General features: G+C 37.3%; 2 protein-coding genes and 1 pseudogene across 3 annotated transcripts; 2 read left to right on the top strand and 1 right to left on the bottom strand.

Moving 5' to 3' along the window:
- Window positions 1–1,690: 1,690 nt before the first annotated feature.
- On the top strand, window positions 1,691–4,390 carry LOC111022622 (small ribosomal subunit protein uS2). Its single transcript, XM_088124617.1, has 5 exons — window positions 1,691–1,916; window positions 2,564–2,826; window positions 3,006–3,203; window positions 3,307–3,529; window positions 4,128–4,390. Exons 1-5 carry the CDS (start codon window positions 1,775–1,777, stop codon window positions 4,223–4,225), a joined length of 924 nt encoding a protein of 307 aa, XP_087980743.1. The 5' UTR covers window positions 1,691–1,774; the 3' UTR covers window positions 4,226–4,390.
- A 6,171-nt stretch (window positions 4,391–10,561) lies between these two features.
- Window positions 10,562–40,583, bottom strand: LOC111022602 (uncharacterized). 2 transcript variants are annotated; one of them, XM_088123758.1, is made up of 13 exons: window positions 40,268–40,583; window positions 37,944–38,268; window positions 32,675–32,746; window positions 32,485–32,532; window positions 26,893–26,934; window positions 26,414–26,533; window positions 26,080–26,225; window positions 24,785–24,932; window positions 24,576–24,659; window positions 20,591–20,706; window positions 19,478–19,536; window positions 19,171–19,261; window positions 10,562–11,058 (listed from the first exon to the last, which is right to left on the bottom strand). In XM_088123758.1, the coding sequence occupies exons 3-13, from the start codon at window positions 32,712–32,714 to the stop codon at window positions 10,831–10,833; spliced, it is 1,122 nt and encodes a 373-aa protein (XP_087979884.1). In that variant the 5' UTR covers window positions 32,715–32,746; window positions 37,944–38,268; window positions 40,268–40,583; the 3' UTR covers window positions 10,562–10,830. The 2 variants fall into 2 exon arrangements, with proteins under 2 accessions (XP_087979884.1, XP_087979883.1); XM_088123757.1 differs by having other exon boundaries at window positions 32,618–32,746.
- A 2,663-nt stretch (window positions 40,584–43,246) lies between these two features.
- LOC148211327 (uncharacterized) lies at window positions 43,247–44,381 on the top strand (annotated as a pseudogene).
- Window positions 44,382–72,089: the final 27,708 nt, after the last annotated feature.

Below are 72,089 nucleotides of genomic sequence, written 5' to 3' on the forward strand. Positions count from 1 at the left end.
CAAAAAAAACCAAACCCAAAAGAATCGATTGTAAACAGAATACAAAATGAAAGGAGTCTGGTCATGGGAAGAAATGACGAAGATTTTATATCGACCCGATTCAAAATTTTAACATAAAATAGGGGGATTTGATATAACCTAACTGAATCGATTTATTTTTCAGGTGGAGGACATGTAGGAACTTATTTCTCTAACTCAAAATGTCATGCATAAACGAGTTAGTCGATTAACGGTAGTTTAACGACAAAGATTGAAATGAACTCAAGTACAAGGACTAAAATGAACGTTTTCAAAGTATAAAGACCAAAATGAACCAAACTTGAAAATACAAGGACCAAAGTATTATTTTGACCTAAAATTTTAAAATGATGCAACAAAAGAAAAAGAAATAAATAATATATAATTCTAGTCCTAACTCATTGATAATATATAACTTAAAATCTCAAATTTAGAGGGATGAAAACAAATGTTTATAAAAAATAAGTTCGAAAAATATAATTACTAGAATTTAATTATAATTGTACCAAAGGTTCAAAATTTCGAGATCAGTTGTTTTTTAAGAAAAAATCTAGATGGAAAATTTTGAATCCAAACCTTAAAAAAAGAAGGATTTCTATTTAAAACGTCTTTTAGTTTTGTGTAAATTCAAAGCTTGTGAAAGAACAAACAAAAAGGTCGAAAATAATAGTAAAAAATTATACGACATTGGACGGTTTCTATTTTTCTTTTAAAGAAATTAAAGTTAAATTCTTATCTTTTTTTTTTCAAAAAAAAAGAGAAAAAAAAAACAAACAAACATCAAATTAAATTCAACTATAAAAATCTAATAAAATCTTAAAGAAATATATTATAAACAATCCATTTATAAAAAACTTAATTCTTAAACTAAATTTAATTAAAAAAAACCTAACAAAATCTTAAAAAAACATATAATCGATTTAAAGAAACAACATTTAAATTAAATTTAACCAAAAAATTCTAACAAAATTTTCAAGTAATTAAGAAAAATTAATTTTAAATTTAATTTAATTAACCAAATCTTAAAACAAGCTAATGAATGAAAATAAATTTAACTAATTATTATTAAACATTTAAATTTTAAACTAAATCTAATTTTTTTAAAAATATTCCATACTTTACATATATCTATATATTTCATATATTTTGTTCAATTACGTAACTAGATTAGATTAGAAATTATCAATAAAAAAGAAATATTAAACTTTAATTTACTGACTCAAATAATTTTCATATATGTATACATGATTTTTTTTCAACATTTTCATCGTGACTATATTTTTATAAGTATATTACGTATTATTTACTAATTTAAAAAATTTCCATCAATATCTACTATTTTCGTAATTTTTCTCAAAATATCCATCGACATCGATATGTCCGTAAAATCGAAACCTCGAGATTTCCATCGAGATTGATATTTTGAACCTTGATTATACCATACATTAAAAATGTGCAAAAAAAAATCAAAAAATAGAAACTCAATTTACACAATGCAAACTAAAAAATTCTGCACTCAAAATAAAGACTTTACAATTCCATACTAAACACTTCAAACAAACACATATTATATTAAGAGAGAAAAAATAAAGCTTGTTTTTCACTATCGAGGGTATTTTGGTAAATCTACATATCTAGGGTTTTCATCACTCCATAGAATTTGAGTCGCTGAACCTCGAACCCTTAGACATTGCAGTCGCCCAACAGCACTAGTCCCTTCCTCTCTCCCTCCGTTCGTTGGTTCTCAGATTCCGCCATGGCGACTGGAGCTGCACCGCCGCGCCAACTCTCGCAGAAGGAGGCCGACATTCAGATGATGTTGGCCGCCGAGGTTCATCTTGGCACAAAAAACTCAGATTTCCAAATGGAACGATACATTTTCAAGCGCCGCAATGATGGTTTGTTTTCAATCTACTTGCCTCTGTATCTTCTCCTCTTTTTGTTTTGTTTTCAACACTGGCGGCCATTTTCACTTGAACTGATACTGTACATGCTAATGGATGTGTGTTGTTCTTCTTCTTTTAGTGTATTTTCCTTGTGACCTTAATTTTTTTTTAGTCGCGAATTTCTTGGAACAATATGGTGATTGCAATTCTTAAAATTGTCTTTGGTTACCTTGTAAAGCTTGTGTTATTATGTGTTTAGATGTGAAGTTTCAGTCTCTGGCTATTGTTATGTTTATCTCTTTAGGTTTTACAGTATAATTCGGGGGATCCACTATTGAATATTCTCCAAATTATTCTTTATTGGGTTTTACATTTTTGGTTTGATTCGCACTTTTGATGCTATTTTGATTTCATCCCCGATTGTTGGTTCATACGCTTTCAAATGAACAGCCAAATGTTTTGAATTGAAGTACTTAGTCTTATCTCCATGGTTTGGTGAATTGGTTTATTGTTTTTCAGTCTGTTGCCTAAGAGGAATGTTGTGCTTATTAAAGGCTTAGTGAGCACTGAGCTCTACAATATGAACATATTAGATTATTTCAATTGTTATATTACAGCCATGTATCATTTTTATTTTTTAAAATCCTCTTGGTTTTCAGGAATCTACATCATTAACCTTGGTAAGACTTGGGAGAAACTTCAGCTGGCTGCTAGAGTTATTGTGGCTATCGAGAATCCTCAAGATATCATTGTTCAGTCTGCTAGGCCTTATGGTCAGAGGGCTGTTTTGAAGTTTGCTCAGTACACTGGTGCTCATGCAATAGCTGGGAGGCACACTCCTGGAACGTTCACCAACCAGCTTCAGACCTCATTCAATGAACCGCGTCTTCTTATACTTACTGATCCTAGAACTGATCATCAGGTGCTTTAACCTTCTTAGAAATCAGTAATGGTCCATGGTTATAAATTAAGTCCAAGAAGAATGGTTTTATATTGTCAAATTTATGATTCAATTCATGCTTGTTCCCTTAGATCTATTTGTACCTGTATTTACTTGATGCTGTTGTTTATTTATGTTGCGTTGTTGATTCCTACTTGTAGCCAATTAAGGAGGCTGCCCTTGGGAACATTCCTACGATTGCCTTTTGTGACACCGACTCCCCAATGCGATATGTTGATATTGGAATTCCGGCTAACAACAAGGGGAAACACAGCATAGGATGTCTGTTCTGGCTTTTGGCAAGGATGGTTCTACAAATGCGTGGAACAATTCGTGCTGGGCACAAATGGGATGTGATGGTAAATTCGAATTTATATTTTCTATTTGGACTTCATAAACCATATTTTGGCATGAAATTTTACATCAATTGTTATTCAATGGAACTTATTTCCTTGTGTATAGGTGGATTTGTTTTTCTACCGTGAGCCTGAGGAGGCTAAGGAGCAAGAAGAGGAAGAGGCTGCTGCGCCCCCGGATTATGGCATTGCAGACTTTGGTGCTGCTCCACTTGTTGCCTCAGATCAATGGGCTGGACAAATTCCTGATGCTCAGTGGGGTGCCCCAGATGTGGTTGTTCCTGCTGCTGCTGCACCCGTTTCTAGTGTCGAGTGGGCGCAAGAGCCAGGTTGAATCTCAGATTTTGCTATTAATCATTCATTTGAATGTTTATGCCCTAGAGCTTTTGTGCATGTAACTAGGTTTGGTCTCTCAGAAAAAATTTTCAACTCAAACTACACAAAGTCATTTTTGTTTCGTTCCCTATAAAGATTTTTATTAGTACCCACTAACGTATTACTGCCAATTACCCTGTTTTTCGCCGTTACATTCTTTTCCATATTTGATCTCATTAGCCAGGAGTTGCAAGGTGCAACCTGTTAGATTGTTCTTGTTTGGTTGTTTGTTTGAGGTGAACAGAAGAAAATGGAAGGTGTTTTTTAATTTAATATTTTAATGCTTAGGCTATGTTTGAGAGTGACTTCTTTAACTTCTTTTAGATGGTTAAAAGTTTCTAACTCAAATATTTATGCTTCTACAATTTAGAAATTCTTTTTTTTTAATCAAAATAAACTCAAAAGTATTTTGAAGTTGTTTTCAATAAAGCAATTAATAGTGTGCTTATTTTGGTGCTTTGCCTTAAACATTTCATTTATAATCTCTCGTACATTCATTTTCTTTTTCTACTCATTCTCTCTTACTAATCTTTTTTTTCTCCTCTGTTGCAGCTGCTTCGGGGGCGGCAGATGGATGGGATGCTCCAGTAGTACCACCACCAGCACCTGCTGTTGACAGTGCAGCACCGCCCGCCGCGAGTTGGTTTTGAGAGAAAGGATCCTTACGAATCTGTACTCGAATGGATTAATTATTGTGAGTTTGCTTGTTTATTTAGGAATGCCATCTTTCTTTTTTGGTTGGAAAAATCTGACTCTCAGGTACCTTTTTTTCTTAGCCCAGTTTTAAATTTTGAAAATTGATTTTTTCGACTTCATTACAAGTGTATACCATCGGTATCACGGTAGAATTATTTTTGGAATATATGAGAAATTACGCAGCTAAGTATAATAGACATACATTCATATAAATAAGATATATTAGTTTTGGTGGTAGAATACCTATATTTCGTTCGAAAGCTCTACAGAAATGAACATAGGCACTTAGATTCCTCGACATACTGGACATTTCCATCAAAATTTGAACGAATATTAGAATATCGGTTAAATATAATTAATAGACATAATATTAACTCATTTAAAATGTGAGGTTTATTTGTTTTATGAATTTTTATTTCAATAATTTTTTAGAAAGATCATTGATATCAATATTTTGACACTTTTGACTGAGACCTTTTCCGGCTTAGTGATGACAAGTTTTATTATTATTTTGTGAAAAAGAAAGCAGTCGAAAAAAAAGAAAGGAATGGCTGGAAGTGGAACCTTTTTTGATATGTTGGAAATATTGACTATTGGTAACAATAATTACATAAAGAAAATTGTCGCAATTGAACCCTGAATATTGATGCACCCATGCAAAACATTTTTAAGTTAAATATTTGTATTTTTTAAGCATTTAACTGCTTTTTATTTTGGTTAATAATTTTCAAACTACTTTTTACCAGCAAAAATTTTAAAAATATATATTTTATTTTATTTGGTAAGAAGTACTATTTAAAAATTTAGTTCATAAAAGTGTACAGATTTAGAGACCCAGCAAGCATGCTTTACAGAAGTGAGGACTTCATTCGTTTGAACCTGCACACATTTCCTATTTATTCTTCTGGAGATTCGGGAATTTGGGAGTGCCCTTATTTCTGCCTTAATGGAACGAATGAAATTGATTTTTCGAGTGGGTTTGGGATTGGTGTTAAATTGTGTGATGAAGGCTAGCTTCAACTCATGAGTATTATACTTAGGAAGTTATGCCCAAATTATTATGGGAAAAAAGAGAAGAGAGAGAAACCCAACAAAAGAAGAAACGAGGTGTAGTTTGTAATTTCACACAAACGATCCGACTTTTTGGACAAATCTACTGGGGATGTTACTAATGCATGCTTTCAACCTTTTAAATTGAAAGAAAAAAATGGTAATAAATAAGAACGTCGTAGCGAAAATTCCATAACTTGCAAAATAGTTAAAAACCTTTATTTGGGATCCCATAAAATTATGCGGACCAAACAGCCTAACCCAAACCCCTACACAGATACTGAGAAGAAACGAAAGTTTTTTTTAATCATTTTTTATCCTTCTTTACCCCATAATGATATTGAATAGAGGGAGTTATTTGTTTTTCTGCTGTAATTTGGAAAATCAAGCAAGGTTTAAATGTCCCTCAAAAGTAAGTAAGTAGATGCGAAACATATAAAATGGTGTTAATCCTACTGTGGGTGGAACATGCTATTATTGCAAAAATCGGTGAATACAACAAACTATCATTAAGAATTTAATCTTTGGACCAAAAGCAGGCAAGGAGGGGAATACCACAAAGAGAAAGGGTACCTAATAAAAAAGCATTTTTTGTAATTGGCACATGGTTTGTTAAACCACCCATAAGAACCATATTCTTACTTTTATCCGGAGAATATCCAACAACCGATTCCATTGAGTGAATAATGGACCCAGATCCTAAAAACAACAACGCTTTTGAATAAGCATGAGTAAGAAAATTAAATAAAGCAGCCCGATAAGACCCTATACCCAAGGCTAACATCATATAACCTAATTGAGACATTGTACAATAGGCTAAACTTCTCTTAATATCTTTTTGAGCAAGAGCTAAAGTTGCTCCAAATAGTACTATTATTATACCTATCAAAGCTATTAGATTCATTATGTAAGGTATTACTACAAAAAGCATAAGAGTCTAAGTAATAAACATTCATCATATAGCCATTCAAAAATCATATAAAATTTCCAATCTAGCCCTAAGACTATTATGAAAGTAGAGCCACTTACCTCAACAACAATCTAAAAATTATCCTTTGGCTCAACCTAAAATATTTTTAAAATATTAAAAATTAATACCAATGGCCTAAGATTTAATTACAAAAGAAAATACAAAAATTACACATCCAGTTTATAATAATTACCAAAAAAAAATTGAAGCTTTAAGCTAGATAGAAAATATCTAAATATGCGCTTGCTTTGAGATACTTATTGATAGAACCAAGGTGATGAAAGATATATATTTTTTTTTAAGATGGAGGTAGGGGTATACACGGGTTGGGTTGGGTCGATTTAGAGAGGTTATATGGCCCAATCCGAAATTTCGGGTTCATTGGTTCAGTTACCCGAACGAACCGAGTTTAACTCAACCCAACCCAACCCAACCCTCAAATTTTCGGTTGGGCTCTGGTTGGATGTTTTGGTTGCAAGTTTGAAGATTTGTGAATAAAACAGAAGTGAGTTGGAGATTGAACACACGATTTTGAAATGTGGAGTGGAGACGCCAAGAGATATGAAGTGAAACTGAAACAGTGAAGCATATCTAAAGTTTGGATACCTTAAATGAGGAAGATTTGAGGTAGAAATAGCTTTATGGTGGGGTAAATTTGAAGTGGAAACACCAAGATGAGGCAGATCCTTGATGTTAAGATTGGAACATCGATGAAGTAGATTTAATAGTAGAAATGTGTGGTGAGGAAGAGAGACAGAGACATAAGAGAAGAGGAAGAGGGTGGGGGCTGCGAAGAAACTAATGAGAGAAATGGGAGGGTAAAGGAAAGAGAAGGGATGAAGGGAGAAGACTGACGATGCAGGATGAGGGTTAAATGAAAACCCTATTAACCCTATTAACACTTATATATGTAGTATTACATGTTATAACACATACATATATATAGATACTCATATCATATCAGATATATATCATATACATATTGTAAGTATATCAGACATTCATATCAATAGTATATTAGATGTTAATAGTATATTACATGTATATCACATAAATATATAAACGTAACTATGCTAATAAAAAAAAATATAGGAAGAGAAAGAGAAAGGATAAAGTTATTGTATAATCAAATAGTAAAATAAATAGTTACTTTTCATTTCTTCTACGTTTTCATACGACATGTCATCGTGTCGAATGACTCGACATCGACAAAACGATCGGTAAAACCGCAACATATTGACAATATTTTATCGACAAAATAAAAAATATTAACTAATGGCAGGCAAACCCAACAATAGCAGCCCAACCCATTTTTGTGGACAGCAAGTGTTCCCCTCCCACTCCCACAAAACTTTCGATGTGGGATGGGATTGGAAGGACCAAACAAGTAACTTGTTTATTTTTTTAATTTTAATGTTTACATTTTAACCATTCTCCTCTCTCCTCTCTCCTCTATTTTATTCTATAGACTCCCGGTCTTTCTTTATAAATTTAATTTATTTCTTTTTTATTAATTTATTTGTTTACTTATGTGTTTCGTTTCTATATTAATTTATTTAATCTAAAAAAGCAACAATTGAATTCTACAAATTCAAATAATTTGCACTAATTTCTTCATGCCTCATCCTTATGTTTATTTCACCGTTGGTATATATTATTGCCACAACAACACACATCGTACATGTGATTAGAAATTATCAATAAAACATAATTAAATGACATTAAACTTTAATTTTAATCAATCTTCAGTATCTTGTTCCTACATTTTCAACGATGTCGGCATTTCCATACATAAATTACTCATACTTTTACATTTGATGGTTGAAAGTGATCAATTATAGTTAAACTAAGTTACAATTAAAGTTTTATTTACTAATTCAAATAATTTATATCAATATCCACATTTTTTTTATTTTTTCCGAAATATCCATCGACATTGACATGTCCGTAAAGTCAGAACTTCGATATTTCCAACAAAAAAAATTTATTTTTTACTAATTTGAAATTCACAAAAATTTTCTGGGTTCCTACAAGTTAGAAACTTCTCATCTTTTCAAATTTTTAAAATTCTAGATTTTTTTTTCTAATTTTTTATGTCAGAAAGCATTACTCAAACTGACAAATGACAAATATCATATTAAAGCGTTCTTTCTATAGGTTGTACCTGAATTAAGAGCTTTATTATAAAATTGTCAAGAAGAGCCTAGTAGTAGCTTAGAAGTATGAAAAGTTATTTTTGGTTATATATATATATATATATATATATATGAAATGATGAGTAAGAACAAGTTGAGACTATGATGAGTGACTGAAAACACAGGAATAAGGATCAAACGTTAGTTTAAAATGTCTCAACTTCTTATAATGTGACACAACTTTCACCCTCTCATATTTTCAACATACTCACGAAAGGAAGCCTCCAACCTCAAAGGAAGGAGAATATGTCTTATTGCTTAACATTTGGTAAAATTAAACACTGTCAACTACTACGTTTGATAATTGATATACTTAGGTGAATTACCTTAGAATAGTCTATAAATAACCGACGCATGATACATTGGGGATTTTTTTACATATATTTGGAAAGTTATAGTCAATAAGTAATATTCATTGACATTTGATGGTTTAGTGATAGTCAACTAGTGGTTGATATCTATGTGTTATGAGATCTATGTGTTTTGAGAGTGTTTTTAAAATAAGTGATTTTAGTAAAATTACTTTGATTAAAATACTTAAACATAAATTTTTAATAAAAGTATTTTAAGTACTTCATTGAAGAGTATTTGGGAGTGCTTTCTTACAAATATTTTTTTTTTCTGAAAGTAATTATAAATTACTTCCAAACATTATGAATTTGAGTGGAAAGTATCTTCGGTGATGACAAAAATGCTAACTCTAGAGATAATCTTAACATGTGATTTACATTTTTAATCACATTTTTTTAGTTCAATAAAGGATGAGAAATCAAATCTTCAATCTTAGAAAAAGGTAATAGATATCTTATCCATTAAGTCATGCTCGGACTAGTAAGATGTATCTTACATTTAGATCTAATGAATAAAAATTAGGTTAGTTAAAACCAACTTTTGAATGTCTCCCCATCATGTTGTTGTTTCCTTCATCTGAGAAATCCCATTAATGACCAAATAGGTGATAATTGTATATCTTCGAGACGTTTCAAGATGTGATTAGGGTGATAAAATTTGAAATGCTTAGATCCACGACTGACTTGAGAAAATGTGAGGAGCTAAAACAATGTGATTATATTTGACACATTGGATGTATGAAAGAAAATTTAAAATGATTATTAAGCTGACATATATTGTTACATCATCTAACAATTTCTCATTGTTGTATAAAATTATTCTCCATGGGTCATAATTTTAAAATTTTGTTTTCTCTTGATATAACATTAAAAAAATGTCCATTACAAATTTTTCATTTATTTATAACACATTTTTCATCGAAGTTGAATATATAAATTTAAAAATACTTTAAATTCTTGCATGAGCATAAGTTAATTAATTAAGACATTTTCAACGAAGTTGAATATAAAAATTAAAAAATACTTAAAATTCTTGCATGAGCATAAATCAATTGATTAAGACATTTTTCAACGAAGTTGAATATACGAATTTAAAAATACTCTAAATTCTTGGGTGACCATAAATTAATTGATTAAGACATTATATTGTTTGTTTTTTAAATAAAATTTGATGAAGACATTATAACTTACGTAGATTATGCAGAAGACAAAATTTACACCTATTAAGAATGATTGAGAGTGACAGTAGAATGAGAGATTTTAAAAAAATAGATTTAATTATAATTGATTTTCTAATAAAAGATTTTGACAGCAGTTTGACCATTCTAATTCAGCTCTCATTTTACACATCAATTCACACTCGACACAAGTAACTCTCGTCCGACAAATACAAGTTTTAAACATTGACAAAAAATTATTCCACTTTTATAAATAATTTGCCTTACTTTTCACAAATTTTCATTTTATTAATAATTTGTTTTAAAAAATTACGGATTTTTTTTACTTGAACACATTGTTATTATTGAATTTACCCAAAAATGGTGACAACCTTTTTTTTATTTAAATATTTAATTTAGCTAGAATTCGTTCGTTAATTAATTTGAGACAATTTCTTAGTCATTAACTATATGTGTTTCTATTAAATTTATGTTGATGAATAATTTATTTAATTTTAATCTTTCCACTGTAAAATATTTGGTAACAGTTAAAATAACCACATTAACATAGAAAACCATCTAATCAAATTTTCACAAATCTTTTTAACAATATAAACTAACACAACATTTAATTAACATTCAAAACTTCAAGCTATCATATTCTAAAACATAAAAGACTACCTTATATAATTTATCAAACCTCATCGACCAAAAATTTTACCTAAACATACTTGACAGACCAATACAAACTCATAAAATGGTATAAACTCGTCATTACGGATGAATCAACAATGGGATCACAACTTGTAACATTGAAAGTTAGTATGAAGATCCTACTTAATGATACTCTGCAATCTCAAAAACCCGAGCTGTATTATCGAGAGCAACAGAAACAAGGTATTCATGATTGGCAGATATCGAGAGAGATTGGATGGCATCAGAGTGCCCAGTGAAAGTCCTTACACATTCTCCAGAGAGACTATCCCATATTCGTACTCGACCATCGACACATCCAGTTGCAAGGTATCTTGATGTGCCAATCCATGTCAAGCACGTTACTCCATCCTGTAAAAAATAGACAGTTTGTTTTTGCTTAAACAAGTCAAACCGAACAACAAATAGTCAATGCCAAAAAAGAAAAGATAATGATTATGAGCGTAACCGATATTTTAGTAGTTTAAATTGTATAATTAGATAGTTATTTTTTAATGTTCTTGATTAATAGGGTTTTACTTAATTTAGTCCTTGGATTTATTGATGGATTAGAGGATTAGATTAGATAGATAAGTTTTATTAAATAAAGGTATTAAATATATATATTTTTTAATAAGACAGATGGAGAGAAAAGATTAATTGGAAAAAAAAGGAACGAATTAGAAAAGAAATTAAAAAGGGACTGGCATGATTAGCAAAGAAATTTCTATTTCTATTAAAATTCTTTATTCTTTTCTTTCCCTCAGAGAAGCAGTCGATTCTTATTAAAAGAAAAAAAATGAACCTTTGATCATCAAATTTCAGTCGTTTGATCTCAAAGCAAGAGCATATTTAGGTATTTTTCATTTAGCCTGAAGCTTCAATTTTTTGGTAATTATTCTAAAGTCTGGTTGTTTAAATTTTTGTAGTTAAATCATAGATCATTGGTATTAATTCCTAATACTTTTGGATTTATTTTAGGTTTATCCAGAAATAAGAAATAATTAATGGCTCTACTTTTGGAATCCCTTAAAGTTTCACAGAAAGTTTAATCATGGAATCTGATGCGTGCTTAGGGATGTATAAAGGTTTTTTTTAAGTAGATGAACACAGACTGAGTTTGAGTAGCTAGATGGGTGGGTCTTGACTCCACAGATTTGGTGGCAACTATCATCTCTTGGGTAGAATCTCGCATGAAACCTGCCCATGTACTACCAAGGAATGGATAACTAAGTAAATTTTATGTAATTCATAGATTTAGGCACTTTAATGGTTTTGTAGACTTGACTTGCTTACATCATAAGAATTGGTGTCACCATGGTCAAGCATGCAAATACCCTGTCACCTCCAGGTATGTCTTTTGTTATAACAATTTAAAAAAAAATGTAACATGCCAAATAATAGACATGATTATTTGTATTGTAATGAACATGATTATTTGTATTGTAATGAAAATGGGCTTTGTTTTTTAATAATGTAAAAAAAAAACAAAAATAAGGTAGGTTTGAAAATATTTCCAAAAATAGGGTAGCTAAATCGTGTACAATGTACACAGGACGCGAGTCTTGTGTGACGTGGCTCCAACTCTGCAGTTGGAGCCACGCAGGCGATCAAAAATCGTGTACATTGTACACGATTTCTCTAAATCGTGTTCATCGTACACGATTTCGCTGCATCAAGTCCCGAAAATCGTGTACAATGTACACGATTTCACTGCATCAGGTCCCCACCCCCTTTTCTTTTTTCTTTTTTTTTCCTCGATAATACTTGCTGTATTTTTCCTCGAATGCACTTGTCCAACATATATAACAATGTGGCGTCAACATTGTGATCGATGAGTATTACATTTCTTTAATTAATTAATTGTGATATTAATTTAAATTTATATGCTGATTTTTTTTTCTATTTTTGTAGAATTTTGTTGTTAGTGAAATGCAGAACATTGCAACATTGCAGTAGAACCTAATATACCGTAGTTGGGTTCTTTATGTGAGAATTTGATGTCATCAAAAAAAGAATGCTCGTAGTAGGCGCCAAATTCAACCGGCAATTTAAGTTCGCATACTTTCCAAATTCAGCCAGCAAATTATTATGGTTAATAAATTTTACCAAAAAAAAAAAATTTTGCGTGAACTTGTGTACATTACACGATTTACCTTTCTAACTTTGAGAGGAGGCGCGCTCGTCGTAGACACCAAATTCAACCGGAAAATTTAAGTTTGTATACTTTCCAAATTCAGCCATCAAATTATTATGGTTAATAAATTTTACAAAAAAAAAAAAAAAAAAAAATTGGGTGAGCTCATTTACGTGGTACACGATTTGCCAAAAATTGGTAAATCGTATACAATGTACACGAGTTCAGTAGAGTTAGTCCACTCACCTTCCACGTGTAAAATGTATACATTGTACACGATTTTTGACTTTGACTCCAATACCCTACTTTTGTTAATAGTTTTGAAATTTACCTATTTCAGATTTTTATTATTTTATTTACATTTTTTAAATTTTATTTTATAATTTACATTAAATTTGTAATTTCTTTTTTAATTTATATTATTTGAAAGATTTGTCCTAATGAACATTATGCTTAATGATTGTGACATTAGACTCAGCAGAAGTCAGTTGTAGTTATTAGATTATGGCTCCATGCAGAACGGGGTGGCTAGGTAAAAGTGTAGTCCTTGAGACACTAAACAATGAATCAACCTAATGATAGAGAATCCACTAATGAGTCAAAATTCTAGGCAGCCAAAGCCTATTGCAGCGTCCTTAATGATGGAAACTTCCCAAATACTTATTCAAACTGCAATCTCTAACTAAATGGCTCAATTTGCTCAAGACCGAGCGGGCATGTCATTAGAACCCAAGTATTTGTGAGATTTTAAAAAGTGTGATCCTTGCCCTCTTGATGGACTATCCTTAGAACTGACGATGGTTGAGGCTTAGTTGTCGTCCATAGAGACTATCTTCTGTTACATGAAGTGTCCAGAGGAACAAAATATGTAGTGTACAGTCTTCATGTTGAAAGACAATGCTCTTTTGTGGTGAGAGTGTTCTGAGAGGTCTATTGACGTTAGTAGAGAATGGTCACATGGTTGCAATTTAATTACCCAATAATAACTTGATTCAAGAAACAAGCAGAATTCTTGAACCTGGTCATGTACTTGTCACTAAAGCATCAACGTCCCTCACTCCATGACATGTAATGACTGAAGTTTGTCCTACTATCAGGTCTACTTACTTGACGTTCGCTAGTTCATCTTAGAGGGTTGTTTTGCATCAACTTGGGCATGTCTTTGTGGCAATCTACAACCATGTGCTCTTCCTTGCCACATTAGAAACATAGTCTAGTTTCTTACTAACAACGCCCCGAATGTTTGCAAGTACTACAAACTGATTTTTCATAGTTAGGCCTTTGTTGTCGATTAGGCGGTTGTCTCTGAACTTTAGCTTGGTTTGTCGTGACAAAATTATCCTCAAGCTGTTGTAGATTACAAGATACTTAACCGAACTTCCTCTTCTATGCCGAACTTCCTCTTCTATCCTGAGAAAGATCCTAGTCCTAAAGGACTTAAAAGACTAACTTGTCAACAGTTGTCAATCAATGCAGCTGCTCGAAGTGCCGTAGGATAATCTGAGGAAGAGAGAGCTACCACAAAGCCTTGAATCTCATCCTTCAAATCCATAATAAATCGTTCGATCTTTTTGGCCTCTGTGTCAATTATCTCAGGGCAAAACGGGACAATTTTGTGAATTCTATCTCATATTCCTCCAAGGTCGATTGCCTTGCTTCAGGCTCAAGAATTTTGTTTGTTTCTTTATCGGGGTGATTGCTAGGTAATACTGCGAGAAGAAAACTTTCTTAAATTGCAACTACGTGACCAGACCTCCACTAATATCAATAGACCTCTCTGCGGACTACCACCATAAAAGAGTATATCTTTCAACATGAAGACTGCACACTGCACCTCCTGTTCCTCTGGACACCTCATGTAACAAAAGATATTCTCTATAGACGACAATCAAGTCTCAACCATCGTTAGATCTAAGGATAATCCATCAAAGATCATACTTCTTAAAATCTCACAAATACTTGACTTCCAGTGACATGTCCCCTTGGTCTTGAGCCAATTGAGCCATGTGGTTAGATACCACAGTTTGAACAAGTGTTTGGAAGGTCTTCATCAATGACGCTCTAACTGTCTAGAAATTTGACTTACCGATTTTTTCTCTATCTGACCATTAGGTTAATTCATTGTTGACTCTATTGTCTTAGTAACTGCATCTCTACCTAGTCCACCCATCTCACATACCCTCTTCTACGTGGAGCCATAATCTAATAATCACAACAAAGTTCAGCTAAGTCCTAACGTCACAACCATTAAACATCAAACATATTGTTCATTACAATACAGTATAATCATGTCTATTATTTATGCATATTACACCAATTTTTTAATATATATATAAAAACATACAACATACTTGGCAATGACAAAGTATTTACATGCTTGACCATGGTGACACACTAAGCAAGTCTACAAAACCATTAATTTGGACCTTGATACCAACTTTAAGCATTAGTGTACATAAAATTTACTTAGGTACCAACTTTATGGTGGTGCTAGATTGTAACGGGGCCTAAGAGCCATGAGCTTGGCCACACACTATGTAAGTTTTATTTTTATTTTTTTTTATAAAAAACATTAAAGCACTTTCCTAAAAGAAGCATAGTTACAAAAAAAATGCTAGGTCAGGGGAAGAGATATCCCCCTCCCAAAAGCTAGTGAATGATAGCTCTCAAATCTTGAAGTAACGATTAGAGGCTACAATTACAAAAGAATTTTCTATGCCTATAGCACCACCAAGAAGAGTGTAATTAAATCGTATTACAAAAAGTTTCAAAAGTAGACGACTTATCCTCGAAGATTCTGTTGTTTCTTTCCACCCAAATATCCATAGAAGAGCTCTAGCGGCACAATTCCACAAAATCTTAGCTTTCCTCTTAAGGTGTCACCCTCGCAGGACATCATGAAGCCAACCATCAATATTCTTGGGCAAACAAAATGAGATACCGAAGATTTGGAACAGAAAAGACCACCCGTTCTGCGCAAACTGGCAATGAATGAAAATATGATCCATAGACTCTTCATTTTGATTACACATAACATACAGAGAAGGAGAAGAGCCCAGTTTGGACATCTTTTCTGGAGCCTCTTTGATGTATTAACAGCCCTGTTTGCTAAGGTCCAAAGGAAGACTTTAACTTTCTTTGGAATAGAGTATTTCCATAAAAGAGAGATTAAGGGCGGGTTCAGAGAAGGAGCATCTTCAAACATGATTTTTAGGGCCGATTTAACTGTAAAACTTCCGAAAGAATCAAGAGATCAAACCACCTTGTCAACTCCCTCTCCCAGCCGAATGGTATCCAATCTGCTCATAAGATCAACCCAACTTTCAATTTCTCTATCAAGCAGCCCCTTCTTATGCCAAGGTCCCAAACTAGCTGGTCATCTTAAACTGTAGCCTCCTTTTTTAGCGACAAAGCAAAAATATCAGGGAAGTCTAGAGCAAGCGTGGAACTCCTTGTCCATCTATCCAACCAGAAGCGAACTCTATTACCGTGATTAACTTTGAAAGAAAGGAGCTTGAGGAAAAGAATGCTGTTTTTTGCTATTTCAAACCAAGGTTTGCCAACCGCTCTTCCTTTGGGCTTTTTGGACAACCACCCGTGAGGTTCTGTCCCATAAATACTTTCTATCACTCTCCTCCCAAGGGTTGCTTCCTCCTGAGTAAACCTCCAAAGCCATTTTAGAAGCAAAGCATTGTTCCAAAGGTGGAAAGCTCCAATGCCAAAGCCTCCCTTATTCAAAGGCAGAGAAGTGGTGTTCCAATTAACTAAATTTCTGTGGGGAAGAGATCTGCCTCCATTCCAGAAAAAATCTCTAACCAACTTGTCTAGCTCTTTTGCAACTCCTACAGGGGCTTTCAAAAGGGATAAGAAATAAATAGGCATGCTATTCAAAACCGATTGGGCTAAAGTCAATCTTCCTCCTTTGGAGAGAAAAATCTTTTGCCATTTTCCAAGCTTTTGTTTCAGCTGCTCAACCACTGGCCGCCAAAGGGCCGTAGATTTGAAGTTACCCCCAAGAGGTAAACCAAGATAAGAGAAAGGAAGTTCTTCCACTCTAAAACCCAGTCTCGAAGCTTTATGAATTAATCTATCAACCCTGACATTTATGCCTATAAGGGAGGTCTTGTTCAGGTTTAAAGAGAGGCCAGAAGCTCTTAAAAACCAATTTATCACAATCCACCATTTAAATAAGTAACCATTCTCATCTGGACAGAACAAAATGGTGTCATCGGCATATTGCAAATGAGAGATCAAAACCTTCTTTTCCCCCAACTCAAAGCCCTTTATCATACGCTTCTCACAACAAAGATGGACCAAACGGCTAAAAGAGTCACCAACAAGAGTGAAAAAGAAAGGAGAGAGGGGGTCTCCTTGTCTTAGACCTCTTGTCGACTTGATTTTGTCCCTTGGCCTATCATTAACAATAATCGAGAAGTTTGTTGAGGACTAGCCCCTGATCCACATTCTCCAACGCTGCCCAAAGCCTTTTTTCTCAAAAACTGCATCTATAAAATCCCAATCTACTTTGTCATAAGCTTTCTCGTAGTCAAGTTTGAGAAGAAAACCTAATTTATTTGAAGACTGCCGGTCACCCACCGCCTCAGCCGCAACTAAAATGGCATCCAAAATCTGCCTTCCTTCCACAAAGGTTGCTTGGGCATCTGCTATGATGGAAGGTAGGACCTTTTGAGTCTGTTGGGCAAGACCTTAGACATAATCTTATACAAAGAGGAAATCAGACTTATGGGATGATAGTCACTAACTCCGTTCGCTTGAAGTTTCTTCGGTATCAAACATACATAAGTCTCATTAGTGCGGGCATTAATGATTCCATTCCTAAAAAACTCTTGGAACACCTCAAGCAAGTCAGGCTTCAAAATATTCCAAGCTTTTTTATAGAACTCTGTTGTCATTCCATCTGGGCCCGGGGACTTCAAATTTCCCAAGCTCTTGACTGCCCTATAAATTTCTTCGTCTGAGAAGGAAGACTCAAGCCAAACTTGCCAATGGGAACTTAGGGGGACCAATCTAAATCTTCAAAAATAAATCTCTGCCTTGGAATACAGATTTGTAAAGAAATCAAGGATTTCCTTTTCAATATCCATATTTGAAGAAAGAATTTGAACAAGAGAGCGAATGACAGCTTTGTTCCTTTTTGCCGACACCCATTTATGGAAAAAATGGGAATTTTCATCACCCTCCTTAAGCCACTGTAGTTTGCATTATGGGCCACGATTGTTGCTCCTTTAAGGTTACCTCCAGAAGGTTCACTTGAAGCGAAAAACGCAGGGAGGAACGGGAAGGGTTTAAAAACCCCCTTTCCTCCTCTTTGTCAATCTCATCAATCTGGTCAAGAATGCTTTTCTTAGAAATAGCCACATTCCCAAATTCTTATTTGTTCCATTGAATAAGAAACTTCTTCAGACCTCTCAACTTTTCCATAAAGGCATATCCTGGCCATCCATTTGAAGGCAAAGAAGTCCACCATCCTTCTACTTCCTCTATAAATTTAGGGTGTTCTAGCCACATGTTCTCAAAACGAAAGGGAGAGGGACACCAATTTTGAAGGCCTAAATTCAACTGAAGAGGGTAATGGTCCGAAATGAAACGCGTTTGTCTGTACAATGTTGACTCTTTAAAATGCTAAAACCATCTTTGAGCAAGGAAGAATCTGTCAATTCTGGAAGCGGTTGGAAATTCTTTAAAATCTGACCATGTGAAAGAGCCATTCTTCAAAGGGACTTCTTCCAAATTGCTCTCCTCTATGAAGTCATTAAAGTCTCTTATACTTCTAGTAACTCTACCCCCTCGCGAATTTTCTGAAGGACTTCTAACTACGTTAAAATCACTTCCGATACACCAATCTAAGGACTATTTGCTAAAGTGTGTCATGGGGTCTATGTCAGCATGGTCTTTTTTTGGCATTTAAATATTGTTCATGCTTGGATAGAGTTATTTTTTCACATTTAAATATTGTTCATGCTTGGATAGAGTTATTTTTTCGCATTTAAATATTGTTCATGCTTGGATAGAGTTATTTTAAGAACTTGAAATAAAGTTTCTATTTATTTACTATTAATATATTTTTTTTTAATTTTGGATTTTGTTAAATTTTACTTTTACATGGATTCCATATAAGTTTTGAATATTTTAGAAATTATATTGCGCTAGTATAATTTTCTTTTTCTAAAGTACTTCTTCCCTAGTTTTTAAATGTCAATAACATGCATAAGGTAAAGGCCCATAGTCAGTATAAGTCCAAAAGCCAGATTGTTACAATGAGATCAACAATAAATTAAATTATATTCTAGAGTTGAGTTAAAAACATAAATCAGTTCTCAACAGACCTCATGCATGCATGTAGTGCGTGGCAACGAGTGTCGAAGATCCCAAATGATGAGCTTCTGATCCATTCCTCCAGTTGCAGCCCAAGGGGAGCTGAAATGCAAGTTTTCAAGAATCAGAACATTCATAAGCTATAGAAAATAAAAGGGTCTACACTAAAGCATTTCTGCAGCAATTAGAACATCCCTACTAATTCAACATGATGTATCAAATTCATTACTTTTACGGATTCACATGCTTTCATAATTTCTTTTTTTGGAACCTCTACCTTAAGGAGGTGAATGACAACATAGCAGAAAATCACAATACCTTGGCGCTAGACCAATGCACTCAATTGAATCCGAATGGGAAACTAGAGAATTTACCACCTGTCAAAAGCAGTAAGTGATTTCATTTCAATATACATGAAAACATCATAAATCTGCATCCATGGTCAAAACCACTGTAAAATTTTGTTTCTTATAAATGTGGATATCCAAGCCAAGTTATGGATATCTCAACCAGTCCTACAAACATCTGTTGACCGACCCTACAAAAATTTAGTGTACCACAAGCAGATAAATACATAGGCCAATCCAAAGTCGTTTGCTAAAATTAAGAATCTAAACTTTGTTGCTAAAGTCTAATGCTGATCAACTAAGCTACAACTGTTATCTATCAAATATAAGATTCAACTTGTCAATATCTTATTCATCATTGTCAACAAATAAAAGTTCGGAAAATAACACAACATTTGTCAAAATTCTCAATCTAGACTTTTGATGCATTGACCACCTTAGATATCAAAATTTTTAGAACCCCTTTTCACATTCGTCATTGTTAAGGTTTAAAATAAATACAATTCAGAGTTTTAACATTTTATTTGATATTAACTCTTCCACTTAACCATTCATATACATTTTCCAAGCTACCAAGATGATGCAAGGTCTCGCCCGCTACCATAATACATAATTCCTTTTGCCTCTTACATTAACTGACCAACTAGTTTCTAGCATGCCTATAACATATTTTATAGGCGTTCAACACGAGAATTTTCCAAATAGCCACCCAACTTAGTACTACTCTCGCCGAAGCAGGCTTGGCTGTGGAGTTCTCTATGAGATCTGGTGCATTAATGTTGGTATGATCAACCCACATGCCTATAACATATCACAAAAACCTCTTTCTTTACACCTTCCTCCATCAACCAAACTTTAGCTCTCCTCACACAATTATGTATATATGTAACATCAAATCTAGTTTATCTATTACATATTCAACAAAACAATGATAGTGCCCATATTTCATATTAGTAGTCTTTCAAGAAAACAAAAAACTTTAGCACGTGGCATCAATTGTCCACTCGAATGCAATCTAACTGAGACAAGAAAGATAATTATATGGTTAGACAAATAGATATCATCTAAAAATTGTAGAATTAACCTTTCCAGTTGCTATATTCACAATATGAACAGAACCATCTTTTGAACCAGAAAAAGCAAGGGTTGAATCGGAACTGAGTGCTAAGGAAGTCAATCCTTCTGTGTGACAGGGATGACCTGAAGAATAATACAAAAAGATAAAATCACCACCACTTGAAAGTAATAGTAAATTAACATGTGCACCACACATAGATTTTTTTTCTTTTTTGTTAAGAAACAATTTCATTGATGAGTGAAATTACAAAATAGTGGGTATATCCCAAATACCAAAGGAGTTACATGAAACTTCTCCGATTGGTCAAAAGAGAATCTATGCTATATGAGTAAAATAGTGGAGATGCTTTACACCAAGATATAGCAAGAAATATGATATTGTCAGAGTCTATCGAATGGGCGTTCAATTTTTGTGTAGAGTCTATGGTTTCTTTACTTATAAAAACTAAAAAGTCCCAAAAAAAAGCTCGAAGGATGTGTTTCCAAATGAGCGCCTTTTCTCTCTTGAAAGGATGGCCCAACTATGTGTGCCACACATGGTTCAAATTGTTATTATAGAAATATTTGATATTTTCATTTTTGTATTTTAATATACTAGTTTGTATTGATCAATTTTGTTATGTTTGCTTAAAGTGACAAAGTTATAAATTTTTTCTTTTAATATTGAATTGGTTATCTATTATATTTTAAAATATCTGTCATCTTTCAAGTTAAGTCTACCTACATCCCTTGAACTCCAAAGGCTCTCCAGAGCTTTCCTATTTACCTTTATTTAAAATAAAAATCCAACTTAAGCTTAAGAAAAATGAAAGATCGCGAGATGTATGCATTCAGACCCACAAACTATAGCCCATTCAAAAGAACGGTACCATACGTGCAATAATCCTATCCCACAGGGTGTTCAGTTCCAACAGGAAATGCCATAACATTTGGCCAACAAGGCTTCATAGCAAAGCTTCGATTCCCAACATCCAGGCCCCAAATGTCAATTGGCCTTGAAACCACCTCTCACCTAATTAAATGTAATCCCACCCTCCTGGACACCTTCCCAAATAAAATCTCTCAAAAGCTTTCTCCACACCATTACTAATGGCCATAAGAAGTAAAGACGGATCCCACTCTTTGGGGTTTCCACAAGGATAGACTCTTGGGACAGTAACCCAAAACAAGGCTAAGGCAGGAAGAAGGAAGGTTACCGATGATGGCACCCACTAGTAAGGCTTACTGAGACACCTTCGAGGGGTTTCAAAGAACATCAATAACTAAGCTCTTTTCTCTATTAATCTTTAAACCCAAAACGATTTCAAAGAACAAAAAAAAAATGGTTAGATTATGATAGGAATGACCCTTAGGGTAATAAAGGGATATTATTAGGGATATTAATATATTATCCAATTAGTGAGTACGTTTTAAGCTTGAGTGATATCTCAAGGGGGCAGGGTCCAAGTACCTCTAATACTTGGTAGCTATTGTAGTTCGTTTATCTTTTATCCTTCAATATATTTGGAGGTTCTATCAGTGGTATCAGATTACCCTAATAATATCCCTTTATTACCGTAAGGGTCATTCCTATCAGATTACTAGCTTTCCTATCTACTTTGGGAGTATCATTTTGTGAGAGCCATATTAAGGATATAGGGGAATATTAGTTTGATAGTATGAAGGGGTAGTATGGTTATTAGCCAAGGGTAAGATGGATATAAATAAGGGTCGTTAGGGAGAAGGAGGGCATCTTTGGGAATAGTATTTTGGTGAGGAACTTAGCATGGTTCTTGGGAGAGAGATAGCCCTCTCGAAAGGCTATTGATATTGTAATTTCTCTTTTATATTACAATATATTTTTCTAGTTAGGTTCTTGTATTTAGGATCCGAACAAGTTGGTATCAGAGCAAGTTCATCCTAACCATGGGAATTGTATCAACATTAGTATTGCAGAAGCTAAGGAGATGGGCGGTAGAAGAGGATAATCCTTTCAAAGAATTGCAACGACAACTCAAAGAAATGCGAGATTTGCTTACGGAGTGCACAACAAGACCGTTTGGGAGGGAAAAAGAGATACAAAGACGGAAGGACCAATTGTGAAGAAACCGGTCTTGAAGTTATTGGATTGTCAGAAGCAGGGGTGAAGAGTTGCTGGAAGACGGCGATCATACCCAAGAACGTGGACTGGAGCTTGATGGAAAATCAACCGAGGTATGAAAAGGTCAGCATGCAGGGATTCATCGAGAACGAATGATAAAAATTATCCGCAACTGAGCGAAAAGAAGCTGGGGAGGAGAAGAAGAAAGCAAAACCGATCACAAAAGTTTGAAAAGAGGGATGAAGTAGAAATTAGACTCCGACGAAATTCGAAGATCGGGCGAGTTGAGCTGATGAATGTTGCGATTGAGGCTGGAATTCCCAAGGGAGGTCGACCTTGGATGGTTCCGTGGCGAGAATCGAATACTCGGAGGGGAGGAGTTTTAATAATCGTTGGGAAAGAGTTGAAAGTAACAACGAAAACAAAAGGAGAAAGAGACATAAGATAAATGGAAGTCATCGCCAACGAAAGCAAGTATGGTCGGAGAAGAAGCTCAAGAGGAGGCGCCGATGGAAGTTCTGTGAAGAGGCAACCATGGAGCTTCAAGGAGAAGAAGGGTCGCAAGAGAAAGAAGGAAGAAGGAACCCTAACCATGTGAGTCACGTGAAGAGCAAGGAAGAAGGTTCTGTGGAAAAGTTTGACCTTGGGCTGGAAGCGAGAATTGGGCTGAGAGGACTGAAATTAAATGACTTTGGTGTGGCCTATTTTGATTCAGAAAAGGAGGTTGGGCAAGATAGGTTTGGGATTCGGACCGGGTCAAGATTTGTTTAAAATCCAAACCCAAAACTTGACCCGAAATGGCATATCCCTACCCATGAGATGGGAGAAACCCTAGTACCCATCATTGGGAAATTCCATCTTAACCCCAACATGATGCCGTCGTCCACCTTCACAGTGTTCGTCGCCGACCGCGACTTGGGCATCCACCATTGTCGTCAATCCTCAGCCATCACCGTCTACCACAGCCGCCGTCCGCCGTATGCCGCTGGTGTACACCATCACCCACCGAAGTTCGTCACGCCACCACCGCCATCGTTTGTCACACACCACTGCGTGCCAGCTAGGATTTTTCTTTTACTTTCCATTTGAAGCAGTTTCTGGGTGGATATTTTCTTCTTTAAAAAAAAAAATTGTTTTTGTGTATGCACACCGGGACAAGGTGTCTTTGAAGGGCGGGGTATTGTGAGAGCCCTATTAGGGGTATAGGGGAATATAAATTTGTTAGTATGAAGGGGTAGTATGGTAATTAGTTAGGGGTAAAATGGATATAAATAAGGGTAGTAAGGGAAAAGGAGAGCATCTTTGGAAATAGTATTTTGGTGAAGAACTTAGCATGGTTCTTGGGAGAGAGATAGCCCTCTCGAAAGGGTAATGATATTTTAATTTCTCTTTGATGTTGCAATATAGTTTTCTAGCTAGGTTCTTGTATTTGGAATCCTAACACTTTTCTTTTAAAATATTAAAAGGATTCACTTTCAAGATCAAGCAAGTCTTAAACGATCACTCTTTTCCTATATCCCTAATCTCGTACCGTTCTAGCAAGTCCCAATTGTCCAAGACTAGCTCATATTCAGAGGTAGATGAGGAATACGACCTCATCAAACTTTCACAAAAAGACAAGGATGGAAAATTAAATTCTCAATACTTCCTAACCAATACATTAACATCTGTCCAATGGAAATTGCACTTCCCAAAAAGTATACTTAGAAAAAAGTTTTTCTTATTAAAAAAAAACTTATAAATAAATATATTGATTAAAGTAAAATATACACAGAAGATTGACCAATCAATTTCTAAAAAAATCAGGGCAAGGATTTCAATTTTAATTCCTTATGAGTTTGAAATTTTAACAAGTTCATAACTAATGAGGAAAAATTTTTAAATGGATCATAAACTCAAGTTTCAAACGTACCTCTCATAACGTGAATATTCTCACCACTTCTTGGATTCCATATCCTCATCGTTGCATCATCAGAACCCGTGCAAATCATTTTACCTTGAATAACATCATGGTCATTTGAAAAAAAAAAATATTTAAAAATGTGCATATCATAAAATCTGGTAATTGATCGTCACATAGAGTAACAAAAAAAAAAAACAAGGTGGAGATTAGTTAAATACCATCAGGGGTAAAATCACCGCAGGTAACACTAGCACCGTGACCAGAAAATATATTAAGATAGACACCTCTATCAGCATTCCACATCCAAACGGAGGAATCCTCAGAACCAGCCAAAACCAGATGTCCTCTGGGATGCCACCTTACCCACTAAGCATTATTTTATAATAAAAACCAAGTTTTCATTGAGAACAAATAAAATAACATACAAGAGCCATACAAAAAACAAGCACCAAAGAAGAATTCATCTACAACAAGGGACCCCGACTAAAACGAATGGCACCTGGTAATTATAACAAGCCTAAAACCGACAACCACAAAGAAGTATTAAATCTAACTAGATCCCAAATTTTCCCATGACCTTTCCACCCATGAAAATTATAATTTTCCTCTCAATCCGAATACCCCACAAATAGCAAAAAGAAGAAACAAGTATGCTAGCTGCAACAATAGGGTCCCTCTATCCCAAAGGGGCAAAGCAAAACTTCCTCCACCATTGTCCAAAACTCCATCCTATTACAAGCCAAAGAAACACCAAAAACCTCTAGGAACTAACCCAAATAAACTGGTAGCTCCACAGGATACGGTCAAGGTCCTCATAAGCATTTTTGCAAAGGACACACCACTGAGGACCCAATCAAAAAGAACCCTACTAAATATTGTCTATGGTATTAATTTTTCCATGTAAAACCTGTGACTTAACTTTTCAGAATTTTTACCTTCTAGAGCAAGGCGAAAGCGAGGCATTAGGGGGAGGCAAAGAAACACTCAAAATATTAAAGAAAGAGCTACAAGTAAAATCGATCAAAATATTAAAGAAAGAACTACAAGTAAAACCCAACGATGGGTTACGGGATAAAATACGAAAGTTCTTCCTTGCCTGAATCACACGTACCTCCCCTAGGTACAAGCAAATCAACAACCTTCAACAATTCCCTGTCCGCGACAGAGGCTAGAGAATTATCTCCAAAAAAAAAAGCAGAGACCAGAGAAATAAAAGAGGAATTTCCCGAAGACCAACACAGAGGCCACTTAATGCAACCACTTATCAGAAAGACAGTAAAGACGATGAAATGTGTTTCGGTTTGATCATCCAACCAACAGTCCTCCAAAAATAGGTTGTTGTACCATCCCCAATGGAGCAAGAAACAAACAGAAAGAAAAAGGGGGATTATCCTAAAGAATGATGACTGGTAGATATAAATGGTTCTTATTAATGAACCTAAACCTCGATCATCCTAAAAAATGGATGGCTTGGTTAAATAATCAATTTTATCATAAATAAATAGAGCTTCACCTCAATTCCCCCTCCTGGACCTTCAAGTGTGCATTTAAGATTCCCCGAGGAAATGTCCCAAATTTGGATAAGTCCATCAAAACTCCCTGATGCAAGTAATTGTCCATCTGTACTAAATGCTAAGCTAGACACAGAATCCTTGTGACCTGCATATAGTTGCCCTTAAACCAGTTAGAAAAAATTAACAGATATAAGATCTAATATGCTAATTCACAGAATTAGCTAAGGGAAAGGAAGGGGAATTGGTACTTAGGAAGCATAATATAATACGTTTGGAAATGAAAAGCAAAACAAAAATATATGTTTACAACCATTTACAGTATCATGGACACACCACTAAGCTCCTGTGCAAAATCTCCTCGGCCAATCTTCCACATGAATCCTTTGTCATCTCCACCACCTGTTGCAACTAAAGCAGCATCTACTGGACTACAAGCCACCGTGTAAACCTCGCCTAAGGGAAAGGGGTACACCAATATGAACTTCCGTTAATATGAGGGAAAGGTTCAATATTTTCTTTGACATATTCATGAAAAAATACACCTCCAATTATAAGATGAATGAAAAATAAGCTTCACAAAGTTAGATTAGGAAAATTTCTTACATCTAATACTACTCCACTTTGATTCAAAGATTGAAAACATGAGTTATTATTGTCATCAATTGATTCATCAAATAAATATATGAACCTTATGGAGAGAGCATAAGAAGAAAAAGCAAGCAATATATGTTATATATATGTATGTATGTTATGTATGTGTGTTTGTATATATTGCACACATAAACTGAAAAACAATTAGAATAGACTCTTACCAGTATGGCCAGTAAAAGTATGAACTGAATCATCGGCCTCATCTGAAAACAATCAAATAAATGCAATTGGATAAGAAACAACAAAGCTTCACTCAAAAGAGGTAACAAAGGAGCAACAACCTAAGGGCGGGGGCGGAGAAGCCCCCCCCCCCCCCCCCAACAAGTTAATACATTACAGCTTTCCAATCACGAGAGAGTAAGGCTATATTGTAATTACAAAAGAATCTCCTATTAGTAAGGCACCAAGAGGCCGTTGTAATTTGTACAGTTTCACAAAAATTATCAAAAGGGATGGACTTGTTGTTGAAAACTCTTTGATTCCTTTTCTTCCAAATACTCCATATTAGCACTCGACTAGCACAACTCCACAGAAATTTTGCTCGTCCTTTCAAAGAACCACCTTGGATAATTTCTGACAGCCAATCATCTATTAAACGAGGCAAACAACCAACCAAGCCACATTTCATCATAAAAACGACCTGTGGCTACAGAGGAGCAATGAAGAAAAAGATGGTCAATTGATTCTCCCCATCCCTAAGACAGAGAGAGCACCCTGAAGGAGAAATCATCCAATTCTGTAATTTTTTCTGAAGCTTATCTTGAGTGTTGATACTCCTATATGCCACAGTCCATAGGAAGATTTTCACCTTTTTTGGACAGTTAAACTTCCAAATCTTAGTTATAAAGGGAGCTTTCAGCTTTGGAGTTCAAAGCATAATACTCCGATAAATTTCTAAATTATCTTCAAACATAACATAGAAAGTTATAAACCTATTGTTGGTTTACTATGTGTGAATATTTGCTGTAAATTAGTTGTAAATGTTAATTGTTATTTATCATTATTTTCTTTTATGTTTTAAGCATCTCTTCTATACAAGAAGGCTATGTATTTCTTACTTGAATATATTGGAATACAATTATTTTTATTCCATCGAAACTAAGTTGGTATCAGAGCCAAAAATAAACCCTAATATTCTAAAGATATTTAGAAACCCTAGCCTCTAAGCAGCTGCCGCCGCCCCCTTCATCGTCGGAACCCTAGCCGCTGTCGTCAAACGGCGCACCTTACTTCTGGACGATCCCTTCAGGTTCAAGTTGTTTGCTTGCTGGGTTTATTTTGTCGCGCCTCTGCTCGTCGCCGTCCGTACCTATTCCGCCGCCGTTTGACATCGTTCGAGCATTGCTTCTTCGTTCCACCGTCGTTCGCTGCTGTTCGTAGGTAGTCATGCCATCGAAATAGAACATCAGACCCACTGCTGCAGGTCAACAGCGTTCGTGAGGAGGAAGGTCTTAGAGTCGAACGCTATTCGGCCGTCGGAAATCAGCTGGTGCCACTGTGGTTTGCACCACGCCAGAGCTCGCGAGGAACAAATCAACACTGTTCTGTTGGTCGTTTCGTGGGCCTACTCTAAAAACCCTAGTTGGTTCTGTTCACACTTGGTACAGTCCGATTGGTTTGCACTTGGTTTGGTTCGGGTTGGTACACCTGGTTTGGTCTGGTTCATCGGGTTGGTTCGGACTGGTTCCCCCAGTTGGTTCAGTCCATTCAGTTCAGCTTGGTTCGGCTCGTTTGGTTTGGTTCGGTTCAAATCTTGGTTATCTGATTATTTTCATCCTAATATCTCAATTTGTGGTCTGATCTGTTTAGTTAACTTCGTTTTTTTTCCATCATGGTTGAAGAAACTGAGTGACCGGGAGCAAGTTCGCATTGATATTGTTGACTCAAGAAAATTTAGTAGAGAGCATCTATCACAATGGCTAGACACCAATTCATCATTTGGTAATCTTTGTATTTCCTTGGCGCAAACAGGTAATTACCCTAGAGCACTTTCTTGTTTTGGCTCGTCTCTGTAGATCATTGATTCCGGAGCTTCTGACCATATGACTAGTTCCTCTAAAATATTTGAATCATACTCTCCTACATATTGCAATGAGAAAATTAGGATTGCCGAGGGTAGTTTCTCTTCTATTGCAGGAAAAGGAACCATTAAATTAACCGAAAATATCACTCTTCAATCGGTTCTTCAGGTTCCTAAATTAGCATGCAATCTTCTATCAGTGAGTAAACTCTCTAAAGATTCTAACTGTCTTGTTACTTTTTATGCATCTCACTGTGTTTTTCAGGACCAATCCTAGAGAAAGACGTTACTTTTTATGCATCTCGCTGTGTTTTTCAGGACCAATCCTCGAGGAAGACGTTACTTTTTATGCATCTCGCTGTGTTTTTCAGGACCAATCCTCGAGGAAGACGTTACTTTTTATGCATCTCACTGTGTTTTTCAAGACCAATCTTCGAGGAAGACATTTGGATGTGCTAGGATGCTGGATGGCCTCTACTACTTTGATGAGGCTTCTGGTAGTAATAAAATAACTCAGTGCTTTACTAATAACAGTTCTCTCTCTGTTAAAGAACAAATTATGTTTTGGCATTTTAGGCTAGGACATCCTAGTTTCTTCTATCTCAAATACATATTCCCAAATTTGTTTAAAGGAGTTGATTGTTCTCAATTTCATTGTGAAAATTGCATCTTTGCAAAGCATCGGCGACCCACATATTTGCCAAAAACTTACAAGTCCTCCAAACCATTCTATTTAATTCATAGTGATGTTTGTGATCCTTTTAAAGTTTTAACTCATAGTGGTAGACGTTGGTTTGTAACTTTTATTGATATTCATACTCGCTTGTCTTGGGTTTATTTATTGACAAACAAATCTGATGTGAAGGATATTTTCAAATGTTTTTACAACATGATTGAAACTCAATTTCAAACTAAAATTAGTATTTTGCATTCTGACAATGGAACTGAATATTTTAATGAACATTTGGGTGAGTTTTTGAAAAAAAAAGGCATTGTTCATCACTCCACTTGTAGAGATACTCCTCAACAAAATGGTATTGCTGAATGAAAAATAGGCATTTATTGGAGGTTGCTCGGGCCATAATGTTTTCCATGAAAGTACTTATAGGGGGAAGCAGTCCTTATGGCTGCTTACCTAATAAATCGGATGCTTACTAAAGTTTTGAAGTTTAAAACTCCTCTTGATGTTTTGAAAGAAAATTTTCCAACAACTCGTTTAAACTCTGATTTACCTCTCAAAGTTTTTCGTTGTACCACTTATGTGCATATTCGTAGTCCTTTTCGGTCAAAATTAAATCATAGGGCTATTAAATGCATTTTCTTGGGTTATGATTTTAAGAAAACTGGGTATAAATATTTTGATCCTCAAACAAAAAAGCTTCATGTGAGTATAGATGTGTCCTTTTCGGAAAAAATCAACCTTTGTTTACCCAAAATTATCTTCAAGGGGAAAAACAAAATTTAGAGGATGATAATTTTTGGGATATACCTGTCCCTCTGCCTAAATTTATAAGTCCCAACTTTACTAGTCTTAGTCCTGATTTTACTAGTCCTTCAATGTCAAGTGTAGAAAATTCTCATTTAGAGGGAGAATTACTACGAAATGATCACATTGGTCCAAATCCTGAATTTAAGTTTTATACTAGAAGAAGACTCAATCAAACGAATGAGGACCTGATAGCTGACTCATCACAAACCCAATCCGAAACTCCGAGGGATAATTCTAAAACTCCAAGTAATCAATCTTTCATCCTTATAACTCCAAATATTGAAAATGTCTCATCTGTTGTTTCTGATCTTGATGTTCCTATAGCCTTAAGAAAAGGAACTCGAACTTGCACCAAATATCCTCTTGCAAACTATATCTCTTATGAAAAACTTTCAAGTAGTCATAAAGCCTTTACGTCTAGGATAACCAACTTGTTTATTCCAAGGAACATACAAGAAGCCTTCAATGATCTGAATTGGAAACTAACTCTCATGGGGAGATGAATCCTCTAAAACAGAATTATACATGGGAGATAGTAGATTTGCCAAGAGATAAGAAAACTGTGGGGTGCAAATGGGTTTTTACAATTAAGTGTAATGCTGATGGTAGTGTTGAAAGATACAAAGCTAGGCTAGTTGCAAAGGGATTTACTCAGACCTATGGGATTGATTATCAAGAAACTTTTGCTCTTGTTCCTAAAATAAACTCCATTAGAATACTTTTATCCCTAGCTACAAATTTAGATTGGCCCCTTCACCAACTGTAAAAAATAGCTTTTTGAATGGAGATCTCAAAGAAGAAGTATTTATGAGTTTACCGCCAGGTTTTGAAGCTAGTCTTGGAAATGACAAAGTATGTCAGTTAAAGAAATCTCTATATGGACTCAAACAATCTCCAAGGGCATGGTTTGAACGATTTGGTAAAGTAGTCATGAGCTATGGGTTTCTTCAGAGTCAAGCTGATCATACTATTTTTTATAAACGTTCTGAAAACAATAAAGCTGCAATTTTGATTGTCTATGTAGATGACATTGTGCTTACAAGTGATGATGAAGTAGAACTGGCAACTTTAAAGAAAAGACTCGCAAGTGAATTTCAAATTAAGGACCTAGGAATGTAAAAGTACTTCCTAGGAATGGAGTTTGCGAGATCTAAGAAAGGTATCTTTGTTAATAAAAGAAAATATTTTTGATTTACTTGGAGAAACAGGTTTGCTTGGATGCAAGGTAGCTGAAACTCCTATTGAACCTAATCTGAAATTGGAAGCTGCAAAAGAAGAGAAGTAAAGGATAAATAACGATATCAAAGCCTTGTGGGAAGACTCATCTACTTGTCTCACACACGTCCAGATATTACTTTTGGTGTGGGCATGGTAAGCTAATTTATGCACTCACCAGGAACAGTTCACTTTGAAGCTGCCTATAGAATTTTAAGTTATCTGAAAGGAACTCCAGGAAAAAGTATATTGTTCAAAAAAACACAACCATTTGCAGGTTGAAGTTTATACCGATGTTGATTGGGCAGGAAGTACAATAGATAGAAGATCTACTTCTGGTTATTGTTCATTTGTTGGAGGTAACTTAGTTACTTGGCGAAGTAAAAAACAAAATATAGTAGCCAGAAGCAGCGCTGAAGCAGAATTTAGAGCTTTAGCCTATGGTATTTGTGAAGGGATATGGATAAAAAGGTTACTTGAAGAATTGAAAGTCTTTCACAAGGCACCAATACGAGTTTATTGCGATAACAAGTGAAACCAATACGAGTTTATTGCGATAACAAGGCTGCCATCTCTATACCACAATCTAGTTCACCAGGATAGAACTAAGCATATTGAAATTGACAAACATTTCTAAAGGAAAAATTGACACCGGTGTGATATGTATCCCTTATCTCCCAACGATAGAGCAGACTGTTGATGTGTTAACAAAGGGACTACCAAAAGTGCAATTTGACAGGATGATTGACAAGCTGGCAATGGAAGATATCTTTAAACCAGCTTGAGGGGGAGTGTTGGTTTACTATTTGTGAATATTTGCTGTAAATGAGTAGTAGATGTTAATTGTTATTTATCATTATTTCCTTTTATGTTTTAAGCCTCTCTTCTTGAAGGCTATATATTTCTTACTTGAATATATTGGAATATAATTACTTTTATTCCATCAAAACTAAGTCCTATATAATAGAAATATTCTTCACGAACATCAAGCATTAAGCAAGCAAGATTACTGAAAATAGCATCTCATACCGACAAATTCATCATCAGAGCCTTCTTCATCAGCAGCATCAGGAAGATCTTAAATTGACAGAATAAACCTAATAATTAGTAAAGCAAACTTCACATAAATACACGCACAAAACCAACAGGAGGAAAGAGAGACCTTCCTCATCAACCACAACTTCCTCGATTATGTCAGATTCATCAAGAAAGACCTCACCGTGATCATCTTCCTCCTCATGTGAAGCTGGAATGTGCATCGCTCTATCACGTGGTTGAGCAGTTGGAATTGCTGTGAAAGACAAGAAAACAACCATTTATTTTCAATGATATTTTTTTCTTTGGTTCTGTTTAACTTTTTGAAGAAAATCATTACATAATGAATTCTAGCCCAACCCTCAATGGTCTCTTTAAAAATATTGTTTAAAAGAAATAAAAACATTTATACCATAAGGTTGGCAATTCTCCTCTTAAGACTTCTTTTTTTTTTCCAGAAACCAAGAGAGATATATTCAAAAGTAGGCACGAAAAGCAATACGTCAAAACACAATATTTACTGCAACATATCAAGGATCATCAGACTGAAGTAAGGAAGCAAGCATTCGCGTACACTTTAACTTCGATAAACATTGGTTTAATGCAAAATTCGATGTGTACTTCCCACCTACATATAGGACATATAGTAAATGAGGAACAATGATCCAATCTAACAACAAATTGGTTATTATCTTGTTACGTGAGGAATCTCCTCTTGCTAAAAGAAACGAACTTACCCAAAAGCTTAGTAACATCTCCCTTTCCGAAGAGAAACCTAATTATCAAACCTGAATCTCAGGAAAGGAATAGGAGGAGAGAATTCCCCTTTTAGTAGATGGGACCTTTCAATTCTCTCCTATGCAACTATCTAAGATTGCAAAACCTGATAACCGAGTGAGAAACGACCTGTTACACAACCACACCCACCGTAATATGGAGGTACTTATGGCAGAACGGGCTGATCTGATCTTTCACAATAAAGTGATAGATGAAATTGCCATTAAACGACTTATTAGTAGGTTACTCGATCACTTCAAAATGGTATATACATCACATATCCTGAATCAAATAAAGACTTTGGGATTCCAACAGGCCGCTGCTACATCCATATCATTAGGAATTGATGATCTTTTAACAATACCTTCTAAGGGATGACTAGTCCAAGATGCTAAACAACAAAGTTTGATTTTAGAAAAACACCATTATGGAAACATACATGCAGTACAAAAATTACTCCAGTCCATTGAGATACAATATGCTACAAGTGAATACTTGCAACAAGAAATGAATCCTAATTATAGGATGACTGACCCTTTTAATCTTATTCATATAATGTCTTTTTCAAGAGCTCGAGGAAATATCTCAAGTACACCAATTTGTAGGTAGGAGAGGATTAATGTCAGATCCACAAAGACAAATGATTTATTTTCCCATTCAAAGCAATTTATGTGAGGGGCTGTCCTTAACGAAATATATCATTCTTTCGCGAGCAAGTATGATATAAATTGCACTAGCTCAAGCTAATAGAGTTCTAGAGCAATATCTTCGATGGGTGGAATTGCCTGCTTTATGGTACCGGTAAGCTCCACCTATCAATGCAATAACTTCAGAGTTACCTATATGGTTCTACAAAAAAAAAAAAAAAAAAAAAAAAAAAAAAAAAAAACTCCGGAAACTTAGCAGCTACTAGAAATAAAGTAGTAGCTGCTAAGAAAGCTATTCAATTTTCTTTGAAGGCTCCTAAAGTAATAGCAAGAGCTAATAGTAAAAGCAACATAGCTTCCAAATTGGCCAAAGCTATTGTCCTCAAGAGCTTCCACCTTTCCTACGCTAAATCAAATAAAGGAGCTACTAGAACAGCTAAGGTAGTAGCCTTAGATTTGGCTATGGCAGCTAGGAATTGAGCTTGAAAGCTTTGCTTTTGGTTTCATTTAGCTGTAGCTGACTTAGATAGAAAGCCTGTAGTAGCTTGGAGCACACTCAATTGAACTCACACAGGGAGCCATCTTGCCCAACAGCGTTACAAGACGTCGACATTGGTTAATGAGGAGATTAGGCAGCAGTTGAAATAGTTGCTCGAAAAGGGTCATGGTTGGCCAGTTCATCCTCTTGTGCCTTGCCCCTATCTCTAAAAGGTCTAGGTATCAAGGAAGGCTCTAATTACACCACTTCATTGGAATAACGGTTTGGTATAATCACCAAGATTTCAATAAAGATTCAATCGATTAGTTTGAATGCGTGATAAAAGACCATACAAGAGGTCATACACAGGGAAAAAAATAAAAGGTAGACTCAATATCATAGAAATTTAATACATCGGAATCGACGTCTTATTCGTTTGCAAAAATAAGACTCAAAAGAATCATGATACGGTAAATAGGCCACTAATCAACATCTAATCTTTACTAACTGATAGGGTGAGGGTCCGATAGACGCGTACCAAGCCATTCGAGGGTAGCCAAGCAAAGACAGCTTATGGTCGTGTGCTGGCAAAAAGAGTCTTATCAAACCGTCCAGTGTCGAGTTGTCACGAGTAGATTTTTTAGTCATAGCTAGACAACCAATCCCGATGTCCTTCTCCCTGGTCAAACTCAGTATCCTTGGTTGAAAAAGGATTGGATAAGACTCAGATTCCTACCACTTCACTAGAAGATCAAGGTCATGTCAAAACTAAAATTCCAAAGGCACTTCCTCTTAGCCATTCACTAGAGTTCTTTTTTTTTTTTTTTAAGAAAGGGAAGGGTGGTGGAGCAAGATTCATGCATCCTGTTGTCCGGTCAAAAAGAAGGGTAAGTCCCAAACAATTCTTCTGTTCTCCATTTCAAGAATCAGATGATGAGAGGACGAAGGCTATATGATCATGTCATTCTCTATATGCCTGAAAAACCATCATATTAGAGATCTTTCTTTTTGTCTTCGTCCAATGGAAAGTGGAATGAACCTAGGTTTGAAAAACTTATGTTGCACGTGAGCCATCCCCACTTCAACAGGAAATCGAACAAGGCTTCTTTCAGCAACTGAGGATCGTTTCGTTCCTGACTACACTCACTACCATTTAGCATTAATGGATAAAGAAATGCCCTCAGAGAGCTTGGTACCAAACAGGCGCTGTTAAGAAAAAATTGTGCACTCAAGGGAACATGTCATCGAAGAGTTTCCAACATTCATTCTCGAGTGGGGAGCGAGTTCAAGACCAAAGAAAAGCAAAGCATCTTTCCCATTTTGCCTTGCCTCGAGGGCTTACTGGTCCGTGGGCACAGTTGAACAAGGCTTGTATTTAGATACAGGTAGAGTATCATGGTTGAAAAAGGCCAGACCATAAATCAAAAAGTTAGCAAGAAGAATTGAAAGAACCATAGCCAAAAGAACAAAAGAACTATACATTCAGTGTTGTGCAACAAACAAAAGACAGAGATCTCGTATGAGACGAGCTTGTCAGGATTAAAGACGTTGGAATTAGATTGGCAGACTATGGATAGGTCAAGACGTCGAGTAAAGTCTTTGTCATCTCCAAAATTAGGGTGATTAGGTTCGAGTCTTCATCGATCAGGTGGTTGGACGCAATCTAATAGTAGTATATATTTAAAGGTAAGAAAAGCGAAATCTCTCTCATCTAGCTCCTTCCACGAAAGATGACTAGGAACAAATGGTTTACAATAATGCTAAGAAAGAAGAAGATTGAGACCATTCTTTTTTAGACAAAGGACTTGACTTCTATCAAGTCAGTGTCAAGGAAGAGTAAACCAACTAGTTGGCGATGTAAAAAGAGAGTGGACTAGAGGGGCATTTTCATATTGAGAATCACAAAGATGTCGACTTTGCATTATGCCATACGATCTCAGGATTGCTTTGATTCCTTGACGCTATGTGGGAGAACTCTACCAAGCAATCGGTGGTTCATTAGAGGATTCCATTTTTTAAGGAAAGCAAGGAGGGTGGGAAAGCTAACCCACCCTTTTGTTTGCTGAATCTGACCTTCGTCTAAGAGTTTGGGCTTCTACACGAATAACATGCTTTCAACATCAAGTTTCAACTATGCCAAGAGATCACTACTTTGATACGGTCGGTTCCATTGGTCATTCTTCAGGAGAAGTCCTGAAACTGAACTAGTCAATTGAGAAGAACATTACTAACCCATTGGCTTAATCGAGATCGTCTCACGCATAAGAGGGCATTTAAAGATGAGAAGATTCGCTTTCTACACTCTAGACATATCCCGCCTCTTCCTTCCTTGCCCGCCTCAGAATATTCCTTCTCGGTCAAACAAAGTTGCATTGATTTCAAATTATACTCACCACAACGAAATAAATAAAAAACCAACCACATTCTAAAGTTAAACTAACATGTGAAATGCAGGACGGTACAATCTATCCACCTTTAAAAGCTTTCGTCCTCAAAAGTTGGCTGGTCGCACAACTTTGAATGCTTGACTCAAAGTAATTTAACTTGATGACGTGAGGTGTTACATATCCAATCCCTTTTAAACTTAATCTTTCAAGTCGTATCGACCTCTAACTATTTTTACCTATGGCCTCAACACCTCTCTAAAGAACTTGTCATTCAACTCTTAACCATTTTTACCCAATGCCTCAACTGGCTAGTCAATTATAGACCATTCGTACCTATGGCCTAGATGACTTTGCAAGGTATTGACCCTTGACCATTTCTACTTAAGGCCCCAATATTTTCCTTCCAATTAGACTCATCGCGTTGACCCTCGACTATTTTTACCCGAGGTCTCAACACCCAACAGTGACATATCAGCCCCCGACCATTTTTACTCGGGGCCTTGATATTCACCCACTCAATTCCATCTTCCTAATGTTTCCAAAACTCACCACTTTCCCAAATCTCACACACATGGATGCTAATATATGCTTTCATATACAAATAGACCATTCTTACCCAATGCCTCAACTGGCTCGTTAATCATATACCATTCTTACCCATGGCCTAGATGACTTTGCAAGATATTGGCCCTTGACCATTTCTACTTAAGGCCCCAATATTTACCTTCCAATTAGACTCATCACGTTGACCCTTGACTATTTTTACCCGAGGTATCAACACCCAATAGTGACATATCAGCCCCGACCATTTTTACTTGGGGCGATATTCACCCACTCACTCAATTCCTTCTTCATAATGTTTCCAAAACTCACCACTTTCCCAAATCTCACACACATGGATGCTAATATATGCTTTCATATACAATAATCCCATCACAACAACAGCTTCCATAATCACAGTCAAACCAACGCATAAACAATTTACATTTCCAACATGCTTCTTCATCACATTATAACACAATTGTTCATACTACCCGCATGCTATTTTCCAATAATTTATCAATAATATGAACAACGATTGTAAAATGAAAACAATCACACCATGGTAAACAAGCAAGGCATACGAGCAACCAAACAAATAATTCACAAAGCAAGCAATCTCACCAAGTAAGAACTAGTTACAAAAGGTCCTAATCCGCTCCTAAGTTCTATTCAACCGATACCGAGCGTCGTCGAAGCCACAAAGCTAGGCTCACCAACACGTGGATTCTTGTGGGTTGATCTCGAACAAGTTTGACACCACAAATATGAAGTCAATAAAGGTTAGGCTTGCAGATTTAATGCTCAAAGTGGGTGTTCGAGTTTTTGCTAGTTGCCAAACTACACTAGTGGGTTCTTCAAAGCTTGCACCGTCATAGTTTAAAACGTGCTGAAGCAAAGTGTCGTTAGATTCTTCACCAATTTAATCGTGTGGGTGTTCCAGACCATCCTGCAAAGGTATTAAAGGGTCAAGCATATATGTTCAAAGGAAATTGAATTTCCTCCCTAAAATGTTTATAATACAAAATAAAAAAAAATTAATGTAAGTTTTACGCCCTATCAAAGAAACGTATATGTTTTTCGCACATTTTGATAACTAAATTTATCAATAGTAAAAATCCCTTTATTTAAATGAGCACTTTCACTATTACTGGAAAATATTAACATATGCATGCCCAATCTAATAAAATGAATAAGTAAATGGAATTAACAGCAAGTTAAATAAAACATAATTCAAAATTTTAAGCATGATGCGAAATTTTAAAATTACAGTGCTTAGAGTTCAGGAATCTAATTTCTTTTTATCAAACCTATAAAATTAGGTTTCATTACAAGGTGGATATGGAAGAATTTGCCTTACGACTGCTTAACAACGTATTTATTCTTAACATTATAATGATACTCATGAGCATCCAAAATAAGTTCCACAAAATTGTAGTGCATGGAAACCTACTGGTAAATAGTTTTGATGCTGGTAATTTTAATTTCATCTCGTTAAAGGTATAGTAAATCACCTTATGAGTTAACAATCAAATGTAGGATCGATATGGCAAACACTAGAGGGGGTGAATAGGGTTGCTTACGAACTTGTATATTTTAAAAATAAAATTAAGAATAACAAAAAATCAAACGAAATTTAAATGCACAAATTAAAGGGTAGAGTGAAAGATGAACTAGGAATTTTAATAGTAGTTGGAAATCTCTACTCCACTCCTCAAGACTCCTTCTTGGGTATTTTATTGTACTGGCTCTCTTACTGGTGAGAACCAAATCAATCTACACTTTTGTTGTCCTAGGCTAACGAGAAACCCACGATCCTTTTTACTAGTTCAGAATTCAACCAATTGTGTTTTCTTACAACCCAAGGTGTACCCACACCTTAATACAAAAATCCAAATTGTATGTAAAAATAAGCAATACAAAGAAATACCTCATTAAGGTGGATTTACAAATTTCGCACTAAAGCAATAGCTAAAAAGCTACACTCTAATGTATCTCTCACAAAAAAATATGGACAACTCTTTGTGCGGAGAGAATGAAAAGTTTAAGAGTAGAATAATTGAAGATGAGAAATAGAGCTCTTGAAAAACTATACAATTAGCATAAAAACTATATGCATGTTTCAAGAAGAATTTTCTGCCAAAAGTGAAATATTTTGGAAGCTAAAAGAGAGAGAGAGGAAACAGAGAAAATCTGCTTTGAGAATTTAGTGGACCATTCTCAAAAGGGAGGAAGAAATCAAACAAAAAAGAGAGCTCTATGAACTTTAGGATTTGAATTTAATCTTACATTTTCATGTCTCATATGTGAAAACAGATGTTTATGTTATTTTTATAGGGCTAATTAATGCCTTTCTTTGGCTGTCGTCCCCACCAGCTTCATTTTTTCTCTTTAATTTTTTTTGTTTTGAAGCCCTTCTTTTTTTTTAACTCACTTTTTTGGGTCTCTTTAATTCTTCCTCTTTTTGTATGATTTATGAATGCAGATTTTGTCCCCTCGAGTTCTGCAAATCCCAACTTTCTTTCACATATCTCATGCATCATGTCCATAACAGTTCTAATTCTAGTAGTGTACGGAGGCAAAAACATTTATAAGAGAACAACCAAAACTCCACAAGTCCTAGCTAAAGCGCATATCAGCCCAGAAAATGAGCTATCAGACAGGCAAAAGAATTACAGTCGTTTAGGACTTGGGAGGTGCAAAAAAAAAAAAAGACTCGTCCATTCATAGGAAAAAAAAACATCTCAGTAACATGTCATAGAATTTTGTAACTATTGTCCTTCGGTTATGACCAATTGAGGTGAATTTTTGTAAGTTGCAAAGTGAAAAAATTCTAAATTCTAACAGTAAAATATTCTGAGATTTCGAGAAGTAAAAATAAACTAATATCTATCAAATTCTTCAAATAGATGTCACAAAATCTATGTTCAACATCAAAATAAAACTACCTCAAGCAAGAGGAGTGAGGAGGCGGACCGACGGCGAGCAACTCACGGGCGGCGGTGTTGGACGACAGAATGAGAGGAAATCGTGAAATGGAAGGGGAGGGGTAGCGGAAGCGGCGACGGGTGATGGGACGGCGAGTGGCAGCTATGGACGGTAATGATTGTCCGACGGCGAGAGATCGGCGACGAACGGCGACGGCAAGTGGGCAACGATCAGCAGCTTTGCGACAGAGAGGGAAGAAGAAAAGAATGAGGGGTCGAGGCGCACAATTAGAAAACAAAGATTAGGGGCCTGTTCAAGCTAAGGAGTAGCGTTTGAGAGAAGCCCACTCCACAAGATATATTAAACTAGGTTTCTATTACCTCACTCGTCACACTTCAACAGTAATTACTTTGAATATTCAAAAAAAAAAAAACAGTAATTACTTTTGAAGTCCACCCCTTCTTCTTTTTTCTTTCTTTTTTTTTTTTTTTTACGATTTTGTCCATTGTTTACTTGCACGGATTACTTCCCATTTTCTCTGTTCTAGAATAATTTTTTATTCTGATAATTTTCAATATTTCTTTTTTAAAAAGTTATATATGAAACATACATATTTTCGAAAATCTTTTTTTTATTATGGTTATCAAATTTATTTATATTTGCAATTTATTTGCACATTTTTTTCCAACTATAATTACTATATTTTATTATTTTCACAATTTATTAAACAAAATTTTGATTTTTACTTACCAATTTTATTTATTTGAACAAACTCTTTGGTTTAATTATGGTTATTAAACCTCGTTTTATTTGAATTCAATATTTTTATTTATTTTATTTATATCTTATATAGACAAAATAACTTGGGGGATATGTTGTTCACTCTCCAATAACTTCTTGATTCCTCTTTTTCTACATGAACTTTAACAAAATGTAGTACACGTATCTCATTGAAAATGACGAAGGAGTCGAAATTAACGAATGATTGCTCCTTCTACAACCTTTTGTAATCATAATTTTGTGTTTCATCCTTAAATTATTGTACTTTATATAGGGTTTTCTTATAATTATGTATCTTAATTATTGTGCCAACTAAATCAAAACGACCACGTCATTATCTATTTTATTTAGAGATTAATTATATATTAACCCTAAACTAAAATTAAAGATAAATTGACAATTAAAATATGTAATTGGGTTATATGAGTATTAGACTTGGAATCAATTTAGTTCACAAACTTGGCCCAAAACTCAATTTATCATGAAATCAAGTGGATTAATATTTAAAGAGATAATGTCTTCGGAGGCTGTTTTAGAAACTTATTTACACAAATGTCTGAATTTTTCTAAGTTTACACTTTTAGATTTCTGCATGCAGGATTTAAGATTGATTTTCCCTTAATTCACTCCCACATTGGTGCTCAATCTTCAAAGACAATTCAAAATCACCGAAACATCTTGTGAAGTCTCAATAAACATATATCCGCATATTCAAAAAATATATTCAAAATCACAGTATATATCCACTAATATATCTGCATATACACATTCAAAATCACTATAGTATATATCAGCATAATACAAGTTGAGTTATAAGATATATCCACTTATATATCCGCATAGATACATTCAAAATCACTATAGTATATATCCGCATATCTGCATATATACAAGTTGAGTTATAAGATATATCCTAATCAAATCACTATAATATATATCCGCATATATACAATATTTTACACGAAATCAAAAATTGAAAATAATCGTTGGAATGCAAACCTTTCAATCGATGGAGGTGGCCGGAGATTAAGGCATGCAGACGTCGGCCAGAGATGAAGCCAGGCAGAAACTACCAGACGAAATGCCCTTTGGATAGAGAAAAACGAAGCCGGGCGGAGAGGAAGGCAGACAGCGACGGAAGGTTGGAGAAGAATAACGGAGAGTCAAAAGAAGAAAAACGAACGGTGGGAGGAAGAAAAGAAAAACAGACAGTCGAAGGAAGAAGAAAGGGGTGGGTTTTGAAAATGGATGATTTTTCGGGGTTTTGGGATTTTTTTATTTTGGAAAGTATCATTAGCACATTGTAAGGGATTTGACCTCCCAATTTACCAATTCTAGATTTTAATAATTATTTAATATTGAGATGGATCCTTAAAAGGATATACTAGTAATTTGTGTGATGGGTATCATCTAATTAGTGTTGTTTCATGACAAAAGTGTAAATTCTATACTTTTCAATCTTTTTACGTAATTATGATTTCTAAATAAATTATCTATGTACTTATCCCATATTTAAATTTAAATAAATCTATTCAAAGAATTAGGCTTGGCCCAAAATTATTCGTACCACCAAAGTTTAAGGAAACCTCTATAAATAGAGGGGACCTCATTCATTTTCATGGTTCAAAATTTGAGAATTGGGAGAATTTATACGAAGTTGAAGATTCTCTAAAGACTTGAAGACTTGAAGACTTTCGAAGAACATATAACTTCGATCCAAATCCAAATTCAAGAACATATATCTTCACATCAAGTTCGAGAGAAAGAATCAGAGGATAAAGATTAGAGATTGAATCCACTATACAATACGTACAGACAATATAAAAGTTCAACTCCACGAAATATAATTTATTCGGAAATTTCGTGTGAACAAATTGGCACGCCCGGTGGGGCAATCTCTACCTCTCATATCTTTCTCTAGACTAAGTTTTTCTCAAGAAAAAAAGAGAAAAGATATAATGACGCCCAATAAAACCTCTGCAAAAATTACTTTTGCTTTGGGCGACACCTATATAGGACCAATCACCCGTAGCCATTCTAAAGAAATCCGGCTAGGAGAAGATCAAACTCCTCCAGCTGTTGCAAAAAAAATACTTCAGCAGATGAAGAAGCCTGATCAAGTTGGGGTTGTTATAAAGGAGAACCCTTTGTTCATCAAGTCTGCTCCTTCCTCTGTTTAGTTGGAGAAAATCCCAAAAATTGATGTGATGTCTGTTATGATGGCTGATGCAAGCAGCACAGAAGAAAAGATGGCTGAAATGGAAAGGAAACTCGTTACACTGATGAAAACAATGGAAGAAAGAGACTATGAAATCGCTTCCATGAATCAGATTGAAAATAGAGATGTTGCTGAGTTGGGTCAAACCCCTACTCTTAAGATAAATGATAAGGGAAAGACTATCGCTCAAGAAAATCAATCGCAATATTTCACTTCGAACGCTTCACTGTCTGTTTAGCAGCTCCAAGATATGATCACGAACACGATCAGAGCGCAATACGGCGGACCTTCTCAAAGCTCCCTCTTGTATTCTAAACTATATACAAAGAAGATTAATGATCTGAGAATGCCTGCTGGATACCAACCTCCAAAATGATCACGAACACGATCAGAGCGCAATACGGCAGACCTTCTCAAAGCTCCCTCTTGTATTCTAAACTATATACTAAGAAGATTAATGATCTGAGAATGCCTGCTGGATACCAACCTCCAAAATTCCAGCATTTCGATGGGAAGGGGAACCTCAAGCAATATATTGCTCACTTCGTCGAAACTTGTGATAATGTTGGTACAAAAGGCAATCAACTGGTCAAGCAGCTCGTCCGAACGTTAAAGGGAAACGCCTTTGACTGGTATACTGATCTCGAGCCTGAAATGATTGAAAGTTGGGAACAACTTGAAAGAGAATTCTTGATCGCTTCTACAGTACGATGAAAACCATTAGTATGATGGATCTCACCAGCTGCAAGCAAAGAAAAGGTGAACCGATTGTCGAATATATCAATCGGTGGAGAGCTCTAAGTCTTGACTGTAAAGACAAACTCACAGAAGTATCTGTTGTGGAAATGTGCACTCAAGGCATGAACTGGGGACTTCTTTATATCCTTCAAGGGATAAAACCTCGCACATTTGAAGAGCTAGCAACTTGGGCTCATGACATGGAGATAAGTATTGCTAGTAGAGGTAATAAAGAGCCTCTAGTCTCATATGTGAAGAAAGAGAAGAAGAAAGTGAAGACCGCAGAGAAGGTCTCCAAGGGTTCTACAAAGGAATCTATGATCGTTAACACAACCCCTCTCAAATTTTCCTCGAAAGGAAAAGAAAAAGAAAAGAAGATAGAAAAACGACAAGATTGAAACATGAGATGTCGTATATCTTTAGAAGAGAGACAAGAAAAGTTTTATCCTTGTCTAGATTCTGACCTTGCAGATATGTTAGTGAAGGGATGTGATTCCCGGAGCGGAAGCGGATCTTCGTTGCTGATTTTCGGGATACAAAATCCAAATGGAAAGAAGGAAATACAGGGGAAAAACTTTACCTTTGAAGAACGTTTCTTCAACGAGTTTCCCTCGAACACCACCACTATATCTTCCTCGCTATCCTCTTGGGTCTCTGGATCGTGTTGGTGGAGCAATCCTTTGAAACGAGAGGGAAAAAATCGAGAGAAAAAGCTTGATTGAGAGAAAACAACCCTAGGTGTTCTTCTTCTGTTCTCTGTATTTTTTTTTTTTTTGCAGAACTGCAAAAAACAAAACAAAAGCAGTGACGTGGGGTAACTCCCCACGTCACACTAACCTCCCACTCCCCTGCTATTTTGCAGGGGAGTTTAATATTATTATTATTAATAATATTAATAATATATATATATATTTATATATAAATAATTAATATATATAATATATATATATAATAATTAAAATATAAAATTAATTTATTAATTAATCATATTAATTAATAAATAATTATTAATTATTAATCCAATTAATAATTAATATATATATATATATATAAATCAAATAAATAATTAACACTTAATTATTCATCACAAAAAATAGAATCATATTCTATAATATTTCTCTCGTATAACCTATAGTTCTAATGTACATCTTATGCATACTATTATAACATTTGGAGTTCTTACGATTGAGCCACCGAAAAGGAAGGTGCACTTTGTTGGTATAGGTAGTGACTATCAATTCTTTTTAACCCTTTTTTGACCTTTCTTCAATAATCTCAGGATCCCTCTCATTCGGATGTGGTATCGGTTCATTCATGTACCCCTCCTCTCGGGCGTCACATGCTAGTCTGTAACACCCCGCGTTCTCTGACTCATTTATTTTAAGAGATAAATAGTGTATTTGGATTTTTCCCTAAGTTGATAACTTTAATTCTTGGATCTTCTAACTTTGAGATTCTAATTTTTGACTAAATTAGAATTAAGTTTAATTTCATTGGATTAAGATAATTTAAGTTCTCGACCTGGGTAGGAGATTTTTAGTTAAATCTTAAATTAAGGGGTTTTAGGATTTTCCTTCATAAATTCTTTTCTTTGAATTATTATTCTTGGGTCTTAGAGTTGAAGTTAATTATTTTATCTCGAATTATTGTGAGTTTTATTTTAACTACTAACGTGAAATTTCGAGTTTCTTGTTTTGGGCCGTTAGAACTATTTGAAAATAGAATTCTAGTTCCCTCTAGCCCATGGGCTTTCCATTTCAGTTGGGAGTTGGGCTTTTCATTTTTAAAAAACTAATCAAGAGGATTCTTTAAAAATTGGGAATGTTGGCTTTTTGGTTTAAAAGCAAATTAAATAAAATAAACATAAAACAAAGAAAACCCTAACTGGCTTCTCTTTCCCCTTCCTTCTCCTTGTAGCCGCCTCCCCCCCCCCCCGATTTCTTCTTCCTCTTCTTCCCCAAAACCAGCCGCCGAACCCCTTGGGATTTCCTCTCCGGCGACTCCACGGTGGCGGCAACCTCACAACTCAGCGCCTCATGGCGTCACAACAGCAGCAGCACATTCGACGCATTTCGACGACGGCAGCAAAACAGCTCGAGCGGCCGACGTCCTTCTGCAGCAGCGCACAGGGGTTGATTCCGTTCGACTAACTCGCATTTTACGGTGTTCCAGCATCGGCGACCAGGGACGTCATGGTAGCAGTGGCGTAGTCGAGCAGATCCGACGTGTTCTACAACACCCACATTACCAGATCTGCGTTATTTTCCTCTGCGACGCTCGAAGTAGCAGTAGCTCGAGTGTACCCAACGTCTTTTAGCGACCAGCAGCGTGTTTTCCCCTCCGGCGACCTCGAACCTTACGGCCAGCACTCGAGCAGCAGCAGTTCGCAATGATTTCTTCGTTCCAGCATGTTTTGGCATTGACCCACACCAAAAGAAAGCTTCATTGAAGTTACCCGCCCCTGTCAGCATTGATTTGACATTGAAGCACTCTGATTTGGACCCAAATCGGCGTTACCCATCGCTTTTCGACATCAGACCATCAAGCCTAAGGCCATTCGATTAGGGAGCATGAACCTCCTCGGCGTCTACCCACTCCTAAACTAAGTTGTTTTAGTGTGAGTTATTAGGTAACGAATCACCTAAGCTTAGTTTCGATCCAACTTAAGTGTTTCTAGTATGAACTCTAATCAAGTTTGGATGCTTGTGGATTTAGGAACCCTTCGACGAGCTTAGTAGCAGTTTGAGACCTTGTGTAAGTAGTTTCTTACTGGAGAGATTGGTTGTTGTGTGCTGATATGATATGGTTGTTTGCTCGTGTGCCCATGTGTGATATTTGCATGATTGCTTATCGTTGTTATCATTTAGTAAACGTCATTGTTGATAAAACTGTTGATATATCTTGGGAAAATTATGTGGTTGTGTGAATAAATTGTAGCCAAGTAATCTTGGATGACTATGGTTGAATTGTTCTTATGTTCTAATTGGTTTTCATGGTGAAATTTGTATATCGGTACTATAATCTGTTGTTTCGAAAGCATATTGAATATTTATGAGAAGTCAGTTGCGTTTTATGTATGCTGGGTATCTATCAATTATATTTTGGTTAAGTTGTTGGTTGTGCCTTTTCTGTGAACGATGCCTGTTGGAGTTGTTGGATCATGCTGGACTATTTTAAATTGATTGGTTTTTACATATGATCATTTTGGAGTATCGCATGTTGGACTGTTATGAGATTGTTGATGCATGAGGCATGGCGTAGTAGCAAGTAGGACTTTTGTGGGAGTTCTGAGACATAACAAAGTAAGTAGACAAGGGGGTGCATGTGTTAATGTATGCCAAATGGTCTCTAATGTGCTGATTTTGTGGCGTTTAATGCTGATTTTGTTACGTCATTGTTTTAATTAATTCTCGTTGTGTTAGTCGACATACTTGGAGTAGTGTTGGATGTTTGTCGATGAAAATGGTGAGATTTCTGCTTTGCTAAACTGTTGAGTATTGCTGTGGTAATGTTTGTTGCCTGGATATACATAAATTGTTCGGCGGGTTTTGTGAGTTATTATACTTAGTAATGCTTGTTAAATAATGATGTGGGATATTAAGCATGATTGAGTGTTATCTCATTATTAGAAGATTGTCTATGTTGTAGAGGCATGCTGAATTGTATTTGTGAATTGGAAGATCCAAGGGTAGTGGCTTAAGAAAGTATATAGTAAGACTCTGGTGAGAGTTGGATTCTTGGAGAAAGTGAATGGGTGAGTGTCAGGGCCTCGGGTATAAATGGTCGGGGGCTGATACGTCACTAATTGGGTATCGAGGCCTCGGGTAAAAACGGTCGAGGGTCGATACACCAATATTGGATAAGGATGAGTGTCGAGGCCTCGGGTATAAATGGTCGAGGGTCGATGCGATGAGTCTTTTGAAAGGAACACTATTGGGGCCTTGGGTATAAATGGTCAAGGGCCAATAGATGGTGAAATCATCGGGGCCTCGGGTATAAATGGTCAACGGCCGATGCAGCAGTGTCGGGGCTATGGGTGAAAATGGTCATGGGCCGACTCTACTCGAAGGAGTTAATTGTGGAAGGCTAGGATAGCTGAGATAAGCGTAGAGGTACTTGAAATGTTAGGGAGACTAGAGGTTGGTAGTTAATGTGTTCCTGGTTGTGGTTGTCACCGAATTTTATAGAATGTGTCTATGTTTGAATGCATAATGTGATGAAAAGCATGACTGTGAATGTTTCATGATTTGGTTGAGCATGATGTGTGTGTGTTGATTCTTTAATAAACATGACACGTTGTTCCTTGATAAGTATACTGTTTGTGCGTGACCCTTCAGATAAGGGCTGCTTACTGAGTACTGTGGTTGTACTCATCCCTCGTTTTCCCCTCCAGTTTGCAGGTATTGAGCTAGCTCTTGGGATGGTGATGGCGAGGAGGAGGCTTGATCGGAAAGACCATCAGCTATGCTGCGTGCAATTAATTTCTTTTAGTTAGGATAGTTGTGGCTATTCAATCGTGTAGTTGAGTTGCTAGCGGTTGGTCTTGTTTAGTTTTATGGTCTAAATGATGTTGTAAGGTTGCCGATTCATTATTCCTTTTAGAGCATTAATTTTGTTAGCTTCTCGAATTACGGGATTGTAACCTACTTAGGATATTTATGAATACATTTGTTTAAGTTGATCGTACTTGAATTAGTTTTTGCTTCATTGTCATTCGAGATGTTAATATTCTTTTAGTAGATGGAATATAGTTAGTAGAGGTTTCCTTGAAGGATTTGGTTGATGTGATGTCGGTATTTAATGGTTTATCTGTATAGGATGTAAGTTTCTCTTAAATCTTTACTGGTGTTGTTCTAATTGTTCAAGCTCTCGTGAGTGTGGAAAAAAAAATCAGAGTAGCGCAGGAGAAGCGTGGTAGCTTTATTGCTTAGCATTGTGGTGAGGACAATTCACTTGTTTATGTGAAAATTTTAGGTAGTCTTAGTAACGGTCCCTGTTTGGGAATGGTGAAATTCCTGGGGTGTTACAGTATAGGATACCCCCACTCGCATGTCTCCATACGAATGACCTGGATCGAGTCGTCTGTAACATTTACAAAGTAGGCCGTATTCATAGTGTTGCCAGGATAAGGTACCTAGCCTTATCCATATACTATAGACCCTTTAGGTTATTCACGAGACATTATCCATTCATATATCAGGGGTATATCAAATATATATCACGTATATCAACTATATACCCAGTATATATACTGTCCCGATTACATCATAAATAACCTTGGATGTTTAGTTTATTGGATTTTGGACAATGCAAAGTTATGATTCAACAACAAATTTATTGAATAAAACTTTATTAAATAGACATTTGTTTTTACAAAATACAAACTACGAGTTTAGGGCAACACACCCAAAAAACTCCCACTTGAACTAAACTCGAGTGGGGTGTACATTATAATAAAGCAAAGAGAAAATACAATAAACTAGGGCATACACTATACCCAATTACATTTCTCCCACTTGCCTTAGACTAATTGTACAAAGCTCGTAAACCTAGACTTTCTAGATGGCCCTGAAACATTTTAGCCGTGAGTGCCTTTGTAAAAGGATCAGCAATATTGTGCTCTGTAGCGATCTTCGTGACAATCACATCTCCTCACTGCACTATCTCCCCTATAAGGTGGTACTTCCTTTCGATGTGTTTGCCTCTCTTATGGCTTCGAGGTTCTTTAGAATTTGCCACAGCATCACTGTTATCACAATAAAGTGTGATGGGCAAGTTCATGTTTGGAACGACTTCCAAATCTTTGAATAAATAGAAACATATCACAAGAAACAGTTTATGCAAATGTTTAACTGAACATGTACCGTACATGCCAAACTCATCCTTACATATTAACACACTAGTTCTCTTTCTTGATTCCTCCAAGGCTTACTTCTTCGAATCGCATCGGCCCTTGCCATTTATCCCCAAAGCCCGACACTCGTCTACAGAGGCTTGGCGTTCGACCTTGCCATTTATCCCCAAGGCCTTGAACTGTGCATCGACCCTTGACCATTTTTACCCAAGGCCCCGATGACTTCACCATCTATCGGCCCTTAACCATTTTTACCCAAGGCCCCAATAGTATTCCTTCCAAAAGACTGCTTGCATCGACCCTCGACCGTTTTTACCCGAGGCCTCGATACTCAGTTAGTGACGTATCAACCCCCGACCATTTATACCCGAGGCCCTGACACTCGCCCATTCACTTTCCGCAAGAATCCAACGGTCCTTACCATAACCAACTCCACATCAACCCCTAGCTTGCGAACAGGGTCCGAAAATATGCTTCAATAACCCCCACATCTCATAAGAAAACATAATCGCAATAATTCCATTTTAACGAGCATCCCTTGGTAATCACACATCATTCCACAACAATTCTCAGCAGTCTAACAAGGCAAAATTCCACCATTATCACCGACGAATATTCAACACTACGCCAAGTATATAGGTTAACACAAACGAGAGTTACCTAACACAATAGCGTATCAAAACAATATCAAACATCACAAAACAACACATTAGAAACCAACTAACACACCCTAACGCACGCACACGCCCCTTGTCTACTTACTTTGTCATGTCTCAAAACTCTCACAAGAGTTCGACTTGCTACTACGCTATGCCTTATGCATCAATAATCTCATAACAGTCCAATATGCGATACACCAAAATGAGCATATGTAAAAACCAATCAATTTAAAATAGTCCAGCACGATCCAACAGCTCTAACAGGCATCGTTCACAGAAGGGGCACAACCAACAACTTAACCCAACATATAATCGATAGATACCCAGTATACATCAAACACAACTGATTTCTCATAAATCTTCAATATGCTTTCGAAACAACAGATTATAGTACCAGTATACAATTTTCATCATGAAAACCAATTGAAACATAACAACAATTCAAACATAGTCATCCAAGATTACTTGGTTACAATTTATTCATACAACCACATAATTCTCCCGAGATATATCAACAGTTTTATCAACAATGACGTTTACTAAATGATAACAACGATAAACAATCATGCAAATATCACACATGGGCACACGAGCAAACAACCATATCATATCAGCACACAACAACCAATCCCTCCAGTAAGAAACTACTTACAAACAAAGAACCTAACACTCCTAAGCTTCGCCGAAAGGTTCTCATGCGAAAACCACTTGGGTTGAGAGTGGGTCGATGTCAAATGAGCTGGGCACTTCAAAACTGAGTTTGAAAAGATTTGAATTTGCTGGTCCGATGTCAAAAAGTGATGGGTAATTCAAATCAACCTTCGTTTGGTTGTGGGTAAGTGCCCAATGGATGTCGAAGGGTTTGGTATCACGGATCGTGCTTCGATTACGTCTGGGTCAACACCAAAAGTCATCGGAAGGAAGCAAACGCCGTAAATTTGCTACTGCTGACGTGCTGGCCGTGGGAGACGCATTGCCGCTATTGGGTTCATGGTCGTCGGAGTTTGCTGCACGCCGCCACTCTTACAGCCTGGGTGAGGTCACCGCTGCCGTGGTCTCACCAGAAGTGTCGCAGAAAACAAAGAGGAAAGAAGAGGGCCACTGGATCCGGTTCGTGGAGGACCCACCGGCACAGATCAGAGTTATAAAACCCGACCTACCACTGCGACACCCGACGCAAGACGCTACTGTTGATATAACCGACCGACGCCGGAGTGTTCGGGGGATACCGCCGCACGCCAAAAATCTAAAGCTCCTGGGTTCAAGATTTGCTGTCGCTGCTCGTGGAGGAACAAAACGGCCGTGGATGAAGCTTGCGTCGTCGAATCTACGTGCTCCATCGCCGTCTACTCGTCGGAGAAGTCCGTCGGATCTGAACAGGAAGAAGGGAAGAGGCGTGCAGCGGCTAGGGGGTTTGAAGAAGAAGAAGATAAAAAAGACCTAGGGTTTGTTTTTGTTTTAATCTCCTTTTCTTTTGTTTGTTTTCACTAAAATCCTAAATCTCTCATTTTTTTAAAAGGAAGCCCAACAAAACCCACAATGGCCAAAACAAGAAGCCCAAAATTACACTTACGTTCAACAAATAAAACCCACTATAACCCGAAATAAAATAGTTAACTTAAACTCTAAAACCCAAGAATTTAAATCCAAAAAGTGAAAATCGAATTTCCCAATAACCTTTGATTTAGATTTAATTAAAAATCTTCTTCAAAACTCGATAACTTAATTTATCTTAATCCAACGAAATTGAACTTAAATTATAGTTTACCCAGAACTAGAATTCTAATGTAGAAGTCCAAAAATTTAATTAACAGCTTAGGGAAAAAACAATCCAAAGGCACTATTTATCCAAAAACAAGCGAGCCAGAGAACGCGGAGCGTTACAGTGAATAATGACCCCGACGTGGATTTCCTTGAATCCTTGTCTGTTTGGAAGTCAGAGTCAGTGTATCCTGTAAGGATCAAATCCTTAGCGCCATACACGAGCTTGTAGTCCCTCGTTCTCCTAAGATACTTGAGGATTCCCTTAACAACAGTCCAGTGATCATATGCTGAGTTGGATTGGTACCTACTGACTATCCCTACCGCATAGCAAATGTCAGGCCTAGTGCACAGCATAGCGTACATCAGGCTGCCCACTGCTGAAACATAGGGTATACGTCTCATATCCTCAACTTCTTGAGGTGTCTTAGGACATTGTTCCTTAGACAGATGAATTTCATGCCTGAAGGGTAACAAACCTTTCTTGGAATTCTGCATCGAATATCGAACAAGCATCTTGTCGATATAAGTTGCTTGAGACAGGACTAACGTTCTGTTCTTGCGATCCCTTAAAATTTTGATGCCAAGAACATACTGAGCTTCTCCCAAATCTTTCATTTGGAACTCAGTCGCTGGCCACTTCTTTATGTCAGTGAAGTATCCTACATCATTCCCAATGAGTAGGATATCATCCACGTACAACACTAAGAAGGCTACGGTGTTGTTGACGATCTTCTTGTATACACAAGGCTCATCAACGTTTTGGTTAAAACCATAAGATTTGGTCGCAGTATCGAACCTTATGTTCCAAGATCGAGATGCTTGTTTGAGTCCATATATGGACCGTTTAAGCTTGCAAACCTTTTGCTCTTGACCTTGTTCTATGAACCCTTCTGGTTGAGACATATAAATACTTTCTTCAAGATTGCCATTCAGAAAAGCAGTCTTGACGTCCATTTGCCATATCTCATAGTCATAATATGTGGCAATGGACAGAAGTATTCTAATAGACTTAAGCATAGCTACAGGGGAGAAGGTTTCTTCATAGTCCACCCTTTCCCTTTGTGTGTAGCCTTTTGCCACAAGTCTCGCCTTATAGATCTGTACCTTTCCTTCGGCGTCTCGTTTTTGCTTGTAGATCCATTTGCACCCTATGGGTTTTACCCCGTCAGGTTGATCTACAAGTTCCCAAACGGAATTGAAGTACATCAAATCCATTTTTAGGTCCATTGCTTTGACCCATTTGTCCTTGTCAGTATCTTCCATTGCCTTCTTATAGGTTAATGGATCCTTGACGCCGTCATCAGGTATGACAACTTGAGTTTCAGTTAAACCCACGTAGCAGTCAGGTTGTGACACAATCCTCCCACTACGTCGAGGCACCCTCAACACTTGAGGTGGATGTGACTGACGCGATGTGCTGGCTTCATCAACAACTCTTGTTGTAGTGCCAGTTTGATCAACAACTCTTGTTCACGTGTTTGTAGCCTCTTCGGAAATCTCATTAATTACTACCTTACTCCGTGGTTTATGATCTCGAACATGACCTTCTTCTAAGAAAGTAGCATTTGTCGATACAAACACTCTGTTTTCTTTATGATCGAAGAAGAGACCACCTCTCGTCTCTTTAGGGTAACCTACGAATAGGCATACTTGATTACGCTTGTTTACATGCGTAAAAAGAAGGTTTTAGATGCTGTTTTTACTATGTTTTAACTTTGTTTCGGACTTTTTCTCGGTCGTTTGAGTTCCAATTCATGCAAAATTTATATATGATGGTTTGTGGTTGGCTTATATTGTATTTATGACATTTTAGGATCATTTGGGAGTGCAAATTAATCAAAAGAAGCAAAAAGACGGAAAACCCTTATTGGAGGCGCCAGGCACCTGGTAGACTGCAGAAAACCTGGTTTTCTTCCAACTTTGCCCTTAATGAAATGCGTCTTCCAATGCGTTTTGGTGGTTCCAACCGATGCATACGTGTAGAAGAAATGTCCCACTATCAGTTTGAGCACGATTTAGTCAGTAAAAGGAGTTGGAAATGGGTGATCCACCAGCGTTTTAGGACCTACCTAACCAATTCTGCACAGCTATAAATTCCAGCAGCTTCTCCACCAAATGCATCAAGCCTTGCTTCCTTCTCTTGATCATTCTTAGTGTTTCTTTGTTGCTTTCAAGTACTTTTGAGTTGCTTTCATTAGTTGCTTTTAGTTTTTAAATCCCGAGAACTTTACATTCCTTTATTGAGTTTTGTTTTGTTTCCGTTGTTACTTAGTTATTTTCTACCTAATCAAATTTATAAAAATCCAACACTTAGCTTATCTTTACTTTGCCTTTACTTTATTTTTAGTTAAGAGAATTGTGTTTTTGGAGGAAAGAGCACGTGACACTCCCCCTTGCTTGAAAGAGAAGGGCGAAGCTCTCAATCCCGAGCAAAACTCTCCGTTAGTTAACTTTTGTTTTTCACACATGCATTTCAATTTCAACCATTTTACTTGCTGTATTTTCTTCAATATGTCTTTCTAAATTCCCGTCTCTAGCCTGGTTATGGATAGTTAGCCTTTTATTTCTAAAACAGGGTTGCTAAGAAGTAGTGTTTTTGCTTTACACTCATTGCTCAACATGTCTTCCCAAAAAGTTAGGATTTAGAGAAGGCCACTGTAAGTCTTAACAAGTCAATACTGAAAAGGTTGCTTATTTGCATTGTTGAGTGGTTAAACCGAGGAGAGGAGCGCCTTTGACATAAGGGTTCCGGTTAAGTAGCCTAGACATAGGACCTTAACCCGAGGTTGCGACTATTTCCATCATAAAACTAAGATATCTCTCATAATAGACATATTAGGGAATGTCTTAGGACTTTGAACTTGCTTAGACATAAGTCAAGTGAAGAGCGTAGTCGTTGGTTCCTAAAGTAAAATGCATATCATCCTTAGCGTATCCTTGATTCTTTGTTGGCTAACTTGAAGTAATTCGGGCTAGGTTTTACCATTATAAGACCAAATCCCAAATCCAAAACCATTATTTGTGACCACATCTCATTTTACAAGAATCACTCATTTCAACGTTCACTATTCATTAAAACTTTAGAGTTTGGAAATTATTTAGAAGTCTTTGAGGATCGATACTTGGATACTCCATCCATTTTATATTACTCTGACAGGTGTGCACTTGCATCTATAGAATTGTTACCACGCTTAGTGCGTGCATTCAGCATAACCTCAGTCAATACTTTTGAACGAGGTTCCAGTTTCTTCGGGTTAGTCATGAGCACGTGTGTCGGGCATCCCCAAATGCGAAAGTGACGTAAACTAGGTTTACGACCCTTACACAGCTCAAAGGGTGTTTCAGAAACACTCTTTGATGGAACTACGTTCAAAATATAAACTGCAGTCTCTACTGCATAACCCCAAAACAAGTTAGGCAACTGAGCATAGCTCATCATTGATCGAACCATGTCCAACAGGGTTCTGTTTCTCCTTTCTGATACACCGTTTTGTTGAGGTGTACCAGGGGCTGAGAGTTGGGACTTGATTCCATGTTCTATCATATAGTCCTGGAATCTCAAGTCCATATACTCTCCACCCCGATCTGATCGAAGTGTTTTAATGGTTTTACCTAATTGATTTTCAACTTCTGTCTTGTACTCCTTGAACTTTTCAGTGGCTTCAGACTTATGTTGCATTAGGTATAAATAACCATACCTTGAATAATCATCGAGAAAAGAGATGAAGTATTCATACCCTCCTCGAGCTCTAACATTCATCGGACCACAAAGGTCTGAATGTATAAGTTCTAAGGGCTCTTTGGCTCTATAACCTTTTCCAGTAAAAGATCTTTTAGTCATCTTGCCTTCAAGACAAGACTCACATGGTGGTAAATAATCGTCTTCTAACTCACTTAAAATGCCATTCTTAACCAACCTCCCAATCCTATTGAGATTAATGCGACCTAATCTTAAGTGCCAAAGATAGGTATCTTCCTATTGAGAAACTTTTTGCCTTTTATTTTGAGTTCTAGAATTTTTAAACAACTCGGTATTTAAAAACTGCTTTAGTTATGGTTGGTCTTAGAACATACAAGTTGTTTTCAAGTAAAGCTGAACAAATATTAACACCATTTCTTGAAATGAACGCTTCATTTAAATGAAATGAAATTGAATACATCTGTTCCAACAAACAAGAAATTGAAATTAAGTTCCTTTTAATTCTAGGAACAACGTACACATTATCTAATAATATATACATATTCTTGTTTGTAAACAACTTGAGCTCCCCTACCGCCACAGTTGAGACGACCTCTCCCGTTCCGACCTTGAGAGTCATCTATCCGGCGTCAAGCTGCCTCCAGGAACTAATTCCCTGAAATGAAGAACAAACTTGATTAGTGGCTCCTGAATCCAGTATCCAGGCGGAGTCATCATTCACCACTAAACATGTTTCCAATACAAGTAAATCATATTTACCTTCATTGGCTTTCATCTTTTCAGCCAAGTACTTTGGGCAGTTGCGCTTCCAATGCCCGTCCATGTTGCAGTGGAAACACTTTCCTTTCTCTGCAACCTTGACCTTGCCTTTCTGGGCATCAGCAACTGAGTCAGGTTTAGACCTCTTACCAGAAGCCTTCTTCTTCTTAAAAGTCTTACTTCCAGAAGAAGAGGGTGCAAACCTGGTTCCAGAGGACGATCCTCTGTTGAACCTCTTTGAGGTGGCAACATTTGCCTCCCCTTCTTGTCCCTTACATTTCATAAGAGACTGGTAGGTCTGCAGCTCGTTTAGGAGCGTGGTAAGAGTATACTCCAGCTTATTCATAACCACATTGCTGCGGAATGGAAGGAAACTCTTCGGAAGAGATTCCAGAATAAAGCTGGCCTGACTCTGCTCGTCTATGATGGCCTCGTTCGACTCAGCCACGTTGAAGTGGACCATCAGGTTGAGAACGTGTTCTCGCACTGATGAACCCTCCTTCATGCGGGAGTTGTAAATGAACTTAAGGGCTTCATGTCGAGCCTGTGAGGACGGTTGTCCAAACATGCTCTGCAGCGAGTCCATGATCTCCTTAGCGGTGACCGTGTCTTCGTGCTTCTTGACAAGCACATCAGATATGCTCGCCAAGATGTAGACCTTGGCCTTGTCATTGGCCTTGATCCACCTGTCATAGGCGTTACGCACCGCCACAGTGGCGTTAGGCGCAGGAGCTTGAGGACAATCCTTTTGCAAGACGAACCTAAGATCATCTATCACGAGAATAATGTTTAGGTTTGACTTCCATTGTTTGTAATTTTCGCAATTTAAGTCTTTGCGCGGCTCAGAGTGCAATAATAGAAGTAGACATGCTGAAAGTAAAAACAAATCTATATTAGTTTCATGCATTAGCCTTTTAAACCCAATCAGAATTTTAGCAACAGTAATTAAGCACCCTAACAAAATTGTTTTGCAACGACGCTTCAGTGATTTAGAGCAACAGCCACCGTAGGGCGGACAGGTACTCCTTCACTGAATTGAGACATTCTCAACTAAATTTTACACCAGAATAACTCTTATTCCTATAAATTTTAGTCATCGTTTATTTGGTCAGGAAATTGCTAACTAACTTAACAGCTCCTCGTAAGTGGACCCAACATTTTCGGACCTCAGAGGTCCACCCCAATAATCCTGCCGTAGGGAAGGAAAATATTGGAGCAAAACCTAAGACTCCTATCTATTTCTGGAGTTTGCCTTGATTTTGATTTCCATAAAATGAACCCTCCGTAGGGATGGTCGCTCCAGGACGACACGCAGGTCATGTATGAAACTTCACTGTGAACCAATGGTGGAGACCGCATGATGTGTTGTCACACGTCCTTCTCCCACTTACTATGAACACTATCTCCATTCACCTTGATATTGAACCATGCAAACACCTTCTGTAGGGAGGCCGCGCCCAGGGCGACACGAGGCCGAGCATGGAACTCACAGCGTGAATTTAAAGGGGAACGTGAGAGAGAGAGTAAAGTATGTTATATATACTTTGTATATCAAATATATACGCAGTATATTACATATTCTCTTTTGCTCCCACTTAGTATTCTAAGACTAGGGTATATTACTTAGATAAATCCTGGCTAAGTGAAATTAACTAAGTGTATTTTTAGTCGGCCCAATATAACTATTATATCGGAAGTTGTACAATAATGTTTTAGTTCGTTAAACACTTTAATAAACCAACGACATTATTGCTTGTATATAAAATATTGACTAATTCAACCCCCAGGTCAGTTCCCAGGTAGAGGTGTTCCCTTACGGTCAGCTTAAATACCTCAGCCTAGACAGAACCTTCCTTAGATAGGGCTTGTATATAAAATATTGACTAATTCAACCCCCAGGTCAGTTCCCAGGTAGAGGTGTTCCCTTACGGTCAGCTTAAATACCTCAGCCTAGACAGAACCTTCCTTAGATAGGGTTCCCTTATAGACAACATTTTATATTTAGTTTTTTGTTACATTTTAAACCTAGTTAAAACAAAATAAAAGACTACCCCATAATCACATTAGAAGATATAACCTAAAGTCTAATTAATTTTAAACCCCTTTAAAATTAATTAACTTAGACCTTATGTTTGCATGCAACTCTTTATTATAGATTTTAATTTCTATCTACCACATTTTATAACTCTTATAAAATTTTAAGAAATTAAAACTATAAACATGCATTGAAAGCATACATTAATATAACAATAATGTCATGCTCAATGCAACTTTATTTTCATCTAATTAATACAACACTTATATTAATTATGAAAATAAAACATGCATACATACATTATAACATTTATAACTATATGATGCATAACCATTCATACATACTATATATCAAACATACATATTATGCATGTAACCTATGGTGGGATTTTAAAACTATATGGCGTACAATGTGCTATATGATTTTAATTAAAATATACATTCATAATGCATAAAATAATTAAATAGCAAAGTTGGAATGGTTTTTGGCACCCTAAGAAAACGAAATAATAAAAAATAAGAAAATCGACTGCATCTGCCCTCAAACCGCGAACCGGAGCCTCGGAACCGCGTCGAAAAACACCCGGGACAGCGCCTCGACGCCTAAGGGCCGCGCCATGGCGCTGCTGTAGCAGCAGCGTCGCGGCGCCCTGGCATGGCTCCATGGGGCTGCACAGCGCCGCGGCGCTACAGTGCAGCGCCGTGGCGCTATGTGCTGTCCAGGGCGCCCCGTGGCGCTGCTGCATAGCACCATGGCGCTGTCTGCGCAGTCTGCTTCGTCTCCTTCGCTGTTTTCTGCAACTTTTCGCCCAATCCGAAGCCACGAACGACTTTCGAGCGACACAGACTTACAGAAACTAAGCAAAAACATAATGCCCAAAACACCGGGCCCTTACATGATCGAATCACGAAGAAAAACGCTATCTAAGTGCAAAAAATCTGGAATTTTCCCAACCCGCAAACCCATATTTGGAAAATATGAAATCACCCACCAAACTCAACGATTTTGATCCCAAAAAATCAGAACTACAACCTAGCTCTGATACCAATTGAAGGGATGTGAATCCCGGAGCGGAAACAGATTTTCGTTGCTGATTTTCGGGATACAAAATCGAATTTTACAGAAGAAAAATACAGGGGAAAAACAAACCTTTGAAGAACGTTTCTTCAACTAGTTTTCCTCGAACACCACCACAATTTCTTCCTCGCTATCCTCTTGGGTCTCGGGATCGTGCTGGTGGGAGCAATCCTTTGGAACGAGAGGGAGAGATTGAGAGCCCTTTGAGAGAAAATGATGGGAGAGTTCCTTGGGTCTGTTCTGTAACAACATAATCTTTTCCTTCTCCAACACTTGGAGAAGAAGAAGAAGGTTGACGTGGGGTAACTCCCCACGTCACAACACCTCCCAATCCCCTGCAATTTTGCAGGGGAGTTAATATTAATAATAATAATATATATATATATAATAATTATTAAAATATATATAATAATTAATATATATAATTAATTAATCAAATTAATTATTAATCCAATTAATAATTAATAAATATATATATACATAAATAATTAACACTTAATTATTTATTATAAAATTAGAATCATATTCTAAAACATTTCTCTCGTATAACCTATAGTTTTAATGTACATCATATGCACATTATTTTTAACCTATAGTTTTAATATGAATCTCATTCATATTAATTTTATTTGAATCTCATTCAAATAATATCTCTCATAATATATAGTTTTAATTTACAATTAACTATATATATTATAATGTATCAATATACATATAATCCCTTAAGTAATTTGGACAATTGAAATTTTTCCAAAAATTTGATCCTCGTTTTCCCGTTATGAGCTAGCAAGGGGACCTAATGGACCTACAGATCCGAAGCTCCAACGATGCAAGATTAATCGGTCAAACTCATTGACCGAATTAATCTAGATTCGTTAACTACGGGTCATTCCACTAAAGACACGCAGTTGCACTCTTCTCACTGCAGAATGTTTTCGTGTCAATGGATATACGACCATTAATGACGAGTCAATCCTTCACGAGTGTTCGTAACTCAAGTTTGGTCAAATTACCGTTTTACCCCTGAGTTATATCTTACTCCTTAAATACCACTGCTCCTCTAATGAACAACCCGGTTATGGTCCAACCAATAATCGGAAGTCCCTCTCGGCCAATGAGAGGGTGGGGCCCTTTGTTCAAGTCCCGGAGTCAGCATTTAAGGGAACACTCACCTACTCCCCTAAAGTCGGGAGGAGTGAATTCTATTTTGTGAAGTTATGTTCCCAACTCCCCACTCGGTCTCGTACCTAAAATGGTAGGAATGTTGAGTCGGCGACTCGGGCCACTCTCACCCATACAGATCAAAGGACAAGCCCTCACGGGCAGGAGTCCATAACTCACTCATGATTGAGAATGAGTTGCCTGGTCATCCTAAGAAATGGCAACCTATTAGTTAACGATGTTACATCTAAAGATTGCCTATTTCATGGTCCGGTCTTATACAAACTCATTGTATAGGATACCCCCAGTCGCATGTCTCCACACGAACGACCTGGATCGAGTCGTCTGTAACCTTTACAGAGTGGGCCGTATCCATAATGTTGCCAGGATAAGGTACCCAGCCTTATCCGTATGCTAGACCCTTTAGGTTATTCACGGGACATTATCCATTCATATATTAGGGGTATGTCAAATATATAACCCCGTCTATCAACTATATACCCAGTATATATACTGTCCCGATTACATCATAAATAACCTTGGATGTTTAGTTTATTGGATTTTGGAAAATGCAAAGCTATGATTCAACAACAAATTTATTGAATAAAACTTTATTAAATAGACATATGTTTTTACAAAATACAAACTACGAGTTTATGGCAACACACCCAACAGTTTTTGCTTGTAGATCCATTTGCACCCTATAGGTTTTACCCCGTCAGGTTGATCTACGAGTTCCCAAACAGAATTGAAGTACATCGACTCCATTTCCAGGTCCATTGCTTTGACCCATTTGTCCTTGTCAGTATGTTTCATTGCCTTCTTATAGGTCAATGGATCCTCGACGCCGTCATCAGGTATGACAACTTGAGTTTCAATTAAACCCAGTAGCGGACAGGTTGTGACACAATCCTCCCACTACGTCGAGGCACCCTCAACACTTGAGGTGGATGTGACTGACGCGATGTGTTGTCTTCATCAACAACTCTTTTTGTAGTGCCAGTTTGATCAACAACTCTTGTTGACGTGTTTGTAGCCTCTTCGGAAATCTCGTTAATTACTACCTTACTCAGTTGTTTATGATCTTGAACATGGCCTTCTTCTAAGAAAGTAGCATTTGTCGATACAAACACTTTGTTTTCTTTATGATCGAAGAAGCCACATCTCGTCTTTTTAGGGTAACCTACGAATAGGCATACTTTTGAACGAGGTTCCAGTTTCTTCTGGTTAGTCATGAACACGTGTGTCGGGCATCCCCAAATGCGAAAGTGACGTAAACTAGGTTTACGACCCTTCCATAGCTCAAAGGGTGTTTCAGAAACTCTCTTTGATGAAACTACGTTCAAAATATAAACTGTAGTCTCCACTGCATAACCCCAAAACGAGTTAGGCAATTGAGCATACCTCATCATTGATCGAACCATGTCTAACAAGGTTCTGTTTCTCCTTTCTGATACACCGTTTTGTTGAGGTGTACCAGGGGCTGAGAGTTTGGACGTGATTCCATGTTCTATCATATAGTCCTGGAATCTCAAGTCCATATACTCTCCACCTCGATCTGATCGAAGTGTTTTAATGGTTTTACCTAATTGTTTTTCAGTTTCAGTCTTGTACCTCTCGTGATCAATAATATACTACAAGCTCTCAAAATCATTCATTCACCTATAGCCACACAAAAATGTGAGAAAGAGAAAACTCGATTAAGCTCTGTATCCTCAAACACTATGGCTTAAAATAAAATGAAGTAAGTCCCCAGCAACGGCGCCAAAAACTTGTTGTGTCCACACAACTGTGTTGGATACACGTCAAAGTGTACACTACATATGTCGATTGCAATACGAAACGAGGTGGAATCCATAGAGACCTAGGAAAATATTCTAAACTATACTATGCTTGAAGATTCCAAAAGTGCAAAAACAATAAAATATAGATGATTGTGTTGACAATACAGAAAAATATCACAAACAACGCAATAAACGATCCCAGTAGTGAACAGACTTTAAAATGTTGACAACAAGAAGAAGCTACAGCACAGAATAACAAAAATGGGGCGTAAATAGATATGGGAATACGGTAGAGACATAGCTTGCTTTCATTGAATTCCAACCTAGGCTCTAGCACAAAATCTTTCGTTAATGCTCAACTTGACAGCGTTCCCTTTCGAGACACCCAAACATGAATACCTACAACTCTCATTGCTAAATATTCAAGCAATAAACACAAGTTCTAAGCACGAATAGGGGACCTTATTCCTGAGTATCCATGACCCTACTAGAAAAAGCTAGCTAATAACAAATAGATCAAGTCAGCTACCCGTAAGCCTTCCCGAATCATATAGATGCTAGCATACAAAACATAGTGGCCAACAATGTTCAGTAAGATTCAAGAAATACACACAGCTTTATTTAATAACAAATGTAAATCGACTAGAGTTTCGGTTTTCATCAGTTACAACACGCAAATCTCCCCCGAAATGGGGTTTAGCTCATTGAGGAACAAGAAAACATAATGCGTAAAGAAATGTTACAACCCAATTAAAGAATAGAGAAGAAAATTGAATATGGAGATGACAGCTCGCCGCAGTAGCCGAATATCCTCCTCTGTTGTCAGTTATTTTCCAAAAAGGGTGAGATTCTTCTTCCTTGTCTTTTCCAACACTAAAAATTGTGTCTCTCTTGGGATCTGTGTGTGTCGGCTAGGTTAGAATGTCCCTTTTATATTGGGTCCCCATTTTAGGGCACCTAGCTAGAGATGTACGGGCATGGTAAGTTTCCCATGGCTAGGACCGTTACTGCGTTGTAAATCCATGCTCCAAACGATTCTTCGCTCCAACTTTCTACTGCCCTACCTTGAACATGCTTCCTCTACTCTTTTATGGGCTCAACGCTCTCATCATGCCTTGTCTTCTCTTTCCAAACCTGCGAAATTATGCCAAAAATAAGAGAGTTTAGCACAATTTTTAGTCAAATCATTCAAGACATTGGACTTTTAGCAGGAACTTCGATTTCTAATAGTATTTATGGGATTTGAGTGCTAAATTATACACACTTTGACATTTCTTCACACAAAGACACCAAAATATATACTAGAATAACTCTTTTTTGGAGAGTTATCAAGCATCTCTTCCCCTACTATGTGTTAAGCAATGGATTTGACAAGGTATTCGTCGAGTGAGCAGGTAAGCTTCCTTTCTTTGATCTACTGAGAGAGGGCCCAGACGGTCACGCTCTCTTTGCAGTTAGGTACTCGTAGTTTTTGTTAGAGAAGCGGGCGACGTACGTCTTCTGGTCCTGGCCCGACTTCTGCTTGACCGACGAGAGGTGAGCTTCTATATGCCTGTTGATGCAAGAATAGTGGAACTAGTCCACGAGCTTACTAGCCAGGTACTGGTAGCTTCCAACAGAGTATCAGGGGAGGTCTTGGAACCATTTCCGAGTGTAACTCTCCAAAAGAGAGTTATTCTAGTGTTTATTTGGGTGAACATATGCATTAAAATGTCAAAGTGTATCGGTTTTAGGTCATAATTAACATATATAGTGTTTTATTGCAAACTCATAGCTAAACATGCTTAGTCTTGAGAACTTTGGCCAAAAACAGCATAAACTCACGTATTTGTGGTTCTTTTGCACAGGTTTTTAAGTAGGAGCCCGAGAAGAGAAAGAAGTGTGAAACCGGATAGGAAAAGCCAGAGCATTGTCAAGACGGAGCATATAAAAGCTGGAGCATAGCGATATCAGGGCAGGAGTGTCCGTACAGTTAATCCAAAAACACGGGATTCACTTATGTCCATACAATCCCCAGTCGGGTGCCCTAAAAACGAGACTCGATATTTAAAGGAAAGGTTGCCATAGCCGACGGACACGCAGATCCCCAAGGGAGACAAAATTTTAGAGCTAAAAAGACCAAGGAAGGGAATATACCCATTTTTAGGAGGAGAGCTGACGCCAAAAAGGGGAAGCTCGTCTGCTGCGTTGCGCTGACTGCTCTTCTTCTCTGTCATTTAGCTAATTTTCTGCTATGGGTTGTACTTCTTCTTCATCCATTTTGTTTTCTTCACCCATTATGAGCTAAACCCCATTTCGGGGGAGGTTCGCACGCTGTAACTGACTTGAGACCGAATCTCTAGCATGCTACATTTATTTTTAAGCAAATCTGAATTTATTTCTCAATTCTTCGCGTTACTGTTGGCCGCTGTTTCGTGTATGTTAGCTCCGATATTGACCCGGAAGGGCTTGTGGGTGCTGATTTGTTTTGCTTGTGATTAGCGTTTTTCTATAGCTATAGGGATACTCAGGAATGTGGTCCCCTAATCATGCCTATAGTTTGGATTTATTGCTTCTGTATTTAGCAACGGAAGTTGTATTTACTCATGTTTGGGGTGTCTTGGAAGGGAACCGAGTCGAACTGGGCACTAATAAATGTTAGCTATGCTACAATATAGGTTGATAACGTGTTAAAGTATGTTGAATCTCCCCCGCCACCTTCATATCTTTTAATCCCCCTTATCACTTCCTGTGCTGCTCTTTCCTTGCGTCGATAGCCTTGAAACTGTTGTCTCTCTTGCAATGTTCTGTCATCCTATTATTCATTTATTTGAATTCTTCTAGATAATATTCATATTTAACTCTGTATACCTTTTTTAATTGTTGGTATCTGCTTTTATCATTAAAATATAAACCAAAAATCCCTGTGGATACGATCTCGTTACGTACTACAATTGACTATTCGTGTATACTTGCACGCATTGTCGACATAGTTGTGTGGATGCAACACCGAGCATGTCCAATGAGGGCTCCGGAGAAGCCCCAAAATATCGTTGTACCCTGCTTGACGCATCGCGTAGTGGTAGGACGTAGCATGGTTTATAGGATCCGCCGACCTGTCATATTTTTCTATGACCAGGATGCTGGCCATGAATGGTTCTTGAGCAATCTTTGACGATTCATATTACGTGGTGGGTCCAGCGCCTCCTACGTTGAAACGCTTGTGACAGCAATCAACGCCACGACGGTTCATACGCGTTCTGCCCAGAATATGAACAACATTGAGACTCTGCTTCTTAGCGTCTCAACGCTCTGTCTTGGGTCTGCAACACCATCTTCGATTTTCTACAGAAAAATCACCCAAATCAGCTCCCACGAATGACTTTCAATCGACACGAACTTACATACTCAATTGCAAACTTAAATGCCCCAAAACAACGGGCCCAACACGATCAAATCAAGTAAATTTGTCGACTCTAAATGCCAAAATTCTAAATTATCCAACTTGCAAACCCACATTCATAAAGGAGAGAAAAAAAATCCATCGTATTCTGTGAAAATCACAATGGAAAATCCATAACATAACCACGCTCGGATACCAATTGATAGGATGTTAATACCAAACGGAAGCGGTGAATTGCGTTCTTGAATTTTCCTTTTAAATTGAAAAACATAGAACATAAAAATAGAGAAGAACACCAACCTTTGTAGAAAATCCTTGCAAAAACCAGAAGCTTAATTGGATAGCCTCCAGTCAGTCTACTTGCTATGAATTCGGCGAGGATCGAGTTTGTGGGAATTGGTTTTTGAATTCGAGAATAACTATGTGATTTTAGTCGAGCTCGTTTTTTTCAGCATAAATGTCTTGAAAACCCTCTGCGAAATACAGAGCTTCTGCATTTATGTAGGTGGATGAAGATAACTCCCCCACCACGTCACAATGCCTTCTCCATGGGAAACTGCGTGGGGGTGGTTCGTTCATTTTTTAATTTAAATCAAATTAAAATTAATATGAATTAATTAATTAAATCAAATTTAATTAACTACATAATTAATATTTAATTTACTTATTTAAATATTAATTAATTAATTAAACTAATTTAATTATTCAAATATTAATTAATTAATAAAACTAATTTAATTAATTAAATAATGTTTCATTTCATTAAATATCATATATTTAACCAATCATATTCAAAAGCTCCTTTAATGTGAATCATATTTGTTGGGGGGAAGAACCTGAGCAGGATGCGTGTCCACCTTTGAGAAGCATGGGACCACGTATGGTTACTCTTTTGTAAGCTGGTATTGTCAAGTAAGACACATGTTCGCTCACGAGGGAATGTGGGACCACAAACGGTTACACATCGTATGCAATCGTGACAGGAATCATGCATTTCCAATATGGCGGGCGCACCTCAGGCGATAGGCCTCAAGGTTGCAGGTGGTGGTGCGACCCCATAGTTATCGAAAACATGCCCCACGATGCCCACCGTACTACGCGTCGCACCCCTACCACCTCCAACCATGTCCTTCCTAGTTGGCCACCCTCGGATATAAAAGGAAGGACCCTCATCCTCACCAAGTAAGTGAAAAATCTGTCACTCACACTTAAGGTGTCTTTCTTCTATTTCCTACTCATATTACTAACTCGATCATCGGAGCATTTTAGGTGGGACACCGTACCAGCATCGAGTTCTTTGGTTTTAGGTTCCCTTATTCTCCGATCGAGCTATTCATCCGAGGACACGTGGCCTCAGCAAGAATTCGCCGTCAACAGTTGGTGCCATCTACGGGGAAGACCTTTTCAAGCCAAAATGAAAACTAGTTCTCTGCACTAAGACATCATGGGAATGGCTTCCGACAAGGAGTCATCCTACGAAATACTGTCGACGAAGAGCATTGGCTCGATAAACCCATTGATAAGCTTGTCCCGACTCCCCCTACTCTGCAGAAAGTAAGGAGAACCGAGGACGCCATCCACTTCCTTCACCCAATCGACCATCTTTGCAAATGGAAGGTGGGGCATCCCCATTGCAAAAGTCCAGGGTTTCGTAGCGAGATGTGGGCAGCTAACGTCCAAATGGCTTCCCATATGGGGAGGCTAATCGAGGTTGTCCTAAGCGACCAAACCTATAAAACCTTCCCCTTTCCCAATGGGAGCGCGGTCGAAAGGGGAGAAACTGGCGGGGAGCCCTAGGCCTCGACCCATGGAAGACTCGGAAACGAGGACCCGCAAGCATCTGTCGGGCTCCTTGAATGGTTGAAAGACTTTCAGAGTAAACTCAACAGAAATCGCTCCGGGCATAGAGCGACCAGCTCCAACGTGGACACTCAAACTAGCACCGACACATCAAGCAGGGGAGCAGATCCCAAGTTGGGATCGGTCAAGAGGAGTTAGATCGGATAAAGGAGGAAATCTTCAACCGAGTGAGAGCTGGGCTCGGAGCAGGGGTGGGCCCAAGACTTAAAACTAACCGTTGAAGATAGCCCAAGAAACATTCACGGCCAACATCTTCTCTATGAAACTGTCGAAGGGGTTCAAAGGGCTTCTCATCAACAAATACGATGGATTGCCGTACCCCGTGGACCGTGCCATGTTATACAATGACGCTGTGCCAGGTGAGGTACAACGATGCCAAACAGTGTCGGGGCTTCTCTGGAACCCTTATAGGACTTGCTCGACAATGGTTCCAAAGCCTCCCCCAACACTCAGTCAGAAGCTACCAAGACTTGGCTCGGAAATTTGTCGACCAGTTTCATTATTTTTGCATCAATAGGCAAATGAAAACCCCACCTCTCGTCTGTTAAACAAAAGAAAAGCGAAGACTTCAAATTATATGTAGCCGGCTTTACCAATGAACGGCTATGGGTACCTAACTGTAACGAGAGTTTTGCCATCTGGGCGCTTTCCAAGGGGATCAAAGAAAGGAAGCTTGTCCGCTCGCTCAGCAAGTTCCCCACCAAATCCATAGTCAAACTCATGGCCTGAATCAACCGACATAAAGCAGGAGAAGAGCTGCTAGAAGCCCAGTCCCTAAATAAGAAGTCGAACGACTCAGCTTGACATGACAAAGGGAAGCCAATAGAAAGGACTATCTCGAAAAAAGAGTCTAGCAAAATTCGCGAGAACACCAAGGCAAACTGACCGCAAAGGTATGGGAAATACACACCCACGCGTATCACAGTACACCAGATATTGGCTCAGATCGATGAAACCCCCGCCGATAACCTATTCCAATGGCCAGAGCGCTCTAGAAGTGATTCCGCCAAAAAGGACAAAAGCAAGTATTGTAAATTTCACCGAGATCACGAACTGTTGGGTTTTATGCCTTAAACTCGTGGTTTGTAAACATAAAACAAATATTCATTCAATAAAGTTGTTATTAATAGAATTGGATTAACCCAAATCCAATAACCTAACATTCAAGGTTATGTCATGTAACTGGAACCGTATATAAAAGATATATAGTATATATGTAACGCCCCGCGTTACTCAGGTTAGGTTACCCTCGAGTCTCGGGACTTCCTTTCTTAGGATTTATTTTTATTTTTATTTTTATTTATGTATTTATCTTTATTTAACTTAAGTGTTTCATTTCAGTTATTTTAAACTGCTGTGGAAATTGTTGTGAGTTAATTGCGTGTAGGTACTTATTTAATTATTGTTTAGTGAGGGTCTCGCTTCGTTGGCATTTGTTCTGGGCCGTTGGACCAACTACGAAATTCTATTATTGGTTATAAATAAGCTTAAGGAGGTTGGAATAGGATTCTAATTTCTTGATTCGTGGGCTTGGTTTTGTTTAACAAGGAGTGATTGGGTAAGTGGGCCTTAAACAAAAGAAAGGTAAAGGAAAAACCCTAGCCCAAGTGGGTTTTATGTATTAAAACAAAAGAAAAGGGAAGAGGAAACCCTAGCCCCAAACCCACCACTTTTCGTGAAACACCCCCCCTCCTCGTTTTTTTTTCCTTCTCTTCGACGGCCGGCGACCTCGATAGCGGCGCTCAACCCCGGCGAACGGCAACAGGTGGCGCGGCTCGGATAGCAGCAAGCGTGCGGCTTCTGGCAGCAGCGGCGCGTGGCGACGAACTGCATCAGACGCGTGATTCTGGCAGCAACGGGCTGGCGCGCGGTGACGGGCAGTAGTAGGCGGCGGCAGTGCTGCGGCGGAGCGATTCTGGGGTGTTTCCGGCGGCGCATCCTTTCCCTCGCGAGTGGGTATCGATTTGGTGAGTTTTTTGTTGATTCAGTAGCTTGGACAGCAGCAGTTTTTGGCTTTCGACGCTTACCCATAACCATTAGGAGCTCGATTTATGCAACCCATATTTATTTGAGTTAGGCCGGAGTTATCCGCACCTAGACAAAGGCATTTTTTCTTTGTAACGGACGTCGCAAGACCCCTTATATTGAATTTCGATGGCTGGAAATTTTGTGTTAATTATTTTTATTTGTCTATTGTTGATTAGGTGTTGAATTGAAGCAAGATCTAGAAGCACAACAGTGGGTAAGTAGCACCAGGGGGCGAGTGCGTGAGTTGCTAAATGTTACTGGAATGGTTTTGTGCCGATTTTTAGTTAGAATAATTCGTTTCGTGCATACAGTAATTGTTAGCCTTGGTTTTGTGAATGCCTAGTGATTTCTGTTGAGTTACATGTTTGTTAATTCTATTGTTAGACATTATGGGCATGAATGTTTCTCGTCGTTGATTGTGGTTGGGCAGTTCTGATTGGTTTGTGCTGATCTTTAGCTAGAATAATTCGTTCGTGCATATAGTAATTGTTAGCCTTGGTTTTGTGATCGCCTAGTGATTTCTGTTGAGTTACATGTTGTTAATTCTATTGTTAGACATTATGGGCATGCATGGTTTCTCGTCGTTGAATGTGATTGGGCGATTCTGATTATTGTGGTTGGAAGGGGTTGATCTATGACGTTTGAAAACCTGTTGAGATGAAATGCACATACTGATCGTATGCTACTTAGTTTTATGTTGTTAGTTGGGAGCTGTTGGGTAGTGTTTTGTTTGGTACGATTAAATATATGCTGGTAAATTTTGTTGTGACCTGGAGTGAGGGTAACTTACAGGTTGTCTTGGAGGGGTTGAATGCGTGGTTTATTGTGTAATGAAAGTGGATGTACCGGTGTGGTGGCCTCGTGGGAAACGGATGAGGCTGCTAGGTCCCTACCGGATGTCGAGGCTCCGAGGGTAGAAGGCCTTAGGAATAAATGACAAGGCCGGACACCAAGTTTTCTATAAAGGAGTATTGGGGTCATGGGGATAAATGTCAAGAACCAATACATCGGCAGTCATCGGTACTTTGGGGATAAAGAACAAGGCCGAACAACAAGTTACTATGGATGAGTATTGGGATCTTGGGGATAAATATCAAGAACCAATGCGCCGAGTAGTCATCGATACCTTGGGGATAAATGTCAAGGGCTGATGCACAATTCAAGGCCTTGGGAATAAATAGCAAGGTCGAATGCCAAGCTTTTGTAGAGGTAGGTCGGTATTTTAGGGATAAATGTCAAGGGCCGATATGCCTCGAAGAGTTAGACTTGGAGTATTAACGTAGAGGGGAGAGTGGTTTCTAGCTCGAGTGGGTCAAAGGCTAGTGGGTCTGATTACGCTTGTTTACATGCGTAAAAAGAAGGTTTTAGATGCTGTTTTTACTATGTTTTAACCTTATTTCGAACTTTTTCTCGGTCGTTTGAGTTTCAATTCATGTAAAATTCATATATGATGGTTTGTGGTTGGCTTATATTGTATTTATGACATTTTAGGATCATTTGGGAGTGCAAATTAATCAAAAGAAGCAAAAAGACGGAAAAACCTTAATTGGAGGCGCCAGACGCCTGGTAGGCTGCAGAAATCCTGGTTTTCTTCCAACTTTGCCCTTAATGAAACGCGTCTTCCAATGCGTTTTGGTGGTTCCAACCAATGCATACGTGTAGAAGAAGAGTTCCACTATCAGTCTGAGCATGATTTGGTCAGTCAAAGGAGTTGGAAATGGGTGATCCACCAGCGTTTTAGGACCTACCTAACAAATTCTGCACAACTATAAATTCCAGCAGCTTCTCCACCAAATTCATCAAGCCTTGCTTCCTTCTCTTGATCATTCTTAGTGTTTCTTTGTTGCTTTCTAAGTACTTTTGAGTTGCTTTCATTAGTTGCTTTCAGTTTTAATCCCGAGCACTTTACATTCCCTTATTGAGCTTTGTTTTGTTTCCGTTGTTACTTAGTTATTTTCTACCTATTCAAATTTATAAAAATCCAGCCGTTAGCTTATCTTTACTTTGCCTTACTTATTTTTAGTAAGAGAGAGAATTGTGTTT

This window comes from Momordica charantia, assembly GCF_013281855.1.
Source record: "Momordica charantia cultivar OHB3-1 chromosome 5 unlocalized genomic scaffold, Mcharantia_2.0 BLBB01000005.1, whole genome shotgun sequence".
In the NCBI taxonomy this organism is placed as follows: Eukaryota; Viridiplantae; Streptophyta; class Magnoliopsida; order Cucurbitales; family Cucurbitaceae; genus Momordica; species Momordica charantia.

Coding starts and splice junctions, on each gene's coding strand:
- LOC111022622 (XM_088124617.1), top strand. CDS start 1,775: ATGGCGACTGGAGCTGCACCGCCGCGCCAACTCTCGCAGAAGGAGGCC. Junction 3,204..3,306: donor GGCACAAATGGGATGTGATG/GTAAATTCGAAT, acceptor CCTTGTGTATAG/GTGGATTTGTTTTTCTACCG. Junction 3,530..4,127: donor CGAGTGGGCGCAAGAGCCAG/GTTGAATCTCAG, acceptor CCTCTGTTGCAG/CTGCTTCGGGGGCGGCAGAT.
- LOC111022602 (XM_088123757.1), bottom strand. CDS start 32,714: ATGCACATTCCAGCTTCACATGAGGAGGAAGATGATCACGGTGAGGTC. Junction 32,533..32,617: donor AGTTGTGGTTGATGAGGAAG/GTCTCTCTTTCC, acceptor TGTCAATTTAAG/ATCTTCCTGATGCTGCTGAT. Junction 24,660..24,784: donor CGGTGATTTTACCCCTGATG/GTATTTAACTAA, acceptor ATGTTATTCAAG/GTAAAATGATTTGCACGGGT.